General features: G+C 39.7%; 5 protein-coding genes and 1 pseudogene across 12 annotated transcripts; 2 read left to right on the top strand and 4 right to left on the bottom strand.

Annotated features, from left to right (window-relative positions):
• Window positions 1-3,579: 3,579 nt before the first annotated feature.
• Window positions 3,580-16,457, bottom strand: LOC121798820 (protein TRANSPARENT TESTA 9-like). Of its 7 annotated transcripts, none has more exons than XM_042198024.1 (21): window positions 16,042-16,457; window positions 12,451-12,502; window positions 12,271-12,347; window positions 12,035-12,168; window positions 11,838-11,934; window positions 11,661-11,718; window positions 10,782-10,890; window positions 10,569-10,692; window positions 10,299-10,485; window positions 9,873-10,162; window positions 9,289-9,377; window positions 9,139-9,209; window positions 7,819-7,929; window positions 6,744-6,809; window positions 6,027-6,164; window positions 5,627-5,732; window positions 5,384-5,455; window positions 5,236-5,294; window positions 4,934-5,093; window positions 4,558-4,724; window positions 3,580-4,186 (listed from the first exon to the last, which is right to left on the bottom strand). In XM_042198024.1, the coding sequence occupies exons 1-21, from the start codon at window positions 16,092-16,094 to the stop codon at window positions 3,881-3,883; spliced, it is 2,526 nt and encodes an 841-aa protein (XP_042053958.1). In that variant the 5' UTR covers window positions 16,095-16,457; the 3' UTR covers window positions 3,580-3,880. The 7 variants fall into 7 exon arrangements, with proteins under 7 accessions (XP_042053958.1, XP_042053957.1, XP_042053961.1 ...); XM_042198023.1 differs by having other exon boundaries at window positions 6,744-6,812; XM_042198027.1 differs by having other exon boundaries at window positions 6,744-6,812; window positions 15,421-16,457.
• A 1,251-nt stretch (window positions 16,458-17,708) lies between these two features.
• Window positions 17,709-21,355, top strand: LOC121799131 (annotated as a pseudogene).
• A 64-nt stretch (window positions 21,356-21,419) lies between these two features.
• Window positions 21,420-21,815, bottom strand: LOC121800721. Its single transcript, XM_042200231.1, has one exon. The coding sequence runs from the start codon at window positions 21,813-21,815 to the stop codon at window positions 21,420-21,422; it is 396 nt and encodes a 131-aa protein (XP_042056165.1).
• Window positions 21,816-30,107: 8,292 nt separating this feature from the next.
• On the top strand, window positions 30,108-32,756 carry LOC121798822 (single-stranded DNA-binding protein, mitochondrial-like). Its single transcript, XM_042198030.1, has 6 exons — window positions 30,108-30,225; window positions 30,484-30,671; window positions 31,117-31,325; window positions 31,421-31,521; window positions 32,346-32,405; window positions 32,500-32,756. The coding sequence occupies exons 1-6, from the start codon at window positions 30,120-30,122 to the stop codon at window positions 32,514-32,516; spliced, it is 681 nt and encodes a 226-aa protein (XP_042053964.1). The 5' UTR covers window positions 30,108-30,119; the 3' UTR covers window positions 32,517-32,756.
• A 108-nt stretch (window positions 32,757-32,864) lies between these two features.
• On the bottom strand, window positions 32,865-37,982 carry LOC121798823 (kinesin-like protein KIN-14G). The gene is made up of 21 exons (XM_042198031.1): window positions 37,659-37,982; window positions 37,373-37,539; window positions 37,158-37,301; window positions 36,863-37,084; window positions 36,724-36,795; window positions 36,474-36,542; window positions 36,263-36,322; window positions 36,139-36,192; window positions 35,934-36,050; window positions 35,767-35,848; window positions 35,588-35,683; window positions 35,347-35,520; window positions 35,171-35,277; window positions 34,920-35,098; window positions 34,671-34,832; window positions 34,330-34,583; window positions 34,080-34,243; window positions 33,885-34,007; window positions 33,404-33,813; window positions 33,174-33,296; window positions 32,865-33,089 (listed from the first exon to the last, which is right to left on the bottom strand). The coding sequence occupies exons 1-21, from the start codon at window positions 37,744-37,746 to the stop codon at window positions 33,077-33,079; spliced, it is 2,880 nt and encodes a 959-aa protein (XP_042053965.1). The 5' UTR covers window positions 37,747-37,982; the 3' UTR covers window positions 32,865-33,076.
• Window positions 37,983-51,636: 13,654 nt separating this feature from the next.
• On the bottom strand, window positions 51,637-56,485 carry LOC121798825. Of its 2 annotated transcripts, none has more exons than XM_042198034.1 (6): window positions 56,265-56,485; window positions 55,723-55,851; window positions 55,572-55,630; window positions 53,742-55,484; window positions 52,559-52,703; window positions 51,637-52,351 (listed from the first exon to the last, which is right to left on the bottom strand). In XM_042198034.1, the coding sequence occupies exons 2-6, from the start codon at window positions 55,820-55,822 to the stop codon at window positions 51,684-51,686; spliced, it is 2,715 nt and encodes a 904-aa protein (XP_042053968.1). In that variant the 5' UTR covers window positions 55,823-55,851; window positions 56,265-56,485; the 3' UTR covers window positions 51,637-51,683. The 2 variants fall into 2 exon arrangements, with proteins under 2 accessions (XP_042053968.1, XP_042053966.1); XM_042198032.1 differs by having other exon boundaries at window positions 55,723-55,886.
• Between the last annotated feature and the right edge of the window lie 14,836 nt (window positions 56,486-71,321).

A 71,321-nucleotide genomic window follows, 5' to 3' on the forward strand; every position in this document is an offset into this window, starting at 1 on the left:
CGGGACGCGGCTAGCTATTGTGGCGGCCGAGAGCCGCGGCGCCAGGCCAACTCCAGCTTTTTTTTATTTAATAATTTTCGAAAATTGTTCATATATACTCCATTCCACCCATTTTTTCACTTCACACACATTTGGACAACCCTAATTTTCATTCTCTACAATTTCTCAAAAATGCAAGGTGGAGATGATGATTCCCCCGGCTATGGAGACTCGGGATACGACAACTTTCCACCTTCCCAACCGTGGAGATCGAGTCCCACCCCCTTCCAAACCAGATATGGAGTACGGATCACGACGGATGCCACAATTGGTACGGATCAGACCGTCATTTGCTTTTGGAAGCGCGTCCTGGAGAGGGGCCGGAGAAGTACAACGAATTCAAACCAACAGGCACCGTCCAGCGTACACACGACCAGGGCCGGAGAAGTTCAACAGGATGACTAGAGCCCTGAAGAGGTTCACTGGCATATACGAAAACCAACTCCGCTCTGCTGAGAGGGGCCGCAGCGAAGCCGACATACAAGCGTTGTCGTGTCAGTTGTTCAATACTAAAGAAGTTCACCTACTGGGACGAATTCCTCGTTCTGCGAGACTCCCCGAAATTCAGGGCCATTTGCGAGGAAGAGCGTGCTCCTGGTGCGAAGCGGACAAGACTCGGCATCGCCAGCAACTACAGCACTAGTAGCGGCTCACATACCTTCGACCTGAACAACGATGTTTCGGAGGAGCCCCCCGTCACTCTCCAGGCGCCCACGTCCACAAGGATAGCATGCCGCAATCCGAGAAGCTAGATCCGCCACCCAACTCTTTGATGTGGGCGCGTCTACATCACGCCCAACACCGGCCGCGGCGGCGTTGACCCGTACCCTGGAGGTGCAGATGATGAAGCAACTTCAGGAGAACTTGTTCTTGTACGAGAAGTCGACCGACCCGGTCACCAAGGGGATGTACTACGACCTCATACTGAGACCGAGGTTGAAGTTGGGGTTCCGCGAAGGGGCGGAGGCCGGAGCGGTGGGCGGCGGCGACAACGAAGGTGGTGAAGAAGAAGTGTCGGATTCTGATGACGCCACCCAGTGGCGGATCCAGGGGGCAGGTGGGGGTGGTCGCCCCCACCGTGCGACTAATTTTCCCTTATCTCGGATGTATATTTTCCATATCCGCCCCCTCCGTTGTCTCCGACGTCGCCCCGTTGACCGAAAAAAATAACCATTAAATGCGATTTTCTTGATAGAGAATGTGAAAGAAAGCTTGAGATCATTTCGAGAATTTGGATGGGATACTTTCTTGCAAGAAGTGAATGATTTTTGTGGGGCAAATGACATTTCAATAACAAACATGGATGATGATGCTCCAAAGCGGATTAGTAAAAGGAATGGTTCAAACATCAAGAACTACCATCATTATCGCGTTGAAATATTTTGTCAGGTAATTTGAAATTTAATATCTTATTCATTTACTAAATTAGAATCATCTTGATATTTAATCTTTCTTGTGTGTCAATTAGGTCGTCGACTTACTTACACAAGAGATGGAAAATCGTTTCTCTGAGGCATCCACAGACTTGCTAAGTTGTATGGCATGCCTCGATCCAAAAAATGATTTCGCTGCTTTTAATGTTCATAAGCTTGTTCATCTTTACCCACAGACTCTTTACCCAAAGGACTTCACATCGACTCAACATACTGAATTGTTTAAACAACTTGAAACTTTTGTTGATGTTGTGAGAAGAGATGCACGATTGAATGGTATTGAAGATTTGGCTAGCCTATCTCAGAAGATTGTTGAAACCAAGAAAGATAAAGTTTTTCCGTTGGTTTATCGTCTGATTGAGTTGGTATTGATCTTACCTGTAGCGACTGCATCTGTTGAAAGAGTATTTTCAGCAATGAAATTTGTCAAGACTGACTTGCGGAATATGATGGGAGATGAGTGGTTGAATGACAGTTTGGTAGTATACAATGAAAGATCCATCTTTGCTAGTGTTTCTAATGAAAGAATCTTGAAACGTTTTCAAGATATGGATACCCGTAGAAATCAGTTGTCTCGGTTAACAGATGCTAGAGCTACTTGAATTGTAATAGACTTTCATTTTGCTAAAAAAACATATTGAAGTATTATATTTAATATTTTATTATTTTATTTCGCCCCCTCCGTTTTTTAATCCTGGATCCGCCACTGACGCCACCGAGTAGGCGGCGATGGCGGTGTTTTTTTTAGTGTTTTTATAAATTTTTCGTTGTATAATATTCCCCTATTTATAATACAACGAAGATTTGGTTTGAATTTTTTTATTAAATTATGTAATTTTTATTTATTTATTATAGTCAGATAATTTTTATTATAGTTAAATAAAAATATAACCAAAAATGAAAAAAATAATAATTTGTGGCTTGGGCTTGTCCACTATTGAGGTGGACAAGTTGTTTGTGGCCCGGCCAAGTTTCTTGGCCTTGGACTTGGACTCCACTATTGTGGATGCTCTTAGTTAGTGAATATAGAACCTACCTACAAATTTTAGTGAAACTGAACCGAGACTTTTAATTGCAGATGGACTAAAACGATGAACCGAGACTCGTTATGGTGGAACAAGAGAGTAAAACACTATTATCTCAATTTTCTTTATTTCTTCTATTTTAATGTGCCCAAAATCTAGTGTCGTCTTCGAGGAGTATGGCAATGATATAAAATGCCACCGACACACGCCGACATAGAAAGGAGAAAGTAAAATATTAACAGGTGTCACATGAAAACGAAGCAGCAAAGAGCGTACAGAAAAAGCAGTGCAACAAACAATCCAAATCGGGGAAGTACAGATTTTTCCTTGTCTTTTTTAGCAAATGTTGGTGACTCACTGGTTTGCCTTTCATTTTCCTTGACTTATTAAGTAATCGCGTTTGCTATATGACCTAATATAATGGATAAATAAGACTAAATTAGAGAATCCTACTAACTTTTTCATTAAACTCTTCTATATTTGTTTTTTGATCGAATTTAGATCACGTTTCGTATATGAACATGATGAAAAAAACTGTTGATTGAAAATAAGTGTATATGAACTATTTTCAGCCTTCGAAGACTTAAGATGGATTCATTTCTTTACTAGTATCTGAATCTTTGGTCCAGGGTTTGATTGGGTGAGTGGGGATATTTGATTTTTCTGAAGTTTTCACTTTCACAGATAATTCATAATGTGAAGTGAGATTTAACATAATTCAGATAATAACAAAAGTAAGAGCAATATAGTAATTAAATAAGGGAATGATTTTGCTCATAAGGACGTGATTAAATCATAACCATCCTTAATATAGGTAAATTAGGTCAATCAAATATCTTCAAGGTTTTTGCTTTTTAGAAGCTCAAAAAATCTTGTTGAAAATGCAGCTACTTTCACATATATTTGACACATGGTGCTTTGAATTTGGTCCCAAAACATGCACCCTCTGTTATGAAACTCTGAAAATTGCAATCATGAGAGAGAGAGAGTCCCAAACAATACACAGAGCATGTGATGGACTTGACAAAATATTTTTCATAATTAGCAAAGAAAATAATATCAAGGGAAGAGGAGAAAAAGGCTAGAAAAGAATGGACTTTCTCTTTCATTAGCTCTTGAAAAACTATGTACTGTTACAAAAGCTCATAACTGGGTGCCGGAGATGAAATTGGTCAAAGAATCTCACATACAAAAGACTGAGCGTATATATATGTAATCTACTATATACTACAAAGAATGGCACTGACTACTACATGCTCTATTATACATTCTGTACCTGACGATTCTTTTGGAACACAACTCACATACATTAGGCTGCTTGAAACCTCACCCGGGAAAACTAACCGCGCATTCAAACATCTGCAAATAACATGAGGTCCACCGTTACACTGTGTTATCATCCTCCACACGCTCAGGCAGTCTCGAATCGTCGGTACTTCTATCAAGTTCTAGTAAAGGTTCTAGACTTTTCTCCACCATGCAACTTTGCAGCTCCATTTCCTCTACAACCATAGACATTGCCTTCTTGCAGGATTCCTCATCCTGGAATGCGAGAGTCCACCTTCCGTCAACCAAAGCTTTAGATTTTACCTTGCTATGTCCAGCATATATAGCGGTCTCTGTAAATGGGAATGAGGAAGGACGGATTCGAAGGTGCAGCCACTTTAAATGTTTATCGTCTACTCTTGGCTGAAAGAGAAAAACCAAGTATGTATATATGGAATCAATCAGCTGCCATATCCTTTGAGTTCAATAATCTTTTGTTCGGTAAGAAACAGTATGTCCTAACACAAGGCATATCAAACAGGATAAAATACACTTGAAAGCACAAAATCTGTAAATGAAAACACAACGATGTAACTTGAAATTATGCTCAGCTTTAGTACATAAGATTAAGAGATCATCTAATAAGATGAGGGAGGAAGGCTACTCTCATCTCTCATGTGTTCACAACCCTCAAATATCTTTCTGAACAGGGTTCGGTGATGCATTTTCTTAGCATGATTACACACTGATCTTTAATCATATGGGGTAAAGATTTATTTGAGAAAGCAACTCACATTACATCCAGCCAATGGTGCCACAACTCGTACCAATCCTCGCCCTGGTTTTACTGGTAATTCCTCCGCAAGGACAAGCCAACCACAGCTACTCATAGAGAGGGCTAGAAAGAGGAAATGCCGTTCTTTACTCCTTTCAAATGCAATTCGACATGGGATTGTACCCACTAGAGATAAACAGGAAACCAGGTCAATTAGAAGAAAGCAAGTGACATAAAAACTTTGGACGGAACTCAATTATTCACATGCATGCTCAGTCCTTATAGTTGGCCTATTGAGGCTTCTGGGAATGCAACAGGAGCAATGACAGAAACAGACAAAAAGCATGCAAAATGATGGAAGCGCACAAACAAGATGCAATTCAAATCTGATTTACCAAGATTGATTTCAGCATTTGGTTTAAGTTCTGGAAGATTTAAACCAGCATTCCTTGCTCTGGACTTCTCTGGAGTATCAACATCAGAGAATACAGGAGGTTGATCTGGCAAAACTTTACCAAGTGAGAAAATGTGGAGATGATGAAGCAGCGCAAACACCTACGGAGGTGAGAACTTTGTCAATATACAGTGGTTGTCTACAGAAGTGCATGACATTTCATGCATCCAATCTACGTCTAATAAAGCAGACTCTGTAGACTTAATCCACATATAAACAATAAATTATTACTGAAGGACAAACCTTCACTGCTTCACACATTCTCTCTCCGGCAGCAAATGATGATTCAGATGATGCATGCTCTGCAAGACAGAAGAATAACAATAAGATGCATGTTCCTAAAAATGTTCTCAGATCACTCATGTGGGGGAGGGGGGAGAGAGAGAATGACCGTCATAGGCAGACTTGAATGGCGGCAATAGGATACACTTTGGATCTTTTCGCAGAGAAGATGCCTCAATTGCTGAACAGATAGATTGTTTACCAAGTTACAAGCCACATGACAAATCATTCTTAGTTAATAGGAGAAAAGAACCTCAATTGCTGAACAGATAGATTATTTACCATGAGTTATTAGCCACACGACAAATCATTCTTAGTTCAATAGGAGAAAAGGAGAGAGAAAAAGGCATACCTCTTTTGCACTTTCTCCACTGGTCACAAATAGCTGCCAATAACAGATCTAACCAAGTTCCTCTGGCCTCCTCTAGAACACGAGCAGTGGAATGGTGAAATGAATCCTGCAGACAGAGGTCCTGTCATTGTATGCTCAACTATTTGCTGACAGTATACTTATAACCATAGGAATACCACAAAATATTTAGTCGAAATTTACGGTTGCTAAGTGAACCTTTCATCCATATTCCAGCATGACCATAAGGAGGACCAAATATATGATTACAAATGGTGATGTTAAGTCGCCAACGGAGTATCATTTTCCAGAGATCCACTCAAGTGACCATAAGATGACTAAAACTTCCCGACAATTAGGGTAACAGATATCCATCTGAAAGTTTGCTTGTATTGTCACTTACAGTAAGTAAAGTAAGATGATGACTGTTGAACTCCGCTTTGCTGTAAGGTAACAACTGCCGCAAAAGCCAACCACCATGCCACAATGTTTCTGCAGAGATGTTTGATCTGCAGAAGAGACTAACCAAAGAATCGAGTACCTAAAAATGAGACCAATAACCCATTACAAGAGCGTTTGAAGTTTGAACTGAAAAGCATGAAACAAACAATAACTTTTCAGATTGTATAACAAAACAAAAAATAAGGTGGGCCCAATTTCATTTTAGCACAAGACAATATTCTTATAATTTCTATATAAGAATTATTCTCTTAAAGTCAGTGTGGTTTGCTGTTTATTAAGCAGTACCAAGGGATGCAACTAAGTGTGTAAACTGATTCGGTTTCCTCAAAGGGGTTGGACCAGGAATTATATGATCTACATTTGTGGAATATTGAGGGGAAAACAAGATCATTATACAAGGGAAAAAGTTAACTTTTTCCCACTGAGACTCAGAATACTTTTATCTGTTTGCAGCAGCAAATTTAACAAATTCACCAAATGGACTGCATATAGTTTATTATTTCATTATTAAGATTATTTCTGAAAGACCTGCTCAAAATTATGCATGCACCCACAAGTAAGCCTAGCACTTCATGAAACTGACAAAATCAAGCCAATACAAATGAGCCATGGCACTGCCCCTTGTTACCTAAATTTCTGTAATGTGAAAAGTACATACTTGAAATCTATGCACACGGGGACTCGCTCCAACCTCTGGGTGTACACATGAAATTCCTACATACTCCTGCTGGACAAAACAAGGTATAATAAGTTCTATGCTATCGCTAAAACTTTTACGACCATGTTAATTGATCCGCTTGGCTTAAAAAGAAATTCTAGACAATATCAGCCAGCATTCTGAAATTAGATTTATGACCAGATGATGGTTTCAAATGGCAAGTCATTATGTTTCAGAACTTGATTGTTTAGCCTGCTCTGATGGCTGTGATGTCAACAAATGATTCATGATTCTAGAGTCACATATGGACTGTTATTGAATAAGTATCCACATAGGTTGTGTCCTAGTCAGGCTTAGTCTCTTGTAATATATATAGGTGCTTTGTACAATGATAATAATCAACTGCTCCCTCCGTCCCTTAAAATTATGAACTTTTGAAGGGACAAGGGTTTTAATGCACAATTGGTGAAGTAAGAGAGAGATAGAAAGAATAAATGACTAAAGTGTTGTTACTGGAGAATGGGCTCCACCTTATTAGAGAGAAAAAAGTTTCCTAAAATACAAAATGCATAATTTTAAGAAACAGACTACAATGGAAATAGTTCTTATATTTAAGGGGCGGAGGGAGTACTATTTTCCCTAATATATTTCATTTTTCCACGCTTGTCTATATTTTATTCATTTATTGTTCTACATGGACCATTGCGAATGTGAGAATTTCCCACGTTAAGTGTTAGTGGAATCTGGATAAATATCACCCTTGTTGTGAGTCTCGGGATCTCAAATCTTATCATGATAAAAGGCTAAGTCAAGAAAAACAAAGACAATGTGGCAAATTAATGTATGAAAAAACTGAATAAATTTTTCCATAGGAAAACACGATGAGGCAAAACTGCTCTCAAGCACCAAGTAACTTAGGAGGCAGTCACTAAATCCAACTCCAGAGAACTAAAAACTAAGTAGTATATCACTTGAAAAAAATGTTTTTATCTCATTTTTCCAAACATTGATGTCTCATTCAATAAAGCGAACAAAAAAGTTCAACAGGGAAAAGCAGATAAAGGAATTTATATACCTTCAACTTTTGCAGATAGATATCTAGTTCACCACTGATGCGATCTTTGACCTTATTACCTTCTGAGGAGAAAAGTTGCTCTTCTGCAGAATCCTCCCCAACCAAGGCTTGCTGTATGCACACAACAAAGCAGGCATTACTGAAACATGCACATCACGTACACTGTTCTATCAGCTGCAAAAGACTACATCACCAAGAGTACAAACAAAAAACAAAGCAGGCAGCAGCACATATTATGCTACTGAAGAATATTTACTACGACCTAACACTATCTGTGAGAGCCGGAAAACAAAGATATTTAATGGAGGGTGAATGCATATACCTGCTGAATTGAGTAAAAACCTTGAACAAATTTTGAGAGCACCAAGTGACTCATATGAGGAACTATAAGAATAGTTTTTCATACTTAAAATAAACTTTGTAGTCATATAAATGCTAGATGTGATTTAACATCATATGAGGAACTATAAGAAATAGTTTTTTATACTTAAATAAACTTTACTGTTTCCTGGCCCAGGACAAAAACTTTGAATATCATCAAACATCAACATCAGTCTTCTAATATACATATACATACTCTAAAAAGGGGGTATCAAATTGAAGCGGTAAAGTTTGCTCCAGTTTTTCCAGACATTTCAACAATGATGGGAAAGCCTTTAGCATAACCACCCTTCACTTCATGATTCCAATTGAAAATTATTTATAAAAATTCCCTATTAGTCGAATAGAGCTAGGGCTGGCAAATCGTGCGGATTGGGTCGTTATCGGGTCAACCTGATAATGACCCAACCCAATAAGGCCTAACCTGAACCCGACCTGTTAAGGAAACTGTAAATCCGAACACGAACCCGACCTGCTACCTTCAAATCCGAACACGACCCGCACCCGACACGAACCCGTTATCGACACGATATAATATGGGTTGACACGACACAATAACAACCCGAACCTGATATTACATGATTAAAACCTAATATTACACGATTAAACCTTAATTTTTAACCTAATTTACACAATTAAAATTCGTTTTATACTATTTAAACCTAATTTATAAGAAATTAAAAAATTAAAGTAATATATATTTTTGAAATAATAATAAAAATAATAATATTATTTCTTAATGGGTTACTCGTATCCGACCTGCATCCGACCCGAACCCAACCCGAAATTATCGGGTTCTTAATGGGTCAACCCGATAAGAACACGGATCCAATAAGACTTGACCCCAACCCAATAATTTCGTGCGGATTCGTGTCGGATTATCGTGTCGTGTCGAAAATTGCCAGCCCTAAATAGAGCACAAAACTTCCCACCACATACCAGCAGTTTCTTTTTATGCTGTTTATATTGCGGAAGTATGCCAAGAGCATCAGCCATTGACTCATCTAGTTCTGCAAATGCATAAGTTCACTTAGTTAATTGTGTATGAGGCTTATCAGCCAATAGCTAGATAACTTGAGCTTTAGGGACCTTTAGTCTGCAACAATGTTGCTAGAACATTTAAGGAGCCTGAGACTTGAACTTCATCTCCACTGACAACAAATGAAAGCAAAGCTTCCCTGTACAGTTGAACACATAAAACATACAGCGGTTTAAAACAAAAGAGTACAATGAAAATCCGTGGCTGTCAGAAAAGCTAACAATATCTCAATAAGTTAATTTAATAAGACGAAAACATTTCCATCAACAGAATTATTAGTCCTTTCACCTTATTCAGCAATTATTCACCTAACAAAGATGCACAGGGGATCATCATTCTCTATTGCTCTGCGCTACCCGATAGTTACCAAGACCACTACTCTATAATGCAATAATGAACTCATAACTAAATGACAGAAGGCATCATTAGAGTCATGTCGGATGTGCTGCGTGTAAATAAGTTCATATCCCATTGACTGTAAAATTAAGTCTCAACTGTCGACTGATAAGGGATCAGTAATCTATATAAAAAATAATACTTCCAAAGAAAGCAGCTAAGCAATGTATTCCAAGAATGCTTTAAGGGAAAAATGAAAAAACAAATAAAGCTATATGTGAGATATAGGATTGAATACCTCGGAGCAAACCTCATACCACCATACATATGATTGAGGGCACTGTGCAGTATATGATTTTTGGTATCGGACATGGAATTTTGATTGTTTGCATCTTTATTTTGGCTGGCTAAATCCGAAGAAGCATGGCTCAACAGATTACCATTGATCTTAGCTTCAGCACTCTCAGGAATCATCTCTGGATGACATAGAAGAGCAGCAGCAACAATGTTTGCCAGATCTTTGATTTTGACTATGCGAAGAATGCAACACAGTAAATATAAAGAAGTGACAGCCCCAAGACTTGGTTCCTGAATATATGCAACTCAGATAGTCACAAAAATATTTATATAGACCCATAAACCAGCAATCAACCAAATATAAAGAGCTCATGAAAATTTCCATATGCATAGATTAGGGCAAGCAAATAGAATGGTGGGTATGTACATTGACAGCTTCAGTCCTAAGGGATGGCAGAACCAACGGAAATATCAGAAGCCTCAGAACTTTGTCCATTATCAACCTCCCAACATCAGGGATTCCAGCAGAAACAACATCACTAATGTAATAGAGATTGTCTTCAATCTCGTCAACAGCACAAAGAATGGAGGATGAAAGTTCTGCGCTTTGGCTCCTATTCAAAATATAATTCTTCATGTTAGCAAGTAGCAACAACATAAAGAATTACAGGTGGGAAAATGATATTCAGCATCTTACTTTTTAGCATTTGAAACAATTGATTTCAAATGGATACACCGATCTCGGAAAAATTCGATCAAGTGCAGGAAATAATCTGAATGTGGGGCCCTGGATACAAACCTATTTACAGAGTCATCTCCAACTGCAAATCAGTAAGCTCGCTTATTGTTTAAAACATAGGGTTTTAACCATATTGGTTTTGAAAGGAAAGTCAAATTAAGAAAAACTCACCATGATAAACGTTCAATGTTAAAGCACGAACAGCAGTTCGTATCATACTTTCTTCATGCAAAGCAAACCGTATTGCCTCAACATAAAGGGGAAAACCAACTACTTCATCCTAAAACCAATAGGAAGCAAAGGAGAAAAGAACAAAGAAAATGAGATATGCGAAAGCAACATATATTTTTTTGAGAAATTGATGTCAAATTATTTAGCTGAAATTTTGAAAACATAGCCATCAATAACCTGTTTCGTTTCAGTTTTATTTTGAACTTCTCTACTAGGTTCTGCTCAAGAGATGCAAGCCTCTTAAGGTCAATTTCAAATTAGTTGTTGGTAGTGTCATGTGGAAACCGTATGATAATAAAAAAAGTTCCAAAGGACAATCTCTTGTAGAATCAAGATACTCACATATTCTTTATTTCCTTCCGTATCAAGTCCATATGCTGAAGAAGACCAGTGTGATACCATAATTACAACTATGCACACTCAGACATATAAAAAATATTAAGATATGTAGCATGTCTAATTTGTATGACACAAAGCTCTCCCCAACTAAACCTATACTCAACAAAGTCTACAGAAAACTTCAGTCAAATAGAACTCACAATTTCATTAGTCCTAGCTAATTCTAATGCTACAAATTGATTGGTAATTTCTTGAGCTCGTGGAGAATTGCCCCCAGCTCTAACACCTTTCGATAAATATACTTCAACCAAGTGTTCAATTCAGAAGATCGTCTAAATCAATGAACTTAGAATAATAACAGAAAGATAAGCTCTTAGCACTTCTAACCATGGATTACAAAAATGACAGATGCAAATGCACTCCTTGTAACTATTATGTATTTGACTGCCATCAGTATTGATAGAAGACTCATAAACTTACAATTTTTGTCTTAACAAGGAGAGAAATTGTATCATTGTTCAGTTTCCCACTTATCGCTCTTCTCAGTCCAGATGCAGTTGAAAAATCAAAGTCAGAAATCAAAAAAATGATATACCAAGTGGTCGAGATAAAAGAAAAAAAAATACAAAGAACAGCAAGAGGGCTATCTTGACACACCTTAGGAAGGATATGTAATAAGATAACAACTCTTCATTTCCGAAGTCAAAAGGGTATGCTATGAGGTAGTTAACATGTTCATTCCTAAACATATAGTCTGCAAAAAATTGCAAAGAAATACTTCTTAGAGAATCCATGAACTGGACAGACTAGGCAAATATGGTGCTTAAGAACCAGATGTTATTAGGAGAGCTTACATATAGAATGATCATTTTTCAGGTTCTGTATTATTATGCTCATTGTCTGCAAAAGCTGGCGTGAGAAAATCAGAGATTCACATATTCTTAATATGCGTACAAACTCGCCCATGACCTGTTTCTCCATGAAAAACCTAAAAGGGACCAAAACGATAAGAATTGCATAAAAAAGAAAATGGTATGGACCTTAAGAGGATATATGAGCATATAAAACACATAATGGACTGAAGACCCACTCAAAATAGGCAGCATCATGCTGGTCACCATATGTTATCAACTCTGCAATAGATCTCAAAGCCTCAATGACAAACTCCTGACCATGTAGCACATGAGGATGGGGTTAAGAAACAGCATCAGGAACACCCAAAATTTAGCCAACTTGAACACATAACAGCGATAGCAAGACAATGACATACTTTGTTAACTTCATTCACGACTTGAACTTTTTTCAGTTGATCAACTATGAATCTGGGGAAGAGAACAAGTAGAAGGAAATAAAATACTGAGAAGCTTGAGAGCAAACATATACATGTTGCATTTGAGAATTATACATACATTCAGACGGTACCAAAGAATATACCAGAAACAACACAAACACATCATCTTAAGCTGATAGGAATGATATATTCGAAGCTTGGTTGGATAAAATTATTGAAACTGATACAACAAAATGATTTTAATCACTTTATAAACACATACTCTACGGTACCAAATGTCAACCCCAGTTATGATTCCCTATCTAAAATTCCAAGCTTCCCGGGAATCAGACAATAAATAACGAGTCCAACCAACCATTGTGTAAACCATATACTCCTTCTATCCCTGATAAATATGAAATTTTGTGGGGCACAAGTTTTAATGCAAAATTGGTGAAGAGAGAGGTAGTGAAAGTACGGTTAGTGGATGATTGTGGTCCACATTATTAGTAGTGTTTAGTTGGATTGTAATGGTATAAGTTGTAAATAAAATGATGTGTAGGGGTAATGTGTTACTCAACTATTTCCTAAATTAGAAAGTTCATAACTTTTTAGGAACAAACTAAAAAGGAAATAGTTTATATTTATTAAGGTCGGAGAGAGTATTACATATTTATATTATTACTATTAATGAAATTTAAGTATATTGAATAATACTAACATATAGCCCATTACACCCAGTGTTCCACAATTCTTCAGTATCTTTCTAAGATATCTCAAAGAAGTACAATATCCTCAAGCCTTCATCTAAATCTTATTCTTGGAATATACTCCCTCCGTTTCTTCATAGTTGAGGCAAAACTTTTCAGCACGGAGTTTAAGAAAGGGATGTTGAGTGTGTTAAATAAATAGATAAAAAAGTAAGAGAGGGAAAAAAGTAGAGAGAATAAAGTAGAAAGTGAGTAAAGTAGAGAGAATAAAGTAATAGAGAAAAGTAAGAAAGAGAAAAAATTTACTGTATAGGGAAATGACTCAACTATGAGGGAACTTCCCAAAATGGAAAAATGACTCAACTATGGAGGAACGGAGGGAGTAAGTTACTCCATCCGTGCCACAAGAATATGCATTATTTCCTTTTTAGTCCGTCCTACAAGAATATGCACTTTCTAATTTTGGAAACTCTTTCCTCTATAATGAGGTGAGACCCTTCTCCACTAACAGTACTTTAATTACTTTTTCTCTCTACCTCTCTCTTACTTTACCAATTTTTGCATTAAAAACTCGTGCTGAACCTTTGAGACGAAGGGAATACCAGCTATGCCTTAATACATAAAAATAAGGGTAAATAGCCATTTAAATCACCAAGTTGTCAAAATCTGGTCTATCCCACAAAGTTTAAACTCCAATAGTTAAATCACGAAGTTTCAGTTTTCTAGTTTATCCCATGAGTCGAATTTTATGTGGAACCTTTGCATCTCTACATTGAAATCCATCTTCAAATCTCAATCCAACTTTAAGATCAAGCTCCTTGTGATTACACTTTGGATTATACACGCATCTTTTTCGTGATTTAAATCCTAATCCATCTTGAAATCTTAATTCACATCAACAAAAATTCCACCTAAAATTCGACTCATGGGATAAACTAGAAAAATTGAAAATTCGTGATTTAATTAGTGGATTTCAAACTTTGTGGGATAGACCAGATTTTGACCCAACTTGGTGATTTAAATGGCTATTTACCCTACAAATAATGGGTAAGTACCAAAAACCCAACTACCAAGCACAAATACCCTTGATAAGAAATTATAAAATAAAGTTGTATGCTTCTTGAGAACTTGAATCTGCATAATAAATGGGCCACCATGCATTAGGATTGCACAAAAGCTAGTTTGCATAGTCAAGGGCATCCACAAAAAGGCAGTAAATATTAGCTTTCTTCTGTATCTCCCTAAGATATCTCAAAGAAGTACAATATCCTCAAGCCCGGTTCATCTAAATCTTATTCCTTGAAAATATAAGCCACAAGCTATGCCTTAATGCATAAAAATAATGGGGAAGTACCAGAAACCCAACTACCAAGAACATATAACCTCGATAAGAAAATATAAAATAAGTTTTACGCTTCTTGAGAGCTTGAATTTGCATAATAAATGGGCCACTATTCATTAGGATTGCACAAAATATCTAGCTTGCATAGTCAAGGGCATCCACAAAAAGGCAGTAAATATATGATATTTGCACCCCTCAAAGAGCAAACTCAGACCACCTATCTCTTCCTTCCCATATATGATATTTGAAGGAAGAGACTTAGGTAGTTTTCACAAATTCTCAATATAATTTGGTCCTTAAAAGAGCGTCACTTTGGGGAAGAAATTTCATTTCCTGCTCAGTCAAGGGCTCTATTCACTTGAGCAACAGAAGGATGCATGTGAAGAACGCAATACAATTTTCCATGAGATGTCATCATACTAAGATTCCACAATTAAGATAAGTTTGTGACAGAATTTTAGTAATTGTCACCCCAATCCAATCTATCTCGTTTAATTCCTTCCAGTAAAGAAGTCTGATTGAGCTCTGGCCAACTTCAAGTTGATTGTCGTAGTCAAACTGATCTTTTAGCTTAACAGTTAGAACGAAATAGACCAGAGATTCATCTGAAATAACATGCCTGCTAGGATATAGGCAGAGAAGTGGCACATCCAGAGCATGAGGCAGGACATATCCATCGCTGGTATGGGGTTCGTTTTTAATCCAGTCAGCTTACCAAATTGAGGAATAAGTCATCCCAAGTTACCAGGCTACCACCATATCAATAATGTCTAGAGCCACAATACCTAGAGGGGAAAACGATTATTGTGCCACTCATGCAACCATACACCATCCACTAGAGTTAATGCATCCAGATTCCATACGATTTTACACTATACCATAATTTACCTATTATAGTTAAATAAGATGTTGCTTCACCTTGTACTCAGTATTCAGTAATTCGGTGGACCATAATACGAACACTCCTGCCGACTAGGTTTTGCAATACACATATGCCACCCTTCTTAACTATCAAGCATTGGTCTTCTATGATATTCTCTGACTCCAGTGGCAACGATGGAGCAACAGAAAGAATAAATTTGCTTATGCTTAAAATCCCAACTTTGTAACGTGAATACACCTCTTATAACCATAAGACAATTTTTTCAGCAAGGAGTGGAACATCACAGGAATGTGCCAAGTCAAAGAGATAAAAAGTAAGTTTTGTGTTAATAAACAAGTGTTCCACTGTTGAAGGAACTAGGTGGAGTGGAAAGACCCCTTTGTGTTTTGATGCCAATTTGCAGTCCAAGGTTAGTGAATTTAATCCCAAATTCTGAAAGGTCAGCCAAAATTAATCCCTTTTTCCGAAATCTCGCATTCAAGATGGCATATAAGAAGCACCAATTCACCCGATCCACCAGCCAAAAGTTCAATGCAGGGTATCCTAGTCCTCGTAAACTAATTCCAGTACCGATACCGAGGACGGAGAAATCGCAAGTAGAGCAAAAATCATATACGAAAAGGTAGAGTCGCAGAATGCAGCATATATAGAAGTACCTGAGTTCATCTAACGATAGTCTATCCCTGGATCGCCAAAAGGAAAACCACATTCTTTTAAGAGCTCGCGATCACCGATAATTCATTCTCATGAATTATGGAACATGTCAATCCAGATGTGAGCATTGGCGGAGATAGATAGGGTTTGCGATTGCTTCGACCGGGAATTGAAGCAATGAATGGGATCAAATAGAGGAATATCCAGAAAGGCGATGATCAGCATCCGGGTCGGATCCTTGCAATTGACGAATCATAGTGATGTACCGATCTGTCATACGTAATTGAAGTTAATCATCAGTTATTAAGCTCTGGGAGTTTCACTCAATTGCGTTCCATACTGCATTTAGTTGGAAGACTTCTGTATTGCTAACATGTATCCATTCCTCCAATTCATCCTACCTTTTCAATTTGTTGTTTTTTTCGTTGAGTTTGTTTTTTTCATTCTTATAACTACAAATGGATTTAAATTATTGAAACAGAGCTGAAAATATAAACTACAGTTTTAATTCGATAATTAATTAAACTAAAAATTCCATAATAACAATATAATTAAACTAAGCATGCAAATTTGTATATACAATTATCAGTTTTCATTCATCATTCACAAATTGCATCACTGGGTAGTTAAAAAACTTGCAAAGAACGAATACTATTTCGATGAGATTAGTCCAATTTCTGTTAACTTTAGTTTTAGATAGTCTTAATTCCATATAATGAACATGTGAATTATACGTCGCCCTAATCTTCTCACTTCTACACTACCTTCTTGTGTAAATAGAATGTAAAAAATGCGAGCATGTAACAATAGCAAGAAAAATGAGATCTACACAAATTTAGACGCCGGCAAATCTGAAGCTCAAACTGATTAGTACATTCATGTTTATACATATTTTGTGATTTTTTTAAATCATAAAATGGGTATAAATCTATCTACACAAGCTCGGGTCGTGCTACTCAGCCAAATCTCAACACTTACCTACCTAAAACTGTGGAGAGCTTCTGCTCAAATAGAGATATCTAATAGTAAAATTTTGTCTATGATTGTTTTAGTAAGAAAACCTATGCAGTTGGATTTAAGGGAATTCAAACCCTTTTTACAATCCATCTCTAATTCGTGAAATCTCTTTAATATTAATGTCTTACATCACTTTTTACTTCATTTATTTCTTCTTAAAGAAATACTACCTACAACCCTCTCCATCTTAACTTATATTTTCTCTTAATTATTCGTGGATCTCAATATTTATTTCATGTTTATTTTTCTCCCAACAAATTCAATTTAAATTAAGATTAAATATTATTTTGCAATTAAAATTCATAATAATTTATTAAAAACACTAATATTACACAATTCAATTGAGAGTGAGAATGATTAATTTTCATAAAGAAAATTTGGTAAGATAGAGTTTCTTTGGTAATTGGTATGATGAATGAGGCATTTATAAATAAGTTTATCTTTTATAAAACATGTTATAAATTATCTTTGGTAATTGGTATCCTATAAAACATGTTATATTTTACTTTTGAAATAAATTATCTTTTATATTAATATATAAGACTAAGTTTTTATCTTTTTAATTTCTGGTACATCAAATATTGTCCACATATAATTTATTAATTTGTGTGTGAATTTTACGAAAGGTGAATAAAAGAGAATTGAACACTCTAGTTTGCGGATTAAGTTGAAAGTTTGAATGGATAGGGGGTACAGGGAGCAGGCCGCAGGGTTTAGGGTTTAGCGATGTCTATGTTGGAACGGAGTTCAATCAGGAATCAGGAATTTTCAGTACATTGGAGATGATGAGGTTAAAAAATCTCTCTGAAATTGGGAGTTAGGTTTTCGGCTGAAAACGATTCTCTCTAATGGCGAATCGAACAGACCCCCTCGCTATAAGGGGTACAAACCCCCAAAATCTGGTGGAAAAGATTTTGCGGACCAAAATCTACCAGCATACTTACTGGAAGGAGCAATGCTTCGGGTTGACGGCGGAGACACTCGTCGACAAGGCCATGGAGCTCGACCACCTCGGCGGAACTCACGGCGGCACCCGAAAACCCACCCCTTTCATGTGCCTTGTTATGAAGATGCTCCAGATTCAGCCCGGCAAAGAAATCGTCGTCGAGTTCATAAAAATCCCGAGTACAAGTAACTTCTTCCTTTTGATTTTCGATTCTTATCTTCCTCCTGTATTCTAGTGTTTGTGCAAAACATTTTCATCAACGCGGAGAGAGGCGTTTTCTAATGTTTTTGAAGTCCAGTGGAAAGTTGTTTGTCTAGTTTGATGCAGATTTAAAAATGCATGACGTGATAGCTTTTGGTCGAAGTTTGGACGGAAGGAATATATCTCCGGTTGAGTTTTAGTAATGTGGTTTTGTTTACATGAACTGTAATTGATAAAAATAGCATGAACTTCAAATTCTAAGAAAGTCTTCACTTTGGTGTTTCCATATTACTCCTGCTAGTCCATTTTCTCATTCTTTATTGATTAAAAATGTTTGTTCCTACTTTCTTGTGGTCTTTGATTTAGATATGTTCGTGTGCTCGGAGCTTTTTATTTGCGTCTAACGGGAATGGGTATTGATGTTTACCTTTACTTGGAACCTTTATACAATGATTACCGGAAGCTGAGGCTCAAGCTAAATGCTGGAAGTAAGATTATCTAACCAATCTTTTAGTATTTGAAATTTATTGGTCAATCCACACCAGTTTGTGCTATTTGTTCAAATTCTTTAAACTGTCAATTCTTCTTCTCTGTGCTATTTTTTAAAAAGTTTTTTTGGCTTAATTGTTACAGAATTCACATTGACTCATGTTGATGTGTACATCGATGAGCTTTTGACAAAAGATTACTCATGTGACATCGCACTACCTCGAATTAAAAAAAGGTATCTGAAATGCAATTTTGGAGGTTCTTAACGTGCTTATGTGTTTATTTCAATTTTCTTGCAATATCTTCACTTCATATAATGAAATGTTATCTGGTGGAGCTTTTTTCTCCTTACTGTTAAGTATGTATGTGATGTGACCAGCTACTGCCATAATGCTAAATTTGAGTCTCTCATAGTCAATTTTATTTTGTTAACCTTTTTTCCATTAAATTTGTAGAACCACTGAAGGTATCTTAATCTTTGGTCTAAACCTGTTTGTTATGAAATATGAATGGTGAGTGCGGTTCTCTATAGGTGGAACAGTGAACTTGAGAATGCAGAACAAGTTCATATTATCTCATGATCACTGAGATAATAATGTTAAATGTAACATTTTACAGTTTCTGATTGGCCATTATATGAACTGGTAGAAACTGTTATTGTAAGTGAACATGCCTCTGTAGATCTGTAAATCATAATGACCATTTCTTTCAGCATATCCAATTTCTAACTTCTGATTCAGCAAAAATTTATATTCCGAGTAATTCATTGGTTGTTTCTTTTGTTTGATGTATGTGCAATATTTATTGGTCTGTCCTGAATATCAGCTTAACTTTCTGCTTGCAGATGGACTCTGGAAGGAATTGGTTCTCTTGAGCCTCGAAGAAGTGCTCTTGAAGATGATTTTGAAGAGGAAGAGGAAAAAGATGAAGATGACCAACTTGTAGATGGATTAGATTCTACTGTCAGTGACAAGGTCAATACACTATGCGTATCATTTTACTTTAATTTTTATGTCCATTTATTGTTTGGAGAACTTTTCTTATTCGTTTATTTAACAACAGGATTACTACCGGGCACGAAGTCCAACTAGGGAAAACGATCGAGATAGGAAACGTGATAGTAACAGATACAGGTACATGTTGTTCTGTGTGCTGTATTTGTATATTCAAATATTGCTTGTCATCAGCAATTTAGTTTTGGGATTTGGGCCCAGTGTTAACTCACTTCATTTTCCACTACTACTGTGAAGCAAGAAAATTTGGTTTCTATGATGTTCTCTAATTCTCTATTTTCATTGGAGTTCTAAGCAAGTTGGATGCTGTTGTTTAAATCATGATTGTACTTGATCATAAATATCACAATTATGGTGATTGCCTGACCAACATGGCATTTCAAGCCTTTGTGGCTTATAACAGCATCCTAGATCAAAACATTGTGATCCTGCCAGGTTTCTCTGCACTGGCAGTGTGCAGCTGAGAAGTATGATGGATCGTACAATCGTTCTCTGCAAAACATTGAAAGTATAGCATAAAATTGTCCCTTTGCTTCTTTTTTGTCGCACTTCGTCACTAGTTGTTTTACTGCTGTACTTATTCATGTATATTTTCACTTTTTTAGGCAACAAAATATTGTAGGCTGAGAGTCTTGTGACAGTACAAAGAACTAGCTTGTGTGTTTATTTGTTTGTTATCCAATTGATTTTAGTGCACCTTACTGCAATATATGATACGGGTCTGAAGCCTGTCATTGTAGGTTTTTGTGTTCATCTGCATTGCTTTTAAGGAAATGCTTCTCTATTGTTCAAATTTTCAATGTGTTCTAGAAATCAAGATAAGAGGATCAGCCGTTTCTCTCAACTCTTTTTTTCAAATGTTGATTAATTATTCCTATCCAGTCCGTTTAAATTCCTTCAGTTGAGGGGTTGTGTTAACCAGTTGGATTACTACTCGTCATTTTCCATTCAATTCCTTTTCTGGGCAATTTACTGGTGAAATTCTACAGAAGGACAAAGTGAAAGGTGTACTCACAGAGACCGACAGAATTCTGATTTTTCAGGGATCGGAACTATGACAGGGATCGAGACTACGATAGAGATAGAGATAGGGACTACGAGAGAGATTATGATAGAGACCGTGGAAGAGGACGAGATAGAGACAGGGACAAATATCGCCTAAGAGATGAGAAAGATTATGGGCGAGATAGAGAAGGCAGAGAGCGTGAAAGACGAGAGAGGGACCGCAGGAGGAGGAGGAGCCATTCAAGGAGCCGTAGTAGAAGTAGAGATCGCAGGGACCGTGATGGTGACGAGCGTCGCAGAAGGCACCGGTCCAGCATGAGCCCCAAAAGACGAGGAGAGGGGCCTGAGGATGAGCCACCGAAGAAGAAGAAAGAGAAGAAGGCTGCAAAGAAAGACGATGGAACAGACCATCCAGATCCTGAGATCGCAGAGCAGAACAGGCTTCGATTGTCTCTAGGATTGAAGCCTCTGAGAATGTGAAAATTCATTTCATACTTGTAATTTAGATGGATGAAAAGTAGATCTGCTTTTGAATTTGTGCCTTGATATGTATTACTCTTATGAAGTATTGATACTTCAATTTGTTCATCAGAACACGAAATGATATGTTAATTACTACCAATGAGCATAAACAGATTGGACAAATTTTCATTGGAAAAGTCTGAAAGAGTAAAGACAGAGAGGGTGAATTCACAAAAATACATGAAAATCAATCTTCAGCTTCAGGTAGGAGTATTCCTTGATTATCATAGTGAAGAACACCTGATAGATTCAAGGCTCTGCACTTTTCTCCCATGAGTATCCTCTTCTTGCAGAGCTCCTCGGGAGGCTCTTTGTTGGCTGATTTCGTCTTCGTCTTGAGCCTGAGCTTCACCTTCTTCAAACTGGTCTTCCACTTCCTGGCGAGGTGGGCGGAGGCGACCACGATGGGGCCCGGTCGCTGGCATGGCAGCGCAATGCATTTTTGAGTCTGGTTCGATGCAGCATCGCGATCATCTTCCCCTCCGAAAGGCATGCATCGTGATGAGGCAGTGGACAAGATGGCTCCAATTTTGTTTGCAAGAAGAGTTCGTTTCTTGCTGCTTCCATCATTTATTTGCTGCATCTTCTTGCCTTGTACTCAATACCTGACTACTTTTTTCAACCTTTGTGATGTTTATTGGCTTGTGCTTCTACAAAATAACGGTTGCTTTTGAAATGCACAAGAGATTTTAAGAATGAAAGTTGGGATTGTGGGTGGTGGAAGTGGGATGTTGATAGATTGCCTATTTTTCAGGTAATTAGTTATAGATTACTCTTCCCTACTTTTTACCCCTTTATTTTCTTTTTCGAAATTTTAGTGCTTTTGGTTTATTGCAATTTGCCTTGGCTTCTTATTAAGATTTTTGAATTATTTTCAGGATAACCGTAATCTCCTACCTTATAATTAAGATTTGCATTTTATTCCAAAAAGATATTGAGCAATAATTATTTGTACATCATTCTTTATTTAATCATCTACTACTACAACTTATTGTAGATATTGGTGACAAGGAAGTATTTAGTGTTCTAGGTTTTGTGAGATGAGTTCAAATTTGTTTGACTTCCTGTCGATACTATTACTACCTATTTGAATTATGTTAAATTAACATAAATGACTATGGTATATATCACCCAAAAAAATGAGACTAATAAATATAAAAAATATTCAAATGTACTCGATTTATTTATCGAACATTGTTTATATATGCACAATCTCGCAATAATAAAAAGACCTACAAGGCTACAATGCAATGAAGTGAGAGAAAATATGAATTCCAAGAATTATGCCAACCTTCATACTACTACTCCAAATGTACTCGGATAAAATATGTTATGTTGCGTACATAAATCTCGATGTCAGATTTGTGTAAAATTTGAATTTCAAATATTGTGAAAATGATCAAAATTTATTACTTTTATACTCAGTTTTGTAAGTATAGAAAACAAAAAAGTGCCCGCACGGGCTTAACTCAGTTGGTTCCTGGGTGGTAGATTGTCCCTAAGCAGACAGGATCGAATGCTGGCAGCCGCAGTGTGGGAGTTTCACCACTGTGGTGGCTCCTTGTGTGCTGGTTACCAGTGTAAGTTCCTCCCACCTAATAGCGATGTCGGGCCGGGTTATGGGGGCGCCAGGGGTGAGCGAATCACCTTTTTGTCCCTAAAACAAAAAAGTTGACTATGGCATATAGACTTACAGCCGATTACCTCTATAGAGGCTAGAGCTACTCTCATGTATGGCTGACAAATCACGTGACACTGTTTTGATCGTTAATTTGTCAACATTCATCTAACTCGAATTTATTAAGAGCATCCGCAACAGTGGCAGCCGTCGCCACCGCCGTCCGCGCCGCTGGAACGGATGTGTCTCACCGCCGCTGCGCTCGCGCCACTGGCACGGCGCTGCTCGATGCATCGAGCAGCTAACGTGTCGCGCGGCGATTGGGCAACGGCATAGCCGTAGCCTTTAAATGTTTTTTTTTTAAATTTAAAATCGGGTTTTAATTAAAAAAACCGATAAAAAAAATTTCACTTCCCAAAAAAATTATAACCGTTTATTACCGTTTTTTACACTTTATTTATTTATTTTTTATTTTTTTCCCCCCAAAAATACACACTTTCATCTATAAATATCCCCACTTTCACACCCAAAAATTCACATCAAACTACACAATTCTCATCTTCATTCTCCAATATTCATTCTCATCTTCATTCTCCCATATCCATTTTCATCTTCATTCTCTCGTACCCTAACAATGTCCGGCCAAGGCGATGACAACCCGCCCTCTCACGGTTGGAACCCCGAATGGTTTGGTGCACAACCGTTTGCTAGTCCGGAAACGGAATATTCGGCCCCTCCTCTCACCCAAGATTCGGCCGTTCCGGGTGGCTACCGGCCATACCCAATAGACGACCAAGGTGCCTCCGAAGGGCGATACGGGTGGACACCGGAGCCTAGGCCGACCGCCCCCTCCTCCCAAACTCCGCCGGCTCCTACTCGTAGCGGTGTCCGAACACCGTACACTCCGCCGGAGATGGATAAATTGTTCAAGGCGTACTTCGAAATCTCCGAAGATGCGGCGGTTGGCACGAACCAATTCGGCAATCACTTTTGGTGGCGCGTCTCTTGCCGGTACACTGCAAACCGGCCATCTGGAACGATCGAGCGCAACGAGAGTATGGTGCGTAACTGCATCGGCCGAGCCAATGAAGAAATTGGAAAGTTCAATGGCTATTTCCTCCAGGAGTCGCGGAATGCCGGGAGCGGCCGGAGCGAGGTCGACATCATCACTGCCGCGTTGAGCACCTACCAATCCTTGAACGGTAAGTCGTTCAAGTACCTCAACGTTTGGCAGGAAACGCGGTTCCACCCGAGGTATATGGGAGGCGTAACATCCTCCTCGAGCGGCTCCTCCAAACGGTCAAGGTCTGTATCCCTATCCGACTTCGGCTCCGAAGAAGTGGCTAGCCAACTCGCCGGAGCTAACTTGGGTAGCCCCGACGCCGGACCAAGCGGTTCCCAACGCCGACCTCAAGGAAGGAAGAAGGCGGCGGCCGACCGCCGGCGCTCCGCGACTCCGTCGGTCCCCGCACCCTATGTTCCACCTCCACCCCCGAACAACTCGTTGTGGGCCCTTTTGGCCCAACTCAATATGGCCGATAAGTCAACTATGACCCCCACGCAACTTCAAACGCACGAGGACATGATATTGGGTCTCAAAAAACAATTAGGGTTGGTGCCCCCGGATGCGTAGTCTTCCTCGGGTAATATTAGCCAATAATCATGTAATTTTTAATTTTTAGGATTTTAATTATGTAATTTTTAATTTTTATGATTTTAATTATGTCTTTTTTATTTTATTTTATTTGTAATTTGTAATATTTATTGTGGTTTTTAATGAATTTTAGTATTATGGAAATGTTTTTGTGTAATTGAATTTTAAATTAATTGTGCTCGTCCTTGCGGAAGAGCACAGCTGTGGGTGTGTGCTCTTGCCAGAGAGCATGCAGAAAAAGTGGGGTCGGGCCCACAACCGTGCCGCTAGCAAGAGCACGGTTGTGGATGCTCTAAGGTCCGTTGCCAACTGCGCTACGCCCCTGCGGGCAACTTGAATTCATTATATTAAGGAAACTCTCAATTCAATCACGAATCGACCGACTACCCTTCAAATTCGAACATGATCCATACGTAACATATAATTGTTAGGCCATTAGCAATGGGGCGCCCTAAGGCGCTCCACATCATCAGTTTTATCCTCCTACCCCCGACCTGCAATGGGGCGCCCTATGGCACGTTCTATATGTTATACTATTGTTTTGTTAATTAATTTAAATATTTTCAAATATGTAATGCAAACTAAATTAAAAAACACAGCGATTAACTAAAAACCGGCGAAGTTTGCATTCATTAAACAAAAGTTACACGATTCAAGTTGGCTAATCTACGCAATTCCCAACTTCCGGCTCAACTCATCGATCAACCCCCGGAGATATTCGGCTTCGGCGGGGTCCGTACTCTTCTTGAGGGCCTTGTGCGTCTGCAACGTCTTCGCCATCGATGCAGTTGCCAACTGCTCGTACGCGGCGGCCGTCGGGTTCGGGGTCGGGAGCGGGACCGAGATCGGCAATGGGGAGGCGGCGGTCGAGGATGATGTCGCCGCCACCTTCCCCTTGGCCTTCGCAGCCTTGACGCCTATGGGACGCAAGGAGGACATCTGTGTGCCGGAACTCTCAATGTCCTCGTACGTCCGGTTGAGGTCCACCGGATGAGTTCCGCTTTCGCTGCTCGTGTAACCACCAGCTTCGGTGGTCTTCGTCCTCTTTGTTGCCCCGGTGTGCAGAATCCCGCCTTGGAACTTCTGCTTGTCCCTCAAGAGCGCCCAGATGGCCTCGTGCTTGAACTCGCCATACAGGGACTGGTACGACAAAAGCGCTTTGGAGCGCACGTCGCTCAAGCTCTCGCCGCTCCCTCGCGCACTTCTCGTACTCCGACGAGAACAGGTCGATTTGCTTATTCACCTGGTGCCAGTGCTTGCGGAGCTGCTCCCGTTGGCGCTTGTACGCACTCGGCGGCTTTGCCGCATTGTAGCGCTCGACGATGCGCTCCCAGTACGCCATTTGCCTCTGGTTGTTCGCGAATATCGGGTCCTCCGATATGTCCACCCAACACCTCGCCAATATGAGGGTTTCTTCCGGCTGGTAGTTCGTACGGCCAGAGGCGTACTCTTCACAATTTCCCGAAGGTGGAAACTTCTGCGCGCGGTGTCGGGTCCGCTTCTTTTTGGAGGGGGCGGAAGGGGTGGCGTCGGCGGGGGCGACCTCGGCGGCGGCGCGGCGGGAGGGGGAGACGGGTCGGTTTGGTGACAGCTCCATGTCAAACAAACCGTACGATTCCGTGCTGAATTCGGGATCGTACTGCGTGTTGGCGTCGAACGATCGATATTCGGCGGGTTCTGTACTCGGCCAACGCGTCTCCCCAAACATCGGACTCTTGGGACTTGAATCCATTTCGTAGTAATAATAAAAATGTGAGTTTCGAGAGTGAAATCGTGAAATGAAACGTTACAAATGAAGGTGGGGTATGGGTATTTATACAAAAAATAAAAAACGCGTGCCATCGTCCGCCGATCCCGCAATGGGGCGCCCGATGTAGCGGACGATGGCCTATCGTCCGCAGAGCCACAATGGTGCGGACGATAGGCCATCGTCCGCGACGTAGGGTGCGGACGATGGCGGGCACCCACAATGTGGACATCGTCCGCGCCCGAGGACGATGGACGCCATCGGGCGCCCCATTGCGGGTGCCCTTAATGACACAATACAATATGGAATGATAGGATAACAATGCAATAATGATACAAACTTAGTTTATAATATTAAAACATGATAGTATTACATAATTAAAACATAATTTACATGAACCTAAAGAATAAAAATAAAGTAAAAGTTTTTTAAAAAAGAATAAAATTAATTAAAATAATGATGTTATTAATGAGTTATCTAAACTCAACACAAAATATGCGAATTCGTAATATGTCAATCCGATAAGGGCATGAACTCAATATCACCCTAACCCATTAATTTCATGTATATTCGTGTTGAATTATCATATCAAGTTAAAAATTGTCAATCATACTCTCATGTGAGTGCATGTTCACCAAATTAATTAAGTAATAGTATATACTATTAAAAAGAAGTATTAATGTATTAAATTGATAGAATGAAAACTAAGAAATTGGATGGAATTTATTAACTTAAAATGTTACTCCGTAATAAAAAAAAAGTGTATACTGAGTAATTTTTTGTTTATTTGAATATGGTAAGAGCATCCACTACGCGTCGGGCCGGTGTCCCGCGATCCGTCCCGGAGAGACGGGTCCGTCGCGCGACGCGTTGCAGCTCGTCGTCCCATCCCGCGTCCTGTGTCACCGAGACAAGCGACGGGCCGTCTCGCCACGCGCCTAGGCGACGTGGCGCAACCCGGCGTCGTGCGTGACGCCCACTCGCCGGCCCGTGAGTGGGCGTCGTCACGCTGACGCAATAAATCAATTTTTTTAAAAAATGAATTTTTAAAAAAATACTTTTATTTATAAAAATTATTTTATATTTAAAAATAATTTTTATAGATAAATTAATACAAGAATTCGTAATAGCCCACATATATTTGATGAGCTTGCGAATTTATGAAACTCATTCTTGGTTGCTTCTCTTTTATAGAGACAACCTTGAATGTTTTATCTTCCACTTTCGATGTGGGACAAAGTCATTCATGATTGCTTCTCTTTTATAGAGAACACCTTGAATGTTTTATGTTCTACTTTCGATGTGGGATAATATCATTCTTGGTTTCTTCTCTTTTATAGAGACAACCTTCAATGTTTTACGTTTCACTTTTGATGTGGGACAAAGTCATTCTTGGTTGCTTCTCTTTTATAGAGACAACCTTGAGTGTTTTACGTTTCACTTTTGATGTGGGACAAAGTCATTCTTTGTTGCTTCTCTTTTATAGAGACAACCTTGAATGTTTTATGTTCCACTTTCTATGTGGGACAAAGTCATTCTTGGTTGCTTCTCTTTTATAGAGACAACCTTGAATGTTTTATGTTTCACTTTCGATATGGGATAAAATCATTCTTAGGTGTTCTTCTTTTATAGAGACATCCTTGATTGTTTTATGTTTCACTTTCGATGTGGGACAAAATCATTCTTGGTTGTTTCTCTTTTATAGAGACATCCAAGAATGAATTTTGTCCCACATCGAAAGTGAAACATAAAACATTCAAGGATGTCCATATAAAATTGTATTTTAAATTATGTCATTTTTATTTTTTAAGATTTTAATTATATTTTTTTTAAATTTTAAGTTGTATTTTTATTTTATGCTGTAATGTTATTTTAATTTTAATGAAGTGTGTTTGTTTTAATTGAATTGTGTTGGAAAAAAAATAAAAAATAAAAATGAATGAATAGTAATTTAAGGGACGAAATAAAGGATTGTTAAGGGACGGAGCGTTGCAGGTTCTGTCCCTTACTTTAGGGATGTAGGAATAAAGTACAGTGGGACCCTCAAATAGTAGTTTAAGGGACGGTGGGGGGACAGCGTAGTGGATGATCTTAAGAGCATCCACAATCGTGCTCTTGCCAGCGGCACGGTTGTGGGCCCGGCCTCACTTTTTCTGCCTGCTCTCTGGCAAGAGCACAACACCCACAACTGTGCTCTTCCGCAAGGACGAGTACAGTTAATTTAAAATTCAATTAAACAAAAACATTTCCATAATACTAAAATTCATTAAAAAACCACAATAAATATTACAAATTACAAATAAAATAAAAAAGACATAATTAAAGTCTTAAAAATTAAAATAACATAATTAAAATACTAAAAATTAAAAATTACATAATTAAACTCCTAAAAATTAAAAATTACATAATTATTGGCTAATATTATCCGAGGAAGACTACTCATCCGGCGGCACTAACCCCAATTATTTTTGGAGACCCAATATCATGGTCTCGTGCGTTTGAAGTTACGTGGGAGTCATAGTTGACCTATCAGTCATATTGAGTTGGTGTAAGAGCATCCACAACGAGTTGTTCGGGGGTGGAGGTGGCACATAGGGAGCGGGTTCGGGAGCGAGGGCAGATGGAGTTGCGGCGGTCGGCCGCCGCCTTCTTCCTTCCTTGCGGTCGGCGTCGGGAACCGCTTGGTTCGGCGTCGGGGCTACCCAAGTTAGCTCCGGCGGGTTGGTTAGCCACTTCTTCGGAGCCGGCGTCGGATAGGGATACCGACCTTGACCGTTTGGAGGAGCCGCTAGAGGAGGATGTTACGCCTCCCATATACTTCGGGTGGAACCGTGTTTCCTGCCAAACGTTGAGGTACTTGAACGACTTACCGTTCATGGATTGGTAGGTGCTCAGCGCGGCAGTGATGATGTCGACCTCGCTCCGGCCGCTCCCGGCATTCCGCATCTCCTGGAGGAAATAACCATTGAACTTGCCAATTTCTTCGTTGGCTCGGCCGATGCAGTTGCGCACCATACTCTCGTTGCGCTCGATCGTTCCCGGCGGCCGGTTTACATTGTACCGGCGAGAGACGCGCCACCAAAAGTGATCGCCGGATTGGTTCGTGCCAACCGCCGCATCTTCGGAGATTTCGAAGTACGCCTTGAACAATTTATCCATCTCCGCCGGAGTGTACGGTGTCCGGACACCGCTACGAGTAGGAGCCAGCGGAGTTTGGGAGAGGGCGGTCGGCCTAGGCTCCGGTGTCCACCCGTATCGCCCTTGGGAGGCACCTTGGTCGTCGATAGGGAATGGCCGGTAGCCACCCGGAACGGCCGAATCTTGGGTTTGAGGAGAGGCCAAATATTTCGTTTCCGGACTAGGAAACGGTTGTCCACCAAACCATTCGGGGTTCCAACCGTGAGAGGGCAGGTTGTCTTCGCCTTGGCCGGACATTGTTAGGGTATGAGAGAATGAAGATGAAAATGGATATGGGAGAATGAAGATGAGAATGGATATTGGAGAATGAAGATGAGAATTGTGTAGTTTGATGTGAATTTTTGGGTGTGAAAGTGGGGTATTTATAGATGAAAGTGTGTATTTTTGGGGGAAAAAATAAAAGGTGTAAAAAACGGTAATAAACGGATATATTTTTTTTTGGGAAGTGATTTTTTTTTAACCTTTTATCGATTTTTTTAATTAAAAACCGATTTTAAATAAAAAAACATTTAAAGGCAACGGCTATGCCGTTGCCCAATCGCCCAACGCCATGTGTCCTGCTCGCTGGCGCGGTGCGAGCGCAGCGGCGGCGAGACACCACCGTGTAAGCGGCGCAGACGGATGCCGACTCTTCCGCACCGTTGTGGATGCTCTAAAACCCTTGCGTTTGATGGCTGGTCTGTTAAACCTCACTTCATCATTCACACTCTCAACGCCCATGACTTCACTCGCCCCTAAATTCCGCAATCTTCTCCGCCTTCCTAATTTTTCCACAGGTAATTTCCACTTCTGCATTCTCTCTGTTGTTCCTTTCTTGCTTGCACAAAATTAATTTGCCGTTTTTTCAAATTTTTGCTATGGGTATAGGTTTTTATCCAGCCATTTGTATATCTGATTGAAACCTGCTTTCTTTTCATTTTCTTCAATGAAGAATTTTATTGATTTTTCAGCATAATAACTCGAAATAGCATGTGATAATGTTACCTTGCAAAAATTTTGGGGATTGAAATATTTTTTTTTGGCTTGGAAAACAGCGGCGTGTTCGCAAAGGATATCGAAGGTATTCTTCTCGACTGACTCATTCAACTCGGGAAATTCCCCTGACAAAGAGGGTGTAGATGCCCCGGAAATCGAGGATGATGATTTTCTTTCAGAGAGGCCGGAGTTACAGCTCCAGGGCGTTGATCCCAGGAAAGGCTGGAATTTTCGCGGCGTGCACCGGGTATGTTTGTGATTCTATTGAATGATTACCTCACTGGAAACCTTCAGCTCATAGATATGATAGGAGTATCATCTTCAGCAGTTGAGATATCATTTGTTCAAATTGTTATTTCTAGGGTTTGAGTCTTGCATTGTTCATTTGAGATGGTTGACGTGTGATTCTGGATCATATAAGTTAGTTCGAGTTGTGAGGGCTATAGGGATAGAGACATACTTCTATTTCACAATGGGATATAACCTGATGAGGATCTTTATTAAAAACATGCATGAGTAATCCAGAACCAATTTTGGAATATATTCATGGAATCTCTGATCTTGAATATGAACTTAGTCAATTGTGTGGTTTATTTGCTTGTTTTATCGAATATTTTGTATGGAGATTTCTTCACTAATCAGATCTAGGACATGTACTCATACTTAATATTTTGTTTTCCTGTTTGTATTAGGCTATTATATGCGGAAAAGTTGGTCAAGCCCCCATCCAAAAGATCTTGAGGAATGGTAGAACTGTGACCACATTCACTGTAGGAACTGGAGGTATGTTTGATCAGCGGACCATTGGTTCTAATGACTTGCCAAAACCTGCTCAGTGGCATCGTATTGCAGTTCACAACCCTATGCTTGCTGCCTATGCAGTGCAACAAGTTGTGAAAAAGTAGGAAGTTATCATTTTTTTTCTTTTTTTTACTTAAACGTCAAGTCTCCATGTTTTTCTTGGAGTACCATCTAATATATGGAGCTCATTTCCAGTTCTTCTGTTTACGTTGAGGGTGATATTGAAACAAGAGTCTACAATGACAGCATCAATGGAGACATAAAAAGCATACCAGAAATTTGTGTGCGTCGTGATGGTATGTGAATTTGAATCTCTATGCTTACTAACAGAAGTACGGTTTTGAATGAATGTTTGAAATAGATGTAATGAATAGTGAAATTCAATTGAAAGATCATATACATGAATTATTGCAAAGTAACTAATTAACCGGTGAATCTGATAAAAAAAATTGCCAAACATATAGTATATGCATTTTGGTGTATTATGGTGGCTGAGAGTGAATATTAATTTGTGCTGCTTGTAGTTTATCACAGTGGATCAGTCAAGCACGTGTGGACTTATTTGAAAGCATTGCCCCCTTAAACTGGGTGTGCATGTCTTGTTCTAGGACTAACTTGTTTCCAGCAAGAATTTTCTCATTGATCCAGATCAGCATTTCCATTCCAAATAAGCAGTTGCATCTGAAATTTGTTATACAAAAGCGACTAACTAACCTATATTGTTGTATAATGTATCTGCTCTTATTAAGATTATATGTTGCATTCTAGTTCTTGGCATTGTGTTTCGCTTCAGAAGTTTATACTTCATGTTGAAACATAAAGCATCGATGATTATGGCTCACATGATTTAAGTTCTTTTACTACTAATATAAATTTGTAATCATAGTAAATCTCGAAGTTGTGCCAATGCAATTAGATCAAATTACTCAAATAGTTTGAGTAAAAGATGACCATCATGAGTTGTTATTTACAATGAAGTCTCATTTATACAGGAGAGTGTTTGTTTAGTTGGAAAATTTGAAGCACTGTGAAAGATCTAATACTGCATAATAAATAAAAAATTGGTACATATGTTTTCTGTGAATCTCATTGTGGTCTAATAACCTGCCTAATTTTGCAGGAAGGGTTCGGCTTATAAAGCCAGGGGAAAGTATGAGCAGTATTTCTATCGATGAGCTGCGTAAGTTATCATATATACTTGTGATCAGAGTTTTAGAATTTTATTATCCATTTCTATTATTTGGTGAAGCAATGTCCCATTTATTTGCATGCAGGTGAAGGATTATTTTAGGGAAGTGCATCAACACAAGTTTCAGCATGTAGGCGGAAGAAGAATCTCAAAATAATGAGTGAAACTGATTCCAACAGGTCGAGCCATGTCTTCTAATATCTGGCAATGTATATTGTTTCTTTCTTGCAGTTACCTTTACTTCTTTAAGTTTCTATTGATATTTTGTATTTTCATACATTTATAGCTTGTAGCGAATCGATTAGGTATAATTCATGTGTGACAAATTTGATTTTTTGGTGATTGCTGCCCAATACTTGTCCCTTTAAATAGCTGCATAAATCATAAGGACTTGGTGATTAAAGTTCGTAAAATCCATTTTTTTGGATTTGACCAACTAACTCTCAATCATATTCATTCTTCCATTAGAATTTGGAAGTTCATGTCAATGTATAAACATTATTAGTGCAATGTAATAATGGAAGAAAAGCAATGCAAATAACTACAGTGTAAACTTCTTTCAATATGATTCTCTCTTCTTGTACAGTGGAAGAATTACAATTCACAAAAGAGTGAATGCAAAGACGGATACATTAGGCTGTCACTTCCGTTTGAAAGCAATGCTAAGAATCACCACTGCAAAATGGAAAACAGGAACGCCTGACAATTTGTTAACACATTCTAATCAATGAATGCAAAGACGATACATTAGGCTCTCACTTCCGAACGGTTGAGGCAGGCTTTCGTCTCCCGTCAACCACAGCTGGTTTCTTTCCATTTTTCATCGATGGCGAATTAGATCCATTCGCGACTTTCCTCGTTGGTAGTTGAGGAATCAGGCTCCTACAAATTACAAACACAAAACGAATGACAAAGGATCTAGAGAGTAAAGCCATAAGCATCCATGCATATACTTGAGCTATTTAAGTTGGATTAATATCCACATTTACCTTATTTCTGGGCTTTTCATCTGCCTTTGATTTTGAGTAGGTGTTTTGGCTTTTGTTCCTCCCCCTCCATTTTGCTTGACACCATTTGTTTGCCACTGGTAGTCTGATTCATCACTAGCTTCTACTTCCACGTATTCTAATTCTGCTGCACCCTCAAATTGATTCCTTCCCAAACTGTTGTCTCGTCTTAGGACTGCAATTTCGCTCAATGAATGTTCCGGATATACCTTGGAAGTATCACGTCTACACATCTCTGGTGACTGATCTCCTAAGTGGCTCTTCACCATAACCTTATCGACCCAATCACCAGATACACTTCTTTCCTCTTCCGTTGACACCACACTGATTGGAGAAGCCATCAAGTCCTCGCCATCAAAGCTATGCATGCTCAATACTGACTCAGTCTGCCCCTGCAGTGGACAATGCACAGACGTAAAACAACTGCTGTGCAAAACATCGTTTCATGGTTTGAGTTTCCTACCTCTCCCTTACTAACATCTCCTATACTTTGCCAAGATGGCGCTGGAGAATATGTAAGATATCCATTTGTGGCTCCATCTTCTCCTCTCTCTTGCCGTGACAAGGCTGCTTTAAGACTAGCTATCTGCACGTAGTTGGATGCCAATGATGGATTAATGCATATGTTAATAAAGAAAATAACAAAACAGTGCCAAACCTGTTCTTTTAGTTCTCTGACAACCGAACTATCTTTATTTGCTCGAGCAGCACCAAGCTCGACAGTAGACACACGTTCAGCAAACTTCAACGTGCTCACTGTCTCTGCAAGAGCATCAGGTTCCGGGCTGATGTGAATGAACATTAGAGTCTTTGCCTGGCCCCCTATAAAAACATGAATGATTCAGATATTAGTAAGTAAAAGGTACTAGAGAGATGTACGCTGGCCTCGGATGCTGTCTGAATCTTACCTAGTGAATCTTGGAGCAGCTGCGTGAGCTTACTGTTTCTGTAAGGGATGTGCGACTGCTTTTGGGCAAGAGAGGCTATCACGTCGCCTAAAGCAGATAGAGATCGGTTAATATGCTGAGACTCCTTCAACCTATCGCCCACTGCATCTGTTTTATCAGCTCGTTCGCTTCCTGCCAGGTCGACCAGATGCATACTACCACAAGTAATCGACCCAGATGTCAGATTTCTTCCTTGAACATGAACAGTCACGCAACTGCAGGCTCATGCATGGATTAATGTTCAGTTTAACTCATTATAACAACAATGGGAAACAAAATCAAGAAAGAGTAAGAAAAAGTGCCTGTGAGAACGACTACTTCGCTCATTCATTGAAGTGGAACCAACTGCACGATTTTTAAGCCCAATGTTCATCAGGTTGATGACATCAGATGTCGATGAAACAGGAACAATATTTGCATTTGGTACGTTGATACCGTTATGGGAGCTGTTGCGGATTTCTAATGTTGTAATGAGTTGAGGAAAAAAGACGAGCTCACAAAGAATTTAAAAAAAACATTAACAAGGATAACATAACTTTTCTCCAAGGATATTTTTATTGACACCATCAGAGACGAGGAGGTCTCTAACTTGTTCATTGTAGATTTCTATCATCTGGACAAAGACATCATATGACATGCTGTCTTTTCTCTGCTGTGAGATGAAAAATAAATCACTCAGAGCTCGGTAGTTTACACCTAAGCTTTCGGGTGTAAGTTCCTGGGGTCCAGTCTGCAGGTTCAAGGAAAAGATGAATTAGATAGAATTCAACTCTGAAAGATCTAAAGTAACATAATCTCTTACCATAGTATATGTTTTTCCTGAACCAGTTTGGCCATAAGCAAATATGCAAACATTATACCCGTCAAGCACGGAACGAATCAGTGGCTGTGTATCAGAAAATACTTCTTCTGCAGAATCAAGAAACATTAGTACTTGTGAGATATTTATGAATCCAATATATGAAAAAGGCTAATCACCTTGGCTGGCAGATGGACCGAAAACCTTGTTGAAAGTGAACAACTTCTTCCCCTTGCCATTTTTTGCAGGAGTAATTATTGAGATAGTCTGTCCATCCAGAGCTTCTGCAGTACTTAAACCTGTTGGCCCTCGCGGCAAAAATGGTCGTATTCGGCAGTATACCCTTATATTTCCTGTCAAAATCCCAGTATCACCATGCCTAGACGCTTTTCCAATATATTCAAACCAACTGAAATTTACCCTTGAGGTCCTGCACTTGATTGTAAAGTTTGCGATTCTCCTCAAGAACCTCCTGGTATCGAGAAGCGGCACCAGCAAGACCATTCAAGTGTTTACCTATCATCAAATAAGATTAAGTTATTGCTTTCTGTTTGCTTCAATGAAGGAAGGGTAAGGTGTAACAGATAATAAATAGATACCTAGATATTGGAGTTCCTCTTGATACTTCATGTGTAGTAAATGTAGGTCTTCCTTCGTTGAGTGAAGAGTACTTTTGAGTTCCTACAAAGTGAATTATATGTTATTAAAAGAGACCAAATTCGAAAGTAGGAATTGTTTATAACAGCCAATCTCTCATTTGAAGGACCTGCATGCTTCTTTGATGGTATTCAATCAAGTCTCTACGCTTGGAAACGTGTTGTTTGGGATTTCCATTGCACAAATCATTCTTGGACCAACTCTCGTCTTCCATTATGTTTGAAGTCTTGCATAAAACCAAGAAATCTCAGCCCATGTTTTTTGAGGTTTGTAATGCACAAATCACTAAGATGCAGCATTTAATTAGACTTTACCTCAGAACTCAGGCAGGAACTTGTAACATCTATGTCTCTCAAACTTGTACCAACCTGTTATACATAAACACCGCAATGAGGTTATGAACAGTAAAAATCATTAAGATGCAACAATCCTTCAGACCTCGACAACTTGATGCTCGTTGGAACTTGGGACATCCACACATCTTGAACTTGTTTCAGTCTATTGTACTCACAAATGCAAAACAGCACTTAGAACTTATTTCCTCTTTTAAGTTAATTGTTACTCTATTGCATGTGCATAGGCATTGTGAAACTAGTTAAAAGTAACAGAGCTTCTATTGAAACTCTAAACGAGCAATCACCAGCCCCACCTGTTCATTTTGTCTTGCTAACCGCTGTTCAAATTCTTCCATAACTTTGCTTATCATACTCTCAATGACCTGCAAAAAACAAACTCCTTGAGATTTTCAGAAGTAGAAAATTGTGCTCCTATCTGCCATACCAGTGAGAAAATGCCGATGACTGAAACAATGGAAGACTGTTACATTTTGCAATGAATGATGAAACATTGTGACCAATAAGTTTCGAGTAGCAGCTGCTCTCGACTCTAAAATCACGTACCAGAGGGATATCTTCTTGCTTATTATCAGAAAGAAGCTCACGAACAAACGAGTGCAAGGCCTCAGAGGTACCCTGAAAATGGAAGCACAGACTAAAAAACAGCTAACGTGAGACATATACGAGCAGTAAGCATACAAACCATGTCATTAAAGTCCTGGCCATTCTGCTCAACAACGGATGAGTTCCTTGAGAGGGAATTCACAAACAGATCATCAGAACTCTTCCTGACAAATTGCTTGGATGCCGAATGAGGCTTCCAAGTTCCACAGAATTTCCACACGCCTTTCCCACCCCCTTCCTTCCATTCATAGTAAGACTTCAGGGCCAGCACACAGTTTACAATTCTTGAACTCTTCCCTCCCTAATGATTTAGATATTAAATCAAGCATTGCAAAGGTTCAATCAGATCAATAACATCCACCTTTTCTACGCACCTGTTCCAGATCAGAAGCTTCAAAAACTGGAATCCCCATTTCTTCTGCAGAGTTGAGAAAGTTCCTAACATTCTCGAAATATTGGAAAGCCGAAAGAGCAGCACCATCCGGAACAATCACACTACCCGAAGGAGCCTCAACTACCTATAGGAAATTGCAGCATGGAAAACAGAACATGACATTGATTATTCAAGAGCAAGATAAGTAAGGCCTACTTTTGGAATGGCGGCAGGGTAAATCTTGTTTAGGGCATTGCAGATTATAATTCCACTTCGGAGACCAAGTCGAAAATCTTCTTCAGAGGGGTGATCAGGCAAATCCCTTGCTGTAACCACTCCCACCATCTTCCTTAACCAGCCGGCCGCATCAAATCTTCTCAATGCTGCAACACGATGTCTCAATTATTCAAGAATGCAGCAATATGATTGATCATCACTAGACATTGATTTTGGAAGGGCATGGTGAAATTAAGATGATTAGTGAAAAGGGTTAGTATCGTACAAGCTTCTTCTGCTTTTCTTATGGCCAAATCCATGTCGTTGAGGCTCTTGCCTTGAAGCGCGTCGATTTGCAACATTCCTTCCGCCATCAATCAGAAACTCACCAAGAAATACTACTTGAACTAAGTGTGTTTCTTCAACTTTCAAAAATCAGAATGCATGCTGTTGTATACATGTATGCATAGGCGCAAAAATGGTTTTTTTTTCACCAATAAGTGTTGGCTTGTTAATATCTGATGAAGGATTACAGAGAAGAAGAAGAGGAGGAAGAGGGCAGAGGGAAACGGCGGGGAAGTTAAAGAGAGAGAAGATTGAAAGAAGAAGAGAAACTGCCCACAACAAAATTAAATATCAACTGAAACAAAATGTTAGTAAAAAGTATGAATTCATTATTTGCTTATTAATTTTGAGAATTTTTACTAGTATTATTTTCATTCACATTTGTTTTTCCTCAAAGCCAAAAAAATTCGGGATTTTGATGCTTCTTATTTGGGCAAAATATATGGAGTAGTATAATTTCTCATTTTATCGCCAAATAACAGTAGAAATGTTTTGAAGCAGGAAATGAACTTGATTTGGGTATTATTGGATGCATAATCCTATAGGATCAGAGGTATAAATATTTTACCAATTATTACCAACTAAGATCCTTTGTACTGTATATTTTGGATGAAGATTTATTACTAGTTGTCACTTGTTGGGTAGTATGTAAGGATTATAAATAAGCCGCATAAAACGGGCATATAATTGAACGCTCAAGTAATTTTTACTTATTAATACTACTACTACTATTATAAATAAGTAATTGGCAACAGGCTCGGCTTTCTGAAGATTAGGAATTATTTAAATTACACATAAAAAAAAGAAAAATTACTATTGCAAATTAAAAAATACAAGCGTAAGACCAAGCGACGGGCGGCAGCCGGCGGGAGAGAAAAAGAGGTGTGAAGGAACAAGGACACGTGGAGAACACTGCCATTTAAAGATTTATTTATCAGTACAAATTAATGAATATATAACAATAATAATTACTAGTACTTATATTAGGTGCTATTCTTATTATAATAACTAAATAATAGGTGAGAATTTCGGCGAGCGCACGCCGATTCCCGGGCGCTCGCCGATCCACTCGCCTCTATTTCGGCAAGCGACCGGCGAGCGGATTTTTTATTTTTTTATTTATTTTCAGAACTCTATATATATGCGATTTGCAAGTCATTTTCATTCACACCACTTGTTTTAACGAGTACTTTCTCTATCTTAATTTCTGTACAAGAGCAACAACGAGAAATGGATCTCAACAACGAGCCAACTTCAGGGACGAGCGGGTCTCAAACTCCCACGGTCCCCGTGAGAGGTGGATGGAGTCAGATGCCCGGGTACTACAACAACATGCACCCTTGGCAGCAGATGATGCCCGGGATGGCATATAGGGGTGGTATGCCGGAATGGCAGGGGATGCCGGGGGGTCCTGCGATGCAGGGGGTACCGGGGATGCAACCCGGGATGCCGATGATGCCAGGGTGGGCACCCGGGATGCAGATGACGCCGGGATACCCGGGGATGCAAGGGACGCCGGGGGGCGGGGATGTAGGGGACGCCGGGGGGCCTTGACGTCTATCGCCCCAGCTTTGATTTTGGTACTGCTTCTTGGCACACATCGACCCCAGCGGAGACGCAGTTCCAGGGGACTAAGACCTTCTCCTTAGAGGAGTTGGGTATAGATCTCGGGGCACCGGACACTCCCGTGGGGCGGGGTCGGGGCGCACCCAAGAAGAAGAAGAAGGGGAAGAAGGTGGTCGGCGAGTCGTCGCAGCCGGAGGTACGGAGGAAGTGGACAGACCTGGAGAACGTCGCACTGTCCAACGCGTGGGTCAGTGTTTGCGATGACCCCCTCGCCTCGAACAATCAGAGGATCCTCAACTTGTGGGCTAAAATAGCAGCAGCCTACAAGGCATTTTGCCCGGAGGGGAGGCCACGCAGCGGGGAGGAGTGCCGAAAGGGGTGGGACCGAATCCGGGCAGGGGTCTCCCGATTTTTGGGCTTGTACACCAATGCCCTCCGAATGAAGTCCAGCGGCCAAACTGACTAGGACTGCAGGAGACTGGCAGAGAAACAGTTCCCCCAGCCCGGCCTTTACAAGGACTTCACCTACTGGAACTGCTACGAGGTGCTAACTGACTCCGAGAAGTTTCGGGCAGGTGTCGATGCGGGCTGGCCGAAGAAGCAGCGCCTGAACTATTCAGGTGATTACGCCTGCGGTAGCAGCGGCGGTTCCCACGACCTCCCCGAAGATGCTCAGGAGACCCCGTCCCCTCCCGCATTTACTCGTCGCACTCGCCCGGTTGGTCAAAGGCGGGCGCAACGCGAGCGCCAGAGGTCCCAGGAGGTCCAGGCGGCATCCCCCCTGTTGGCAGCTCGACAGCCGACCTCGTCTTCTTGGCGCGTCAACAAGCGCAGGCTCAGATGATCAAGATCATAGATCAATGGAAGAATGCAACTGACCCCGAGGAAAAGAGTTTTTTTTCACACCGTGCTCGTGAGTATGCGAGAGGATTTGAATCCCGGGGCGGCACAGGTGGGGGGCTCTGACGCGGGCTCAGATGCCGCAGATTTGGGGGTCCCGGATAGCGGCGACGACGGCGACGACGGCGAGGAGTGAGGAGGCGGCGGAGGCGGGGGGCCCGTGCGTGGATTAAGAGTTTTTTTTAAGTAATGTAATTTTTTTATTTGACTTTTTTTTAATTAATATACTTTTTAAAATTTTAATATTATTATTGAATTTTCCCGTATATGTGTCGTAAATTTAATTCCGTATTTTGTGTGATTGTTTAATTATTTGTTTTTAGTGCTAATGATGTGGCTGTGCTATGGCTGGGCTATTACTTGCCCAGTTGCTTGTCCAGTTGCTTGTCCTGCTGATGTGGCAGGAGGAATTTAGTGCTGCTGATGTGGCAGATGAGTTTATGACTGAGCTATGGCTGAGCTATTGCTTGTCCACGAACTATTGTGGATGCTCTGAAGGAACAAGGACACGTGGAGAACACTGCCATTTAAAGATTTATTTATCAGTACAAATTAATGAATATATAACAATAATAATTATTAGTATTATATTAGGTGCTATTCTTATTATAATAACTAAATACTATGATACATAATTTTAAAAGATATTAAGATTTTTTAATTAGTTATTAATTAGTGATATAATAATATGTATTAATAATAATACGAATTTTAGTTGTTATTATTATTATTACTACTACTGTATAAAAGATTAATAATATTATATATATATATAGGGTCATGATCTATGGCAAACACCTCTTAACCATATAACTAAAGAACAAATAATAGCCACAAGATCAAAAAAATCAAGGGCTAGTATTAATTTTTGAATTTAAGGAGAAATTAGTTCTCTCAATCACAAATTTACTCTACAATAACAAGGCAGGGGTATAATGGTCATTGCATATCCAAAAATAGGATACGTCGGCAAATTAGAATTCATCTCCTCTTCTTCTCTTCTCCATCCTCATCACCGCCTTGTACCTGCCGTTGTCGCAGCGGCGGCAGGAGATTCAACCTCATTGTGCGATTCAACCTTTTCTTCTCTCTTCTGCAAAATTCGCGCGATTCAACCTTCTCGTCGATGTTGGCGTCGCCGTCGTCACGTTCTGCAGGAATCGGACGCTGAATTGGAGGAAAAAGGCGTCGCTGATGGTGGAATTGGATGCTAGAGATGAGCGAATCCAGGTTTTGGAAAGGATTGTGGAGAAAGTAGAATCGGAAGATTTGGCAGAGTAGGAAATGCAGATGTGCTTTGATGAGAAGGAGATGGTGATTAGGGATATCGGCGGTGGAAGGAGGTGGATGGTCACAGCCATTGCCACTGCTGCTGCTGTCATATTCTACTTCCATGCTCACAGAAATCATTGATTTTTGTTGATTAGAGTTTCAGTTTTGGATAATTGTTGCTAAATAATGCACTTAATTTGCTTCAATTTTGTGTTTGCTGCACTGGCATATATTTTTGATCACTACTATTATGAGAATTTGATTTCTTGAATCTTGATGGTGCTTGAGTTTGGAATTAGATCACTTCATATTTATGTGTTGTTCTTTGTGTTTTGTAAACAAGAGTGAAGTAAAATAAGAATAAGAGTGATGTAATTTGTAAACAAGAGTGAAGTAAAATCAGAATAAGAGTGATGTGTTTTGTAAACAAGAGTGAAGTAAAATCAGAATAAGAGTGATGTGTTTTGTAAACAAGAGTGAAGTAAAATCACAATAAGAGTGACGTGTTTTGTAAACAAGAGTGAAGTAAATTAACAATAAGAGTGATGTGTTTTGTAAACAAGAGTGAAGTAAAAGAGTGATTTGTTTTGTAAACAAGAGTGAAGTAAAATCGGAATAAGAGTGATGTGTTTTGTAAACAAGAGTGAAGTGCTTTCTGAACAAGAGTGAAGTGTTTTGTGAACAAGAGTGAAGTAAAATCAGAATAAGAGTGATGTGTTTTGTGAACAAGAGTGAAGTAAAATCAGAATAAGAGTGATGTGTTTTGTGAACAAGAGTGAAGTGTTTTGTGAACAAGAGTGAAGTGTTTTGTGAACAAGAGTGAAGTAAAATCAGAATAAGAGTGATGTGTTTTGTGAACAAGAGTGAAGTAAAATCAGAATAAGAGTGATGTGTTTTGTAAACAAGAGTGAAGTAAAATCATGCTAGGAGTGATGCGTTTTGTAAACAAGAGTGAAGTAAAATCATGCTAAGAGTGATGTATTTCAGGGTTATGAATTGGAAGGTATCGAAATCCATTTGCCTTTGCTGAATAATTAAGCTACTTTTTGCCCGATTCCTCTTCATTTGTGCAATTTTTTTTAGTTTCATCTTCATAATCTTGCAAATATGCAATTCACAAGTGCTTAACAAACTGCGAATCTTGCAAATCATACAATTCACACGCACACAAATTCCTACTTGTATTCCAATCACAACATACAATTTTCAGCTGCGTAGATCAAACAATACCAAAATAGTTCATACTTACAATTTACAATAATCATCCAATGAAATTATAGCCATGTATCACAAACTAGAATCGCCATTAACGAGGTGCTATCACAAACTAGAATCGATCAAAATGTTCGATTCTATGAACAGTGCAAATGATCAATTTCATAGTAATCTTAATTTGAATAGCATAAATCGCATGAATCCACCATAGTTCTTTCTTATTGAGATCAGATCTTGCAGATGCGATCAAATAATTGACGAAATATGGATGAATTGCAATTGCTAACTGCCGCTGTAACGTGGCGAATGCGCCGGGGAGCCTTGCGCCGCTGCACAGGTTGAAGGTTTGAGCGTGGTGTTGGTAGGGTGGAGGCGGATGATGAGTTCGGCGGCGGAGCCTACATTGTCGTCGCCTTCATCGATGAAGAACAGCGAGTCGCCGGGGGAGAATGCCGTTTTCATAATGAGAATGAAAGGAATCTGCATAATTCATTTAAATTTGATAATTTAATTTCCAAAAATACCCTTGGCCTATTTTACATTATTAAAATAATTAATATTTATTTCATTAAGATGTGTGGCTGAGATTTGTTCTCTAGTTATACACTTAAGATTAGTTATACCTTGATCACTACCCTATATATATATATATATATATATATATATATATATATATATATATATATATATATATAGGGTTTTGATCTATGCAAAACTAGATTTAAATACAGAAACGCAGAACAATATCATAATTAGGTCACTTTTAGGTCATAATTAGGTAATTTTTAGGTCATGCTAACAAAGCATGACCTAAAACGATCTTAGCATGACATTAAACTCAAATATTATAATATGACCTAAAATTGCTTAATTATGACCTTCCGTATTTTTGGTTAATTATTGACCATTAGATCATCTAATCATAGGGCCAAGATTTGGTCTGCATTTCTGGATTTAAACACATACTTATTTTGATCATCTCCCTATATATATATATATATATATATATATATATATAAAAGAATTCTGAAACTAAGAAAAAAATACCAGAGAAAAGCTGATGATTAAGAATCATGAAAAAAGGCACTAGTTTCATTATATTTTGGATTCCTATTATTTTCGTTGTTTGATAAATAAAAAGTGAATAAACATCAAAATTTAAAAACAGAAATAAAATTATTAGCAGACTCTTGCCAAAAAATAGGCCCACTTTCATCCATCGTTAAATATTTCAATTTGCCAAAAAGATAAGAGTACTATCAAACACTCAAATAATAAAAAAAATTATAAAGACTAGACTCGTATTTCACTAAAAAATAGAAATACAATATTCACGTTTTTAAGCATTACTTCCATTAAACATGGAAAAATATGCTAATTTATTTGAAGCAAAGTGATTAAAAGGTATGGTTAGGGCAATAAAAAGCAGTTGCTTTTGGGCTTAGATTAAGAGGATTTTCCTTTATAGCACCTCATGTGTGGAAGGGCCCATTTTATATTGTAGATCGTCTACTCAACTCTCAATCTCATCATCATGAGATTGAAATCTTAATTAATTAAACTCCCAAATCATCAATCCATGTGGAGTCATGCATGCAGTTTCAGTTGATCATAAATTTAATCCAGATGATTAGATTTGGAGATTTTGCGAACTTGAAACCAAACTTTTTTATTTTTCTAAATTCATACGAGTACAAAATTATTTATGTTCAATCTTCTTTATGGTACAATGAATGTAGAGTTAATTTCTCATCTTCTACACTACATATAATCATTGGATATTTCAGATAATTGAAGCTATCACTTTGTCCTAGATAATAATATTAGAGATGATGGGTATAAAGACATATAACTAGAAAAACGAAATCATTGGAATAGAGTAATGAAAACTCGGTGGGTAAAGCAAAAATGACATGAGAAAAGGTTTATTTTTATTTACAAATATAACACGTAAAAGAAGGGAAAAGTTTACATTCCAAAAGAAGTGTGAATTTCTTTTAATAAATCTTAGGCAATCGATCACATCATCTGGAAATTAGTTAGGGACCATGTCATATTTTATAGTAATTGTCAAAATGAATGGGGTATTTGCAAAAGGAAAATCATTTGGCGCCCCCTTTTTCAGGAGGCTTGTTTAAGTAGCTAGTATCTTATTTCTAGATTAAAACCCTAAGAGCACCCGCAACGCGGGCCGTCGGCGTTCCGCGGGCCGTTCCACCGGAACGACTTCGCAGCGGAACGCGTTGCGGTGCATGGTGTCGTCGAGGAGCCGTTCCCAAGCCGTGCCGGGTGCCGACGGCACGACCCGCGGCACGGTCCGTGCCGCCACGCGCTTCGGCGACGTGGCTCTCCCCGCGTCGTGCGCCTCGCCCACTCGCCGGCCCGCGAGTGGGCGACGTCACGTGCTGACGCAATAATTATTTTTTTTTTAAAAAAAATCGATTTTATAAAAAAAAAAATTTAACGGTATTATTACAGTTTTTTTATACCGTTTATTTATTTATTTTTATTTTTATTTTCTTATTCTATAAATACTCCTAATTCATCCTCATTTCACACACAACTACACACCTATTCTTCCTAAATCAACTTCATTTCCTCTCCAATTTTCATATTCAATCTCTTCACAAAATGTCCGGCGACGGCAACTACGGCGGTGGCGGCTCCGGTGGGTGGGATCTCAACGCGTTCGGCGATTGGGAGACCATGTACAACACACTTGGTGGTTCCGGTTCGTCGACGCCGGGCACCCAGGGGTCGGCGACCCCGGGTGGGTACCAACCATCCACTTTCGATGTGGATGCATACGCTCGACCCTCCGCCTCGCGGCCTTCTCAGGGATTGTCCCAGATTCGGGAGGATATCCCCGTTGAACCCACCCAGGGAGGAGGCCGAGGCGGTGGAAGCTCCAGGGCTGCGTCTGAGGCGGCCGAGGAGGAGGAGGAGGAGGAGGAGGAACCGGAGGATCTGGGCCGCCATCCGTACAACAACAAAGAAACAAAGGCGGTGTACAACGCCTGGCTCACCGTCTCGTACGATCCCATCGTCGGGAATCAACAAGCCGCCAAGTGCTTCTGGGAAAAGGTCCGTGATGTCTACCACCAGACTAAGCCGAAAGGGGCCCGGAAGCGCAAATATATAATGCTCCGTGCTCACTTTGGCCGAGTTGACTTACAGGTAAAAAATTCTGCAGCATCTACTCGGCCGAAGCGGCGCACTACCAAAGCGGAGCTTCGGGCGCCGACATTCTGAGGGCGGCTTTGCGCGCCTTCCACCAGGACACCGGTCTACAGTTCAAATTTGTTGATATTTGGCAGCTCGTCAAGGACGAGGAAAGATGGGTCGGCGGTGTCCGCTCCAGCTCGGGCTCAACCTCAAAGCGCACGAAGCACACGACGAGCGACAACTACTCGTCTGGTGACACCGGGGAGGGCAGCGAGGGTGAACCGCAGGTGTTTGCGAGTACGGCCAGCGAATACGGGGGATCCAGCCGTGGGCGCCGTCGGCCGCAAGGGACGAAGGCGGCGAATGCGGCTAGAGCGAGGAAGGGCCGAGGCGAATCAAGCCAGCCGTCCTCGGGATCGAGCTCGCGGGGAGGCTCGGACACACTTATGGTGGCGTACATGACCGCCACAATGGCGGACACTTCCCGCTTCTCGTACGCCCAATTCGCGGCCTGGTGGAACGGAATTGTGCATATGGCAGCACAACTTGGCCTTCTGACTCCCCCTCAACCTCGACCGCCTCTGGAGGATGATTAGCCGGCGGAGTAGTTTTTTTATTTTCCCACGTTTAATTGTGTATTTTTTATTGTGTGTTTTTTTTATTTTTTTAGGATTTTAATTGTGTGTTTTTTTTATTTTTTTTAAGTTTAAGTTGTAATTTTTTTTAATGTTGTGTGTTTTTTAATAAAGTATGTTTGTTTTAATTGAATTGGGTTGGAAATAAAAATAAGAAATGAAATTGAATGAATAGTAATTTAAGAAACGGTTAAGGAATGGCTAAGGAGCGGAGGGTTGCAGGTTCCGTTCCTTAGTTAAGGAATGGAGTAAAAAAGTATAGTGGGGCCTGCAAATAGTAGTTTAAGGAACAGTTTAGGAACGGTATAGGAACAGCGTTGTAGATGGCCTTATATAGGAGAAAGAAGAAAAGAAAAGGAGAAATTGAATTGGGCCGAAGACGCGGGTCCTCAGTTTAATGGGCCACCTGGCTCAATATGACAGACCCAAGGCCCAGTGTCCAAGTCGAATTTCCTTAATCCCCAGCACACCACGATTTAATGTGTAGCTAATAGTCACTAGAATATATTATTATTATTATTATTATTATTATTATTATTATTATTATTATTATTATTATTATTATTATTATTATTATTATTATTATTATTATTATTATTATTATTATTATTGTTATTATACTTCCCCAATCCCACAACAAGAGCCATGTTTTGCTATTTCGGTCCATCCCACAATAAGAGTCTTATTTTACTTTTATCATAAATGGTAAGTAGGTCTCACATTCCATCAACTTATTCCACCCACATTTTATTATAAAACTAATACTTCTTCCGTTCCTTAAATTTTGTCACACTTTGACCGGACACGGGTTTTAAGAAATGAAATGAGAAGTGAGTTGAAAAAGTTAGTGGAGAGTGGGTCCTACTTTTATGTACTCCCTTCGTCCCAACTCAAGTGATTGATTTCTTTTTGGCCGTTGTTTTGTGGAGATGATAATACATAGTTAAAGTGAAGAGATAGTAAAGTAAAAGATAAAATAATATAGAAGAGAGCGTATCTACATTATTCTCTTACTTACTTTACTTTTTCTTCACTTTAACTATTTATTATCATTTTCATCAAACACGTGTCGAAAAACAGTCAATCACTTGAGATGAGAATGATGGAGTATTGGTTGTATACTCCCTCCGTCCGATATAAATAGGTCATATTTCTTTTTTGGTCCGTCCCATAGAAATAGTCCATCCATTTATGTCAATTTTTTTCTCATTCTTTTTACTTTTTCATTTATGGGTCACACCATCCACTACACAATTTCAACTATTTTTTCTTCTTCTCTATTACTTTACCATTTATGTATTAAACCCTGTGTCATCCCTAAATGACCTATTTCTATGGGATGGAGGGAATAATAAAATGTGAATGGAATGAATTAGTGGAATGCGGGGTTCACTACCAAAAAAAAGGTAAAAAAGTAAAATGTGACAAATTTTGTGAGACAGACTGAAATGGAAAAATGTGAAAAATTTAAGGGACAGAGGGAGTATATACAACTGAGATTCATATTCCACTAATTTAGTACCTACTTTTGTTTACCTTTTTTAAAATCTGTGACATAATCAAATATGACTCCTATTATAAGACGGAGGGAATGGTTTTACAGGGGAGAAGGATATTCTCTCTGTTACTGAAGTATGGAAAACTGGTGGGTACAAAACTACAAATTAAAGTCTCTATACTGCATTTTCAAAGCGATTAAATTTTAAAAATAAGTTTTAATAAAAATATAATACTTGGAAAAAGTGAATTAAATTGGGCCGCCCATATCATAATAATGGGCCAACACCGGACCAACCGGACCAGGAATTTGTATTGAATCCTACTACTCTCCGCACATTACTCACCCATCTCTATATGCAGGGCGGACACAGAAAAATTAGCTGTAGGGGCTGAGCTTCATTATATATTTAATCCGAACTAGTCCATACCTTGCAATTTGAAATCAATAATGTGATGGTGACATCTAATAAAAAATGCAAGTTTCGTTATGAAATTTGAAATAATTTAAATTTAATAGCCAATTTGATATACAAATATTGGAGTAGTTTATTGACCGACATTAATATCCTTGCAAGATTTTTTTTTTGCCATTTTTTCTATATATAGTTAAAACGGAGGTCTACATAATTAAGACCGCGATTAATTCCATTTCAAAATTACACAATGATTATATCTCTTGTCATGTTTCAGTTTCCTAAATTAATAGGCGTTAATTACTTTAAGTTAATAGGGGCTGGGCTATCATACAGATATTAACAAAATAAGACTTCCTATAGAAATTTACCTTTTTAATTTTTTTTAAAGTTTGATTCGAGACAAAAATAATTGAGCTTTGTATAATTAACAGGTTCAATTTCACCCGTTTCACGATAGTTTCGTGTATTAATCGTTTCAAATATTCAATAACATGACTTAATATTATTTTTAGATAAAGAATAACTCATAAAAACAAGATGAGTCTCAATTTGTTAAAATGATTACTGCACCCTATATATATGGTGTTCACATTATTCAGTAGTTTAAAGAAAAAATCTATAAAGCAAAACAATATGTATATCAATTATTGTCAAAGTTGTTATCGTATTAGCCAAATTTAATTCTTTATTGTCATTTAATCTAAATCGAAGGATTTCAAACGTGATTACTGTCTTTGCGTGTACGTTAATAACAGTACATATTGCTATTTGCTCATATATATGAAAATATCTAAAATATATACTAATTCTATGTATTTATCTGGCAATGCGCACAATATATTATGTGTTCTTGTACTAAATTTAAAACAGAAACTACTACCCTAAAATAGAATAGGGTAAGATTTGTAGTACGGAGTAGTAAGGTAGGTTTGGATGTGAAACGATCATTAAATAGCCTTCCACTGGAGAAAATATTCAATCGAGCTTCCATACCAACCGTCGTTGGATTATTGAGAGAAATCAATGCAAATATGTTTTTCGTCTTACAAAATATGATTTCAATTTATGGCATCAATTATATAAAAGAGTCATAAGGTCATCCACAATAGTAATAGCCCAGCAATAGCCCAGCCATAGCCTAGCCACTACCACATCATCAGCACTAAAAATCCTCCTGCCACATCATAAATAGCTCAGCCATAGCCTAGCCACATCATAAATAGCTCAGCCACATCAATAGCCACATCACTAATAACAATTATATAAAATGACATAATTAACAATCACACAATATACGGAATTTAATTTACGAGACATATACGAGAAAAGTTTAATAATACTATTAAAATTTAAAAAAGTACAATAATTTAAAAAAAGTACATTAATTTTTTAAAAAAATACATTAATAAAAAAGAGTGACAATTCACTCCTCGTCTCCGTCTCCGTCGTCGCCTCCGTCGCCACCATCGCCGCCGCCACCATCGCCGTCGCCTCCGCCGCCTACGCCGCTGCCGCCGCCACCGGTCTCCCTCCGTATAGCCTCCAACTCGTCCTGCAGGCTCATGAGCAAGGTTTGAAGCACGCTCTTCTCCACGGGATCCGTCGCCACCCGCCATTCGGCCATCGTCTTGATCAACTGAGCGCGCGTTTGGGCGCGAGCGAAGAATTTGAGCTCCTGGTGGATTGGCCAAGGGGGGATGCCGACTGGACCTCCTGGGAAGCCCCGGCGTTCCCTCTCGCCGCCTGCTGAGCGCGCTTGCGCCCAATCGGGCGAGGTCGGCCACCGACCGAACGCGACGTGGGGAACTCCTGCGTCGTCTCGGGGAGGTCGTGGGAACCTCCGCTGCTGCCGCTGTAATCGCCGGTGTAGTTCAGTCGTTGCTTCTTCGGCCAGCCAGAGTCGACACCTACTCGGAACTTCTCGGACTCGCTCAGTACAAGATAGCAGTTCCAGTAGGTGAAGTCCTTGTATAAACCCTTCAGTGGGAAGGCTTTCTCCGCTATTCTCCTGCAGTCATCCTCCGTTTGGCCACTGCTCATCATGCGGAGTGCGTTGGTGTACAAACCCGAAAATCGGGAGACCGCCGCCCTGATTCGGTTCCAGCCCTTCCGGCAATCCTCCCCGTTGCGGGGCCTCCCCTCCGGGCAAAATCTCTGGTAGGCTGCTGCTATCTTGCCCCACATGTTGACGATCCTTTGCTCGTTCGAAACGAGAGGATCGTCGCAAACACTCACCCACGCCTTGCTGAGCGCGACGTTCTCGTCGTCCGTCCACCTCCTCCGTACCTCCTCCTCACCCGGCTGCGACGACTCGCCGACCTTCTTCTTGCCCTTCTTCTTTGGGGCGCCACGCCCCGGCACTGCCCCCCCCCTTGAACTAGAGTCTCCGGAGCTCCGAGAGTATCAAACCCCAACTCATCTAAGGAGAAACTATCAAACCCCAAGGGTGTTTGGGTCGATGTGTGCGAAGACCCAGTCGAAAAATCAAAACTGGGGCGATAGACATCCCCCGCCGTCGCCGGGGACCCCCCAGGAGTCCCCTGTGTAGCCGGTACGACCCCCGGAGTCCCCTATGTAGCCGGTACGACCCCCGGAGTCCACTGTGTCGCCGGTGCTCCCCCGGGCATCATCTGCATCCCGGGTACCCACCCCGGTATCGGCGGAAACCCCCCCGGCGGACTCCCCCCCATTGGGGCCCCGGGGATCATCTGCTGCCACGGGTACATGTTGTAGTACCCGGGCACCTGACCCCATCCACTTCCCACAGGGATCGTCGGAGTTTGTGACCCGCTACTCCCGGAACTAGGCTCGTTGTTGAGATCCATTTCCCGTTGTTGATCTTGAACAGAAATTAAGATAGAGAGAGTACTCGTTAAAACAAGTGGTGCGAATGAAAATGACGAGCAAAGCGCGTATATATAGTGTTTCGGAAAAAAAAATTAATTTTCGCGCTAGGCGGTGCGCTGGGCGATCCGGGCGCTGCAATAGCGCCGAACGGACCGCCCAGCCGACCGCCCAGCGCCACATAACCGCCCAGCGCTGCGCGGTTTCTCTCTCCACTCAGCCGCTGGGCGGCTGCAATAGACCGCCCAGCGAACCGCCCAGCGCTGGCGCTCGGCTGGGCGGTCGCTGGGCGCCTATTGTGGATGGTCTAAATAACCACTTTACTATAAACGGATTTTTTTTTCAAGTATCTCGAATTAGGCTTACAATGAGTTTGCATGATTCCTGACACAAACAAACCACAAAGTTAGAAAGAATCATAAAATCGGCAGCAAACATGAGGCAAGCAAAAAATCACAAGAAGAAATCATCAACCAATTCATCTACTAAACAAGTTAGTATCCTATTTCCTATCTCTACACCTTCTTCAAATGCCTCAACTTCAAAGTCCACCCATTTCCCACTCTTCGAGCTCATATCTTTGTCCACGAGCTCGTCCACCATCAGCTCCTCTGAATTCGTCCACCTCCATATTTCTCTGTACAAATCATCTGCCATCCATTGCCTTCTATGTAACACCGCCATCTGCTTTGCCCAGAATTCGCAACCTCCAGCAAGAAGCCGCCCGCATCTCTGTTCCAGGCATTCACACACACAGTCGAACAATACTCTACGTTCCAGCACATTTTCTTCCATGGTTTTGTACGACTCCATTGTTTGATTCTCCAGCTGTGCGAAGAAGTCAGGAGCTATGATTTTGTGAGCTTGTCCCAGAGAGAACTCCTCCAGCAAGAATTCTGTGTGGCTAAGAATATCCTCTATGTATTTTAATTCCCAGTTTGAAGAATCTTTTGAGTCTACCACATGTAGGCTGGAAGAAACGGTTTCAGACATAGCCCCAACAGACAGTGAGGAGGCGGTATCTGATATTTCTGAATCAATTTCAGTTATGTGGGGGTGCTTCCTAGTAGATCTCCAATTCATTCCTTCACACAAGTCAAGTGATGAACACTCCACTGGACCTAAATCACCAAAGCATCAATTTGATCTGATTAAGATATAAACAAGAGGAACCCTTTCACACTATGTTATATTCTTAAAACTCTAAAAATAAGGTTAAACTGGATCATATTCTGAATTTTGACCCACACAATAGATACAAAATATCCTAATTCTTCATTAAAACCAAGTTCATGACAATGATGAACAAACAGGTTTTGGTATTATACCTTCAATGCTCGAGCTTCTACCAACATCAAATGAGTCACAACTAGCTCCTGACAGAGAAGGCTGACTTGAGAGTGAAGTGGCCCCTTGCAAGTACAGGTGTCTCTGACTGTTACTATCACCAGCCCCTTCAAAGTATCTTAGTCCCTGAAAATAAAAAACGTTAAAAGTCAGTGACAGAAATAAAGGTGTCAAATTTACTATTTTGGTCTAAGAAATCCAAGAGATTATCCCCTTCTAAGGTTATGATATAGCAGGATATCTATACTACATTCCAGCCCTACTTAGTGTGGAAAAAATACTCCTTTTTTTTTCTATTTTCCAGCCATACTCTCACCATCTCCGCTATGTATGGAGGTCAAGCACATGACGTAATATGTTCCACTTCTACTACTTGATTCAGAAGTACATGAATCAGCTAAGATCACAGAAAATACAGTATAGTGCTAAGGACCAAAGTAAATAAGCATGGGCTCCATATTATCTTCCCATGCCCTAACACCATGTATCAGGAAGAGTGGTGATAAAAATTGGTGATAGGTGTTCCAATATGATATCCTTTTCATTTGACAATCAATGCATAGTAGAGGATAGATGATTACACAATATCTAAGAAACAATGTTTCCTATCACTCTTCCTTGAGTTAGTATGAGAATCATTCAATATGAAACAAAGCATAATTCAAAGCGATTCAAACAGAAAAGAGACAATTTGACTAATAACATTGTACACCAGTTAGATGTGTTTGTTGGTGGATTTGTAGGCCAGTCAGATGTCTTTGGCTGTCCTATCTAATGCTTTCATGGAAAGGGTTAACCAATTAATCACACTTTATTGTTTGCAAGAAATCAAAAGGTAAAAGATGTTGCTGACTTGCCAGGAGAAAAAAGAACAAATCAATAATTAGAGAGGACCATCCAAGAAGGATGAAAATCTGTAACTAGAGAGAAACATCTCATCACTTATAAGGGAATCAATTTCATTTGAACTCGGAATACTGAGTCTCCCTATGCATTTAACTCTCCCTTAAACTTCCGTTTGAGGTTTATGTCCAAAATAAGTTATCTAATTTTCATTTGTTTACAGTACGATGCTACCAGAATGACAAAACCAATATTGCTACAAGGACATAGGTCATTGATATATAAACCTAGCAAAAGAAGGTCCAAAGGAAGGTGCAATACCTTGCTTGCTTGTTCAGCTTGGAGCCAAAGTTCATCAGCAGAAGCACAATCGGATGCATCCTGGGCTTCTAGTTTATTTTTGCATATACCATTATCCATGGGCAGGGACTCCACCAAGTTAACTGCAGGACCCATGTCTCCATAGTCATTACTGGACAAAGAAGCTGATCCTTGCATGTCTTTCTGGGAAAACTCAACCCTAGAAGTCAATTCTTGAAGTTTTTGTTCCAAAAGTACACTTAAAGCATCTCCGCCTATAACATTGAACCCTGAAGAGGACGCTGCAGAAGTTCTTAAATCAGATCCGTGTACACAAGGCTCGTAACTGGGAGAAGACGAGCTAGTTGCTTCCAAGATAGCAGCACTTGAACTAGATCCAACAGACTTCTTGATTGGAGATGTAAATGTGAATGACACGACATCAAAACTATTTTTCTTGTCAATGACATCCCATTTAGAATCACCTTCAGAGGCAACATTACATTTTATAGATTTTTCATCTTTCATGGTCATAACTTTTTGAGCAACACCTCCACTAGGCTGAACATTCCTATTCATAGGTAATCTTTTCTTTGAAGCTGTCTTTGCTCTCAACGAAGAAACCTCCTTTCCAGGATCAGCAGCCACAAAATTTGTCTTTCTAGATGTCACCACATTATTGACAACAATTTTAGTGGCATTCCTGTTAGTCCGGCCATTAATGTTATCGGAAGACATGTTTGATTCTTGTCTTTCCTTGGGCTGAGAACAAGAAGGTTCAAAATTTGTATCATCTTTGCCTGAGGCACGATTTTGCTTCTGATTATTCAACCTGAGCGCATCAGACGGCCTTCTGGATGAACTTTGCTTTTCCACTTTCTTTTGGGCATGCGCTGGATCCCTAGTTACGCATCCATTGTGTTCTTTTTGCTTCCCAGGACTTTTGCTACCAGAAGAAGCCGTCCCATCTTTTTTGTGGAAGTTGGATTTTGCCTGAACTGCAAGAGAAACTGGCTTTTCATTATTCTTTGGTCTTTGAGAACTTGCCCTTTTGGATTCTTCAGATCCCTGATACTGATAACTTTCTTCTAATCGGCCTTTACCCCGAGCATTAAGTTGCTTCTTGAAATTTTTAGAATTTTCCTCTTTCCCCCTGTGGGATGCACCAGCTGATTGAGAAGATCGGTAAGCAGACTCCATTTTCTCCTTCAAATCCCGAACTCTAAATGGTCCAGAAGGTAACCCAAGTGATGAGAAATTGCCTTTAGTGGTTGACCTTGGACTTTGCTCCATTATCTTGGAAGCTGCCTCAATTATGTAAGCAGCATTTTTAGGTGGAATGAATCCGGGACTTTTGATAGGAGACAGGAGCCGGTTATGAGCAAAAGAGATGGGCTTAGCAGATTTGGGAGGCAGTACCTCTCTCTGAAACCTCTCTATATGTCGATTCTGCAACCTCAGGTCCAACGGATTCCGACTAGATCCGTCCAACTTATTGCGCACACTCTCAAAGATTACAATATCATGTTCACCATGAAAAGCAGGAGCAGCCGTTAAGTAATTAGAATCTCTAAATGAATAGGACTCAGGAAATGGATTAGAACAAGGTTCATTAACATTTGAAGTCGGCAAAGAATCCAGCCCCATAAGACGTGCGACAACCCCAGGTGCTTTTGATCCCTGTTCTGAGTCGCCACTAGCTAACGAAGCATAAGGATAATCATTGTCACATGTGGCATTCAGTTGGAAGGCTTTGTCAAGCATCTTCATACAAGCACACAACAAAAATAATAAAGTCAGTACCAAAAACCTTTGTGCCTGCTGCGATAGAAGAAAATTCAAGATAAGTACCAGCTGACGCCGTGCAATGACTGAACCATGACAACTATCTTTTCCATTGTTCGAACTCTCTGCGTACAATACCACAAATGACTTTCAAACACCAAAATACAATAAAACCATACGACTATTACATTAGTAAATACTCTAAGAAGAAGAATACCAGGTAGATCAGGTTTGGTAGTGAAGAGCTTCTTCCGAGATTTACCATTCCAATCGAACAACTGAAGAAAGCCTCCCTTTCCTCGCTTCTCAACCTCCATTTTAGTTCTTCACTCCAGCATAAAATTCTCTAGATAACAAGCAGATCAATCAAGTGACACCCATCTGGTAGAGTGAAAACAGATGTTTCCAATCTTTACTCTTAGGAATTAAAGTGGTCAAAAATTGGAAAAGAAACAAATAAAATCATTAGAACTACACTACACTGAAACAAACCCTAACACAGGCTTTTCCCCAAAACAAAATGCAGACCACCAGCACACGCAAACCAAAGATTCAAGAAAAATATGGAGACCTCACTTCCTATAAACACACATTAGACGCAAAAAAGGTCAAATCTCATTCAATCCCAGCACTTAAATTAATGTATCTAAATCTACACAGCTACTCGTGCCCGTTAACAATGTGCAGTGGAGGAGTATAATTTAGCAACATTCAGCTGAGCAGGCCATTAAACAAAGAGAAGAGGCTGCACAAACAAACCTGAAAAGCTCATATCCAAAATCTTCACATCACTACTGTGAATCAGAATCCGTACAAAGCTTGAATCTTTCTAGTCAGAAACAGCAGCATTAATTGAGGAGTACAGAATGAGAGCAGAGGTAAAGATCTGGGACGTTGAACGAGGAGTGGAGATGGATTTTGAAATTCAATCTGAGAGAGAGATAGTGTTGATTTGAAAATAAAAAAGTGACAAAAGAGTGTGTATTGTGTGTTTGGAACAAAACAAGAACAAAACAGAGAGTCAGAGTCAGCACCGTTATGTAATTGAAATTAATTAATTGAAAATTATTTAATTTTGATCTCAAAAAGTGGAAATTAATGAATTGAAAATTCTGGGAATAATAATTTCTTCACATGGTTGGCTTCAGGAAAATTATTTGAAGCTTTGGCAATTATTTCTCAAGTAGACAAATATATGTGGTGGCTAATATGAAGTTTTAAAGTGTATATAAATCACAAAGTTGAACTGTCATTCATTTATTAATTTCGTTATCATGAGTTATAGCTAGTAAATTCTAAATATATAAATACAATTGAAGATACACTACTATAAAGTAAAAAAATATGTAAACGTCTTTATTCAAAATATTAATGTAAATGACTAAGAAAAAGATAAAGATGTAGAATTAAAATTTGTACCCTTCCAACCACTTTCCCTCTTTGGTAGGTTTTTTATAGAGGGGAGTACCCAATTTGGGTATATGAATGTCATTATAGCCACCAATTCCCAGATGAGCCATTTTCATCATCATCTGGAGCTAGATGGCAAATCTTTGGAAAAAGAGCATCAACATTAAACTCATAATTCACCAAGAGAGAGAGCCTTGGTTAACAAAATGAGGAGTTTGTGCTACTTACTCATATTATAATAGTAGATCATAAAATATATTCTCATTAAATTTATGGAAGTGTACAAAACGTTTTATATGTAAATTAGATTAATACAGTAACTCAAATTTATTATAATTACTACTATATCTTTGTTATGACTAGACATTGGATGCCAATGTGCAACCACAATTCTAGACCAAATCACCCAACATCAGAGGGGTTATTGTTTTGTGGACCAAGGAATCTATTCAATTTCACAATTACACTTCCTAAAAAGCTATAATTACTCAGATATTCTTTCATTCTTTAAATAAACAAGTACTAATAAAGAAAGGGGGATAAAAAGAGATTATGTTACATAAATTCATAAGAATTGGTTGGAGCATGAAGAGAAATATGTGGGTGGAAGAATTGTTCCTACCAAATGGGATGCTATTAGCAGTCAAGAAAATCCATGTGGTGTGGGTGTGGCTATATCTCTGATTGAGGGCCCATTTATCATATATGATACTAACCCAATCACATTTAATCAAACACCAAACTATAGTAATTAAAATAAATAACAGTGACCCCTTACCTATGACTCTTTCTCTTTCACGAGTTTGGAAGATAGATTATCTCAAGCATAACATTAACAACAATATATCATGTCGATCACATTAATTACTCCCTCGTCTCAAGGAAGATGACCCCAGCCTTCCTTGGGCAACACATAATTTTATGCAACTTTATTTTGTATGTTAAGCAGAGAGAATAACGTAAGAGAAATGGAATGAACTTGAGATAAATGTGTTTCTATTTTTAGTAATATGTCCTCTTGATTTGGACAAACAAAAAATAAAAGTGAGTTATTTTCATCAGTGGGACGAAGAGAGAACTACATTTATCATCAAAACGAACTCCGATTAATATATATGATGTTCATGTCCCCAACAAATCTGTGTGTGTTTGAAACAAAAAACCTACATAAACCTTTCCAATCAAAGATCCAACATCACAAATACACAGGGAAAATCTTTCACATATTTTTCTTATATATAGGTATATGTGAATGTGAGCAATAATAATAAAACAATTCAGGATTGGGTGTGCAAGAATTAGTATCCATGCACAAGTTTAGAGTATTTGGTCTTGAACCAACGCAACCCTTTCTTCCACTTGTTCTTCATCTTTCCTTCCATGGCATACATTTTGTATGTGGCCACCCTTCTCTTCCTCTTCATCTCTGAATTGTTGAGCCATGCCCCTAAAACCGAATTTCGTCTCTTGCTCAAATCCTCGTACGAAGACATTTCGACTTTACTAATATCCATTGCCTTTTTTTTGTTTTTTTTTTAAATTTCTTTTCCTCTCTTTCTCTATCTCTCTCTATGCAAGAGAGAAGAGAAAGAAGGATCTGAGGATTTGCCTTCACAGATAATTGATTAATACCACGTCTTTTAGGATTTGATGCAATGCTCAATTGTTTATAGCTAGGGTTTGATATTCCTTTTTTTCTTTACTTTTCCAAGTTGGTATGTCTTGTGTGATGTGTGATCAATTAAACTTATGAAGCGGATGATTAGGATTTAGGAGGAGAAGAATGTGGAGGGCCAGAAACTTGTTACTTTTCTATGTTTTATTCTAGTACTATTTCTCTAGCATTTCCCTACATATATACCCTATACATTTAAGATGATTATTGAGCAAACTGCATGCAATACCTATAATAATTAATGAGAAATGAAATAAATGTCTAAGTATGGACCCAAAATAAATGTCAAAATCTACAGTGTTTTTATTTTACTATATTGTTTTACAAAATAAATATTGAACCAAAATGTGGTAACTGTGCTTTAAGTTTAAATTTACATCTTTTGTGAAAACGGACCTCCACCGTCCATTGGCATTCAAATCAAACCCCTCCCTATGTCATCTATGCAAGCTTTCAAGCCTAACTAAGAGTTTAAGGAGAGCAAGCCATTTTGGTGTTAGGCTTGTGGGCGAAGGAATGCTGTCCGGATTTCCCATTCTCCTTCGCGCAAGTAATGGAAAATTTTAGCGACATTAAAGGATGGAAGACTTCAAGAAACCCGAACAAAAGGTAATATGTTCAATATAAGAGCATCTCAAAGGGGAAAATGTATATTGAGAAGGTATATTTCTCATTTACCTTCTCAAAAAGGTTATTATACCTTCGTAAAAAGTAATGAACTCCAAGGAAAGAAGGTAATTAAAAATGCAAACAAAAATAACTAACTTTTTACCTTTTATATCAAGAAGAGGTAAAGATACCTTCTTAAAATGAAAGAAGGTATAATACCTCCTCAAATACCATTTCCATAGGAGCATAAAATTTTATGAAGAAGAGGTAAATATGACAGTTATTTCTCTTTACCTCTCTATTTACCATTTCTCTTGGAGATGCTCTAAAGGAATGACTCTCGGAATACTCACCAGTGGATATTTGAGAATCAAAGTTGGGAGGTCGAGAAGAAATAACTTTAATGGCATCTTGGTACTTGGATTAATGGTTGGGGCCGGAATTCTCCTTAAACCAGGTCCCTTGATTGATAACTTTGGATGAATTTGAGATTAGTTGTAGCCATGCAAAGTGTTAGAAAGGAAAATGTGTAAGTAAGGAAAATAGGTAAGCAAGGGAAAAAAATTAATTAGGGAATGAGTATTATGGCAAATCTTGCCAATTTTATGTAACCCTTGGCCTATTTAAAGGAGGCGTACCTATTGTAATTCTCTGAACAAGTTGAATGAATAATACTCATATCTTTCATCATGGTACCAGAGCAAAGGCTCATAAAAAAATCATCATAGCCTAATACCTTTCCCGACCAAGAAGGCGGTTATTTTCAACCTGCAACATGTCAGACGATGAAGAGAAACCAAATATGGAGGAGACACGATTAAAAATGAGTAAGAATGTTACTCTAGCCGTTAAACTCAACGGGATGAATTATCCCCTATGGAAACGGCTGATGAGAGTAGCCATCGTGGGAAGACGAGCAAACAGGTATATCACCGGTACACCGCAGCCGCCGGAACCTGGAATGAAGGGGTACACAGAATGGGAGGAAGCCGATATGACAGTGTTCTCATGGATAATTGACAACGTCGAAACAGAAATTGTTGTCGACTTTGCACATCACCAAACCGCGCAAGCTCTGTGGGAGAGCCTACAAACTACATTCGAAAGTACTGCAGATCCATATCTGTTGTACGATCTAGAGGAAAAGGCAGGCCGAATCGTGCAAGGGGAACATGGGCTAGAAACATATTGGCGACATCTCCACGGAATCTGGGTCGAAATTGACTGATGCCAACATCAACCTGTGGATTGCTGCGACAAGGGGATTAGCCAACTTCGAACGTATGTAGCAACAAGACGGCTGTTCAAATTCCTAACAGGCTTGAATGCAAGATATGACGGGATCCGAAGGGATATTCTCAAGGAAACCCCGTTGCCCTCAGCCGAGACCGCATACGGTCTGGTAAAACGAGAAGCTACGCGGTTGAAAATCATGCCGGCAGCAGACATCGATCTCCAGACCGGCGCAATCAACGATGGATCATCATCGGGCCAAGTCGGACACGGGTTCTCTGTCAGAAACCAGCCACCACCGCGACCAAAACAGCCACCACCACGAACCGCCGCGCAACAGCCCAATCTCCAAGGCGGTTTCAAACCCGACAAATCAAAATTTTGGTGCTTTCATTGCGGAAAACAAAGACATACTCGAGATACATGTTTCCTCCTCGTTGGATTTCCGGAATGGTAGGATGAAAATCAAAAGGCTAAAGCTCGATTAGCCATCGGAGTCGAAGATGGAGACGGATTATTTCTGCAAGGAGCAGGGAATAGGGAGATGACTAACACCCATGGGAGAGCAGGAGATACCGGTCCTCAACCGGGTGGAGGCGGCAGGCCCGGCGAGGCAGCCTTCGTGGAGAAGAAAGGAGACGGGTCATATGGAGGTAACGGATTGGGGTTGAGAAACCCCGATCCCCAATTTGATTTTCAGAATAAACCCCAAAGCATGAGTAATTTAATTTTTGGTCCTTATAGTTCAGAATATATGCAATATGACCCGAGAAAATTACAGTTAGGACCTCAGAAAAACTATATTCCACGTTTGACCCCAAAACTGTCTAAAAGTTCCGTCTTAAGCCCAAATCGTTTTGCACCCTTGGAAAATATACCTATTGCATGCATTGCCCAAAGTAAAATTGACCCTAAGGAGAGTGAGTGGATTTTTGATTGTGGGGCAACTGATACTATGACCTACGATCTGAAAGATTTTTGTGAATTTAATGGGGCAACTAAAAGCCAAATTCAAACTGCCGATGGAGAGTTGACCTCTGTGGGTGGGAGTGGAACCATTGAAATATCCCCAACCCTGAAGCTTACAAATTGCCTCTATGTGCCCAAATTATCTCATAAACTTATGTCTATCAGCCACGTGACGAAAGAATTAAACTGTATGTTACTAATGCATCCAAATTTCTGTGTATTACAGGATATCAGGACGAGGAGGATAATTGGGCGTGGCACTGAGCGTCAAGGTCTTTATTATGTGGATGAGATTACTCAACAAGGTGGCACCGCGATGTTTGCTCACGGATCTGCAAATCGGGAAGCTTGGTTGTGGCACCGCAGATTGGGGCATCCATCCTCGGGGTATTTAAAATTGCTTTTTCCAAAGTTTTCCCATTTTAAGGATATTACTTGCGAATCTTGTGTTTTGGCAAAAAACCACAGACAATCCTTTAGATCAAGTGATACTCGTGTTACGACTATTTTTTCTCTAGTGCATGCCGATGTTTGGGGTCTAGCTCCTATTGTTGGTGATCATGGTTTTAAATATTTTCTTATTTTTGTGGATGACTGCACTAGATTGACTTGGGTATATTTTTTGAAGCATAAATCTGACGTTTTTGAAAAATTTACCCGTTTCTTTATAATGATCCAGACACAATTCCAAACCACGATCAAAATTCTTAGATCCGATAATGGTAGGGAATTTGTTAACAAAGACATGACTGATTTTTTTAAAGAAAAGGGGTTAGTTCATCAAACTACTTGTCCTTACACTCCTGAAAAAAATGGTATAGCTGAACGAAAGTATAGGATAATCCTAGAGGTCACGAGAGCCCTGTTTTTTGACTCAAATGTTCCTAAATTTTTATGGCCCGAAGCTGTTGCCACTGCTGTCTACCTGATTAATCGTTTGCCTACAAAAATTTTGGGTATGAAAACTCCTTTGCAGACTCTCGCATCCCTTACTGATATTCCCCCACCTCTCATACTTCCGCTCAAAATCTTTGGTTGTTCCGTTTATGTGCATGTACCGAAACACGAAAGAGGAAAATTTTCTGCATGTGCAATAAAATGTGTTTTTTTGGGGTATGGGGTAAATCAGAAGGGCTATCGATGCTATCACCCGGGGTCTAGGAAGGTTATAACAACCATGAATTGTAATTTTCTAGAAAGTGAATACTTCTATCACACCCAACCTCGGGGTCGGGGGGGAGTGCTGTTCAGGGGGAGTGTGATAAAATTGGACCCCTCAGTTTTTCGATGCCACATCCAAGTATCTCGAACGTGGAACCAATAGAACAAGCTAGTGTCACTGCCGAGTCAGTCACATCTGCTGTAGAGCCTCCTTAACCGCCTACGCCTGAATCGAGTCCTCCTCCAGTGATATCCGAGGTAATTCCTGAAACTAGCTCAGATAATACAGTTATTACTCCTGACACTTTTGGTGTAGACGAGAATGGGAATGCAGCAATTGATGGTGATACCGGCCGCTATATACTCCCCAACAGAACTACTCGTGGGGTCCCGGCTAAGAGATACAGTCCTGAGAGGATTAGTAGAAGCCAATATTCTATGGCGAATCTCGCTAAAGCAAATCTAACAGAGATGGCTAGGGCGTTTGAAGCAGCACTTTACGAAGAAGAAGAAATCCCATATACGGCCGAGGAGGCTATGAAAATTGCTCACTGGCGAGAAGCAATGCTAGTAGAAATGCGGGCTCTGATGAAGAACAATACATGGGAAGTATGTCTTAAACCTGATGGAGTTCGAACTGTGGGATGCAGATGGGTCTTCACTATCAAACGGAGGCCAGATGGGTCGATTGAAAGGTATAAGGCGAGACTTGTGGCCAAAGGATACACTCAGACTTATGGAGTTGATTATGCTGAAACATTCTCACCGGTAGCAAAAATGAGTACTATTCGAGTGCTCTTCTCAATAGCGGCAGTCAGGGAATGGCCACTACATCAGTTCGACGTGACAAACGCATTCTTACATGGGGAACTGAAGAAGCCCATTTACATGGAGCCACCACCTGGATTTGTTGGAGATTTCGAAGGAGGAAAGATTTGCAAACTAAAACGAACACTATATGGGCTAAAGCAGTCACCTAGAGCTTGGTTTGGGAGATTCTCTGAGGCAATGAAGAAGTATGGGTATGAACAAAGCAACTCTGATCATACTCCCTCCGTCCCGCACTACTTGCACGTATTTCCTTTTTGGGCGTCCCAAGTTACTTGCACTCTTTCCATTTTTAGTAAAAATTTTCACCTACAACCGTCATTTTTGACTTTCCTATACACTCATTCCTTAATCTCCGTGCCGAAAAGGAAATGAACGAGTAGCTCGGGACGGAGGGAGTACATTATTCTTGAAGAAAAGAGAAGGAAAGATTACATGCCTTATCATCTATGTAGACGACATGATTCTCACGGGAGATGATGAAGAGGAAATAAGCAAGCTAAGGAAGAATTTGTTTGCAGAGTTTGAAATGAAGGACTTGGGATTACTAAAGTACTTTCTGGGTATAGAAGTGCTAAGGTCAAAGAAGGGGATCTTCATCAGTCAGAGGAAATATGTACTTGACTTGTTAACCGAGACAGGACTACTTGACTGTAAGCCAGCAGATACTCCTATGGTTCATAATCATGGTCTGCGGATAGTTGAAGGAGCTGAAGCCACTCACCACACGAGATATCAACGTTTAGTTGGGAAATTGATATACCTATCCCACACTAGACCCGACATAGCTTATGCAGTTGGAGTAGTTAGTCAGTTTATGCATGCACCTCAAGTAGCTCACTGGGAAGCAACACTGAGGATTGTTCGATATCTGAAAGGGACAGCGAACCATGGGATTCTATTCGAGAATCATGGACATTTAGAGATTCATGGATTCACGGATGTTGATTGGGCAGGGAACCCAAATGACAGAAAATCAACTGATGGATATTTTACCTTTGTGGGAGGAAATCTTGTCACGTGGAGAAGTAAAAAACAGAAAGTGGTAGCCTTGTCAAGTGCAGAAGCTGAATTTCGAGGGATTAAGAGTGGGTTGACTGAGATTCTGTGGCTGAGAAATTGATGACTGAGTTGAACTTAAACTCACAAAAGTCATGTAAGTTGTTCTGTGATAATAAGGCGACAATCAGTATATCTGAAAATCCAGTTCAGCATGATCGGACAAAACATGTCGAGGTGGATCGACATTTCATCAAGGACAATATAGAGGCCAAGACGGTAGAACTTCCTTTTGTGAGATCTGAAGATCAGTTGGCGGATATACTCACGAAAGCTGTCGATGCAAAAAGCTTCCATGAGGTATTGGGCAAGTTAAGTATCGGTAATCCCATTACTTAACTTGAGGGGGAGTGTTAGAAAGGAAAATATGTAAGTAAGGAAAATAGGTAAGCAAGGGAAAAAAATTAATTAGGGAATGAGTATTATGGCAAATCTTGCCAATTTTATGTAACCCTTGGCCTATTTAAAGGAGGCGTACCTATTGTAATTCTCTGAACAAGTTGAATGAATAATACTCATATCTTTCATCAGAGAGGTATAACCCAAGCGGATACCAAGTTTTTCTAACCTGTTTGCTACTTTGTTCTTAATTTGATCAATTGTTTATACTTTGAGGTCTTTTTGTTGTGCTTAGTGGTGCTTTTCGAGTGTGAGTGTGAGTGTGAGTGTGTGGTTCTGCGACTTGCTTCTACTCAGATTTTATTTATATGGGTGAGTCTATTGGTTTGGTGTTGTAGTAGAGTAGTTGAGATCTTTTCTTTTGGTTTTGTCTTGCTCATTGTTTCGCTGCCTAGCTTTATGGCTTTGAGTCCTCTTGCCCTGTTTTATCAAAAATAAAATATACAAAAAAATTTGTACAATCACCCCTCCCCTAATGCATGCCTGAAACGTCCATTTCCTCAGTCCACAGCCTCCCAAATATCTCATCAAGTAATACAGTTCCTGACAAGATGAACACACCTCGCATCTTCAAAAACTCCATTCTTCTAAAGCTTTCTCATACAAACTCTACAGTAATCAACTCAGTATGTCCCATAAAATTACTCTTAACTTTTTTGTTTTTTGAAAATCTTTTCTCCTCACTTCACTACTAATAAGATGAGTCTTACCACCGAGTAATAGTATTTCAATTATTTTTTCAATTTCTCTTTCATAGTTAATTAATTTTGCATTAAAATTTATATCAATCCCAAAAGTCTCTTTAGAGGATGGAGGAAATAGTAATACTAGTATTCAACAATAATATATCTAATTTTTTAAAATTTACAATATCCATTAATGTTTAGGATTCCAATCTTTTTCTTAGCAATACAAGATTTTATATAGTATTATTATTTTATGTTATAAATGAAAAAAATAAAATAGAAAATATAATAAAATAAAGATGAGAGCATCCACAGTGGGCACCATAAAGCCCGCCCTATGCACTGCCACATCAGCATTTTATCCTCCTGCCCTTCCACATGCAGTGGGGCGCCCTAAAGTGCACCCTACGCATTTTCTTCTATTTGAATACTTAAATAACTACAAAAATTGGGAAAAACTTTTATTTCATTTATAAAATTAATACATTACAATACGGATTACAAAAAAAATACTCAAACTCAGCGACGGCGGTTACGGGCCCACACTTCTTCAACCATGTCGTTCATGAGCTGCGCATGGTCGTGTTGGTTGCACATTGAGGCCTGTCTAGATAGAACCTCATTGAAGCCCGTCGGTAATCCTCGAGCGGGGGGCTCGGTCGCCGTGATGGAAGAGCTAGAAGCACTTTCGTCATCGGTCCAATCGGTGATGCTCCCACCTTCATGTTCGACTATCATGTTGTGCAAGATTATGCACGCATACATGACATCGCGAGGACTTCCTTGAACCAGAGACGGCCCGGCCCTTTCACTATTGCCCACCGTGCTTGGAGCACGCCAAATGCCCGCTCCACATCCTTCCGCGCCGCCTCCTGCTTTTGCGCAAATAAAACTCTCTTCTCACCAATTGGGCAGCTGATCGTCTTTAGAAAAACAGGCCACCTTGGGTATATGCCATCGGCCATGTAGTACCCCATGTGGTATTGGCGCCTGTTGGCGGTGAACTCGACGGCCGGGCCGTTGCCGTTGCATTGCTCGGTGAAGAGGGTGGATGAGTTGAGGGCGTTGATGTCGTTGTTCGACCCGGCTACACCGAAGTAAGCATGCCAGATCCAGAGCCGATGGTCAGCGACGGCTTCAAGGATCATCGTCGGGTGGCTGCCCTTGTATTCACTAGTGAATTGGCCTCTCCACGCCGTCGGACAATTCTTCCACGCCCAGTGCATACAGTCGATGCTCCCTAGCATCCCAGAAAAGCCGTGCATCGTCTCGTGCATTCTCATTAGGCTCTGGCAATCTACAGCTGTCGGCTTTCGCAAATATGTGTCGCTGTAGGCCTCCACAACTCCCCTACAAAATCTCTTCAGGCACTCGCAGCCTGTTGTATCCTCGACGTGGAGGTACTCGTCGAACATGTCAGCGCTGGTGCCGTAGGCCAACTGAAGGTTGGACTACCGTCCTCCGAGGAACTCCTGTCGTCGTCGTGGTTCATTTTGGTTTGTGAGAGATGGAGAAACGTGAGAGATGAGAGAAATGAGAGATGCGAGAAATGTTCGTATGAAAAATAGAATGACAATCGAGGTTTAAATAGACTAATTTCAAATTTAAAAATGAAAAAATAAAAACGCGTTGCATCGTCCGCGGCGCCCACAGTGGGCGGACGATGGCGCGGACGATGCCCTATCGTCCGCGCTTCGTCCGCGGAGCCACAGTGGCGGACGAGTATCGGGCGCGCTATCGTCCGCCCCACTGTGGATGGCCTGATAGTATTCCTATTTTAAAAATGAATCATTTTATTGACACGGATTAAAGAAAATGAGCAGTCTTTAATTGGGATGGAATTACTACTATTCTTATGTACTAGTACTACTTATTTTTCTACCTAAAATAATAGGTCAAGCTCATCACAACACAACTTTTAAGTAAGATTCTCCTAATGAGATTAATACAAATATCAAACGATTACAAACAAGACAATCTATTAATTCCACGAAATTGAGATGCAATTGATCCGGTTTCTATCCATTCTTTCCGCATCTTTATATAATAAGTTTCGTGAAAATCAATAGATTCCGAAATCCAAATGAAAAGGATATAAAAACAAAATTCACAAAAATAAACGACTCCAACATTACTTAGGGTGGTTATTACCCATTTCCGAAAATGTAATAGAATAGTTATACTTCAAATGCATGCATCTTCAGCTATTTTATAAGCATTTCGAAATAATTTGTCATGGAATTGACTAAGATCTTAATTTATTAGGAGATATTTAACTTTCAAAATTCAAATGCATGCATCTTAATTCATATGCAACTCGAAGATGATGTTAATTAGGAGTATTTCACAGTTACAATAACTTATCATAACTTATTTTGTGTCTAATTGGAGTGCTTTCTTCTTAAATAAATGACCTTTCATGAAATTTCTTAATAATTTACTTTGAATTCATGGTTTTCTTTTCCCTTCTTATTCCATTTTCTTCTTTCCTTTTGCTTTGACACGATAGTAATAAAACGAAAGCCTTTTATAAGAAATTCCCCAAACTAAAATAGCATGACAAATAAAATAAAATAAAAAGAAGTCGATACAAAATATATAAATTTTTGCCGACGTGCAAAACTTCTCACAACTATTTAAAACAGTAAGTTGAAAACAAGTTATAAAGATTTAGTTCCATTTTACGACGATTTATATTTTTTTTCATTTTGTTTTATATTTAAAATAGTAAGTTGAAATTTAATGCAACAGTACTACTCCATTAAGAATCGAAAGTGGAAGTGCAAACATTGTGAGTGTGGTTATGTGTGTGTGAGTTTAAATAATGTTGGGAAATTTGTGTTATAAACCATCTCAACCTCACATAACCTTGACTAATCAGATCACCGTGTTTTTGTTCTAATAAATTACACTAGTTAAGAAAATCAGTGAAGCTTCCTTCCTAGGTAGTTTCCTCTCAAATTCCCTGTTTATCTTATATTTAAACCACCATTATTTCTTAATATTTCTGTTAGGCTCGTGTCCATGTGAAGGGGATCGAGGCTGGTTCGGGATCATGACTCGGGACTCAGGCTCGGGTGGAACAAGAGCTCAACCATGCATGCAGTTAGAAGGAGTTAGTTAGTTAGTTATAACTGATTATACTTTTCAACCGTGTGGAAGAGAGAGTTGAACGTTCCATGCAGAGTATATAAAGCTTGAGAAAGAAGAGTTATCCGAGATAAGAGAAGGAGAATCAAAGAGTGAGAGAAGAGAGAAATCGTGTGCTCATATCTTGTGATTAGATAGCGAGTGTGTATAGCTCTTCATTCCGTTTGTGTTTCCGGTTGTAATCCTCACCATATATTGTGAATAAAGAATCTCATATAGTTCCCGTGGACGTAGGTTTGATCAAAAACCGAACCACGTAAAATCCTTGTGTTGTTCTTCCTTTCGTTCGAATCAGATTCAATCATCGTTGCAAACTTACAATTGGCACCGTCTGTGGGAACATTCGAAGACGACGATGGCGATGGCTAGATTCGAAGCCGAGAAATTCAATGGCTCGAACGATTTTGGATTATGGCAAATCAAGATGAGGGCGTTCCTAACTCACCAAGGACTGGATGAAGCTTTGGAGCAAGGCGCGATGGATGAAAAATCTGACGCGAAACAGAATGAAATCTTGAAGAAAGCAAAGAGTGTGATCATTTTGAATTTGGATGACAAGGTGCTCCGAGAAGTTGCTAGAGAATAATCCGCGGCTGCGATATGGAAGAAGTTGGAGGATCTCTACATGACCAAGTCGCTAGCCAACAGGTTATATCTTAAACAACGCCTATATTCTTTTAGATTCAATGATGATAAGGCAATTGCGGATCAACTGGATCAGTTCAACAAGATACTAGATGATTTGGAGAATTTTGATGCAAAAATGGAGGAGGAAGATAAGGCCATTCCATTGTTGAATGAATAGCACTCTGACTGTCAAAATATACTTCAAGTTGTTTCTGACCAACACCTAATTCTTTCAGCAGCCCATGAAGCTAAATCGCCTCCTTCACAGTTTCAGTAATGGCCATGTACTCTGCCTCTGTCGTAGACAAAGCTACCGTTGACTGCAAGGTAGACTTCCAACTAACTGGCGCACTCGCTAAAGTGAACAAATAGCCAGTAGTAGATCTTCGCTTATCCAAATCACTAGCATAGTCAGAATCACAATATCCAACCGCAAAATGACCAAGTGATTTATCTTGCTCAAACAACAAACCAATATCTACAGTATCTTTGATATACCGCAGAATCCATTTCACAGCTTGCCAATGACCCTTTCCTGGATCATGCATGTATCTGCTCACAATACAAACAGCCTGTGAAATGTCTGGTCTTGTACACACCATTGCATACATCAAGCTTCCAACTGCGTTAGCATAGGGAACTTTCGCCATATATTCTCGCTCATCTTCCGTTTTTGGAGATAACTGAGAACTAAGTTTCAAATGAGGAGCAAGTGGGGTACTTACAGATTCGGAATCATCATTTACACCAAAACGATGTAGTACTTTGATCAAATACTGCTTCTGTGTCAGCCAAAGCTTGCCTCCATCTCTATCCCTTGTAATCTCCATACCGAGAATCTTCTTGGCTTCCCCCAAATCCTTCATCTCGAACTCTTTACTCAACTGAGCCTTCAATCTGTCAATTTCAACTTGGCTCTTTGATGCTATCAGTATATCATCAACGTATAAGAGTAGGTAGATGTAGGAACCATCTTGAAGTCTGCGCAAATACACACAGTGGTCGTATTTGCTTCTTGTGTACATCTGATCCTTCATAAACTTGTCAAACCGTTTGTACCACTGTCTTGAAGACTGCTTCAATCCGTACAACGATTTGTTCAACTTGCAAACCCAATTTTCTTTACCAGCAACCTTGAATCCCTCTGGTTGAGTCATATAGATTTCCTCCTTCAGATCACCGTGTAAAAACGCGGTCTTCACATCAACTTGAGCTAGCTCCAAATTCAGCTACCAAAGCCAACAAAATTCTAATTGAGGTATGTTTAACAACAGGAGAAAATACCTCATTGTAATCAATTCCCTCTTTCTGGACGTAGCCTTTAGCTACCAATCTTGCTTTGTAGCGAACATCATCTTTGTTAGGAAATCCCTCTTTCTTTGCAAAAACCCATTTACATCCAATTGTCTTCCTGCCTTTCGGCAATGGCATCAGCTTCCACGTCTTGCTCTTCCGAAGAGATTGCATCTCTTCTTCCAAAGCACCTTTCCAACCATCGCTTTCTGAACTTTCAATGGCTTTCGAAAAGATACATGGAACATCATCAACAACTGGAAGCGCATATGCTACCATATCCGCAAATCGAACAGGTTTCTAATTTTTCCGCCTCGTTCGCCTGACTGCAATTGGCTCTGATTGCTGCGAAGGTTCTTGGGGTGGAACCTTTTCATCATCTGACTCTTCTTCTTCCGTAGGAGAGTCATTTGTGGTGTTCGTAGTTGGGATCACAACTGCTTCTTCGAACTCCACCTGCTTCGGTGTATACTCCATCTGCTGCGAAGCATCACTACAATTTGGATTTACCTTATTCAACATGGAAGATTCATCAAAGGTAACATCCCTACTTACAATCGTCTTCTTAGACTCCAAACACCATAATCGATATCCTTTAACACCAGCACTGAAACCCATAAACAAAGCCTTCTTTGCACATGGATCCAACTTTGATTCAGTCACATGATAATATGCAATAGAACCAAAAATACGCAAAGAATCATAATCAGTTGCAGG

The sequence above is a fragment of the Salvia splendens genome, chromosome 4 (assembly GCF_004379255.2).
Source record: "Salvia splendens isolate huo1 chromosome 4, SspV2, whole genome shotgun sequence".
Taxonomy (NCBI): domain Eukaryota; kingdom Viridiplantae; phylum Streptophyta; class Magnoliopsida; order Lamiales; family Lamiaceae; genus Salvia; species Salvia splendens.

Coding starts and splice junctions, on each gene's coding strand:
- LOC121798820 (XM_042198023.1), bottom strand. CDS start 16,094: ATGTGGTTTTCCTTTTGGCGATCCAGGGATAGACTATCGTTAGATGAA. Junction 12,348..12,450: donor TCGTGAATGAAGTTAACAAA/GTATGTCATTGT, acceptor CTACATGGTCAG/GAGTTTGTCATTGAGGCTTT. Junction 11,935..12,034: donor GAAAAATGATCATTCTATAT/GTAAGCTCTCCT, acceptor AATTTTTTGCAG/ACTATATGTTTAGGAATGAA.
- LOC121798823 (XM_042198031.1), bottom strand. CDS start 37,746: ATGGCGGAAGGAATGTTGCAAATCGACGCGCTTCAAGGCAAGAGCCTC. Junction 36,193..36,262: donor ACGAGCATCAAGTTGTCGAG/GTCTGAAGGATT, acceptor TATGTATAACAG/GTTGGTACAAGTTTGAGAGA. Junction 35,849..35,933: donor ACCATCAAAGAAGCATGCAG/GTCCTTCAAATG, acceptor TTCACTTTGTAG/GAACTCAAAAGTACTCTTCA.
- LOC121798822 (XM_042198030.1), top strand. CDS start 30,120: ATGGCTGGTCTGTTAAACCTCACTTCATCATTCACACTCTCAACGCCC. Junction 30,226..30,483: donor CCTTCCTAATTTTTCCACAG/GTAATTTCCACT, acceptor CTTGGAAAACAG/CGGCGTGTTCGCAAAGGATA. Junction 31,326..31,420: donor GTGCAACAAGTTGTGAAAAA/GTAGGAAGTTAT, acceptor GCTCATTTCCAG/TTCTTCTGTTTACGTTGAGG.
- LOC121800721 (XM_042200231.1), bottom strand. CDS start 21,815: ATGCAGCAAATAAATGATGGAAGCAGCAAGAAACGAACTCTTCTTGCA.
- LOC121798825 (XM_042198034.1), bottom strand. CDS start 55,822: ATGGAGGTTGAGAAGCGAGGAAAGGGAGGCTTTCTTCAGTTGTTCGAT. Junction 55,631..55,722: donor TACCAAACCTGATCTACCTG/GTATTCTTCTTC, acceptor TATTGTACGCAG/AGAGTTCGAACAATGGAAAA. Junction 55,485..55,571: donor TCATTGCACGGCGTCAGCTG/GTACTTATCTTG, acceptor GCTTGTATGAAG/ATGCTTGACAAAGCCTTCCA.